Source organism: Magnolia sinica, chromosome 16 (genome assembly GCF_029962835.1).
Source record: "Magnolia sinica isolate HGM2019 chromosome 16, MsV1, whole genome shotgun sequence".
NCBI classification, from domain to species: domain Eukaryota; kingdom Viridiplantae; phylum Streptophyta; class Magnoliopsida; order Magnoliales; family Magnoliaceae; genus Magnolia; species Magnolia sinica.
In genome coordinates, this window is record NC_080588.1 from 50,231,371 (window position 1) to 50,303,459 (window position 72,089).

The 72,089-nt window shown below is 40.8% G+C and overlaps 1 protein-coding gene across 1 annotated transcript; it reads right to left on the bottom strand.

The window, feature by feature from the left end:
• Window positions 1-5,749: 5,749 nt before the first annotated feature.
• Window positions 5,750-59,265, bottom strand: LOC131228834 (uncharacterized). The gene is made up of 4 exons (XM_058224688.1): window positions 59,224-59,265; window positions 58,573-58,653; window positions 7,324-7,428; window positions 5,750-6,550 (listed from the first exon to the last, which is right to left on the bottom strand). The coding sequence occupies exons 1-4, from the start codon at window positions 59,263-59,265 to the stop codon at window positions 5,750-5,752; spliced, it is 1,029 nt and encodes a 342-aa protein (XP_058080671.1).
• Between the last annotated feature and the right edge of the window lie 12,824 nt (window positions 59,266-72,089).

The following is a 72,089-nucleotide window of genomic DNA, read 5'->3' on the forward strand; positions in this document are numbered from 1 at the left end:
ACCCTTCAACTGTTGAAAGAAGGGGAGGCATTTGTCCATAGCCCTGGATATAAATTGTCTGAGTGCTGCTACTCACCTAGTGAGGCATTGTATCTTCTTGACAGTCCGAGGTGAACTCATGTCGAGGAATGCTTTGATCTTATCGGGGTTCGCTTCAATGCCCCTCTGGCTAACCTGAAACCCGAGGAATTTACCAGAGCCAACTCCGAAGACGCATTTCATTAGATTCAGCTTCATTTGATATTCTCAGAGGATAACAAAAGTTTCTCCAAGATCTGCCAAGTGATTAGACACCTTGATGCTCTTCACAAGCATGTCGTCGACATATACTTCCATGGTATGTCCGATCTATTTGGTGAACATCTGATTCACCAACCTTTGATATGTGGCCCCAACATTTTTTAGGCCAAATGGCATGACCCGGTAATAGTAGAGCCCCTTGTTTGTGACAAAGGTAGTCTTCTGCCTGTCTAGGGGATGCATCGTGATCTGGTTATATCCGGAGTAAGCGTCCAGGAAGGAGAGTAGTTCGTGCCCTGCGGTGCTGTCCACCAGCTGATTAATCTGAGGTAATGTGAAGCTATCCTTCGAACATGCCTTGTTCAGATCCGAGTAATCTACACAGACCCGCCATTTCCCATTGGCTTTCTTGACAAGGACCATGTTTGCGATCCAGTCGGGATAGTGTACTTTCTCTATGAAGCCGATGTCAAGCAGAATGGAGACTTCATCGGCTATGGCTTTGTATCGCTCGGCATCAAACAGTCTCCTCTTCTGCTTTACGAGTTTGTGATCTGGATCCGCATTCAGCCTGAGGACCATATCATCCGGGGAGATCCCGGGCATGTCTCCATGCGACCACACAAAGAAGTCTCTAAGTTGTCGTAAGAAAGTCAGCATTTCAGACTGCTGTTCAGGGTTCAACGATGTTCCGAGTTGAACCGTCTCACTCGGGTTTGCCTCATTAAGTAGTACCTTCTCCAAGTCTTCCACAAATGAGTCTTCCACCGGTCCTCTGGGATCTAGGATATGGACGGTGAGTGCTTGCTTCACGGACCCTTTCTTCACTGTTATAGCATATCATCTCCGAGCTTCGTGCTGATCACCTTAGAGGTATCCTGTTCTGCCCTCGACAGGGAACTTCATCATCAAATGATAGATGGAAACAACTGCTCTCATTGCATTAAGGGAATGCCTGCCCAGAATGATGTTATGCACTAATGGCACATTGACAACAAGGAAGTCCACCATGAGGGTGGCTTGATGCTGTCCTTCTCCCGTTGTCACGCCCCAAACTCGGAGACCGGGCTCACAAAATTCCCGATCGCCGAATCCGGTGCCGACAGCCTCCGTAGAACCCCATTCTCGGCTCCCAGCGCCCATTCGCCAGGTTCCGATCCTGGGATGCTACAAGGAGGATTTTCAACTTCAGTTTGATTCGTAATAAGTATAACCAAAGGCATAACCCACAAACAACAACCAAAAACTCCATCACATTTCCACTATAATAAAAAAACTTTACAAGTACAATGAGCATAAGGGAAATACAATGAAGATAGACCAAAACTCCAAAAGAAGATCAGCCACGCGTCCAAGCCTCAGCGCTGCTGTGATCCAACGTCACCTGCACGCAACGGTCGTGCATAAGCTTATAGAAAGCTTAGAGGGTGGTGAAAGTGTATGCTCAAGGTGTTAATGTAGTCATGCAGTATCAGAGTAATGCGGAACATACTGATGAATGCTAAGAATCCCATTAGCCGTACCAAGGCCATGCGGTGCAAAGAATGATGTCGGCCATACCAAGGCCATACAATGCAAAATGCAAGTCAAGCATACAAATCCTCATCTAAGTCCACATGTCAATACGGCTCAAATCTGGAATATCACCGGGGTCTAGTACACTCCAAGCCAGATTGCCGCCCCATCGCGCGCAATAAGGTGAGTGGAAAAGACCTCACTATCCGCCTGCCAATATCGGGCTCGGCTCGTCAATAGCGGACCCATTCCTCGAGCTGGTCAGACTCAGCATTGCCCCCTACTCCCGGGCGGGTAAGGCCACACCCCCTTCCAACCGACCACGACAGTGGAAAGCAACCGTCTCGTAATCGGCACTCAGCGCTCACGCACCCACTCGGTCAGGACGTTGGAGCAACCTCCGGTACCATAAGGGTTTAGGGACTTTCACCCAGGATATCTATCGCACCCCATGTAGAAAGATTTCGGTATCCAATCCCGCCAACCACGATACGCGTGGAGGCTACGGCCGATGTCGCTAGGGCGTAGGAACCATACCACACAATGCGAATGCATGAATCACACTATTCAGTCGAAATCCTTCGCGTATCGTGCGCTCATGTAGGGCAACACCCTGTACGGAGCCCCTAAACAATCTGCCAAGCATATGCTATGATCGATCATTTCTCATATCAAGCATACGTATGATGCATATGATCATGAATCATGGAATTAAATATGTTATATGGGGTGGATGATGTTCATAATGAAGATGGGCCTAGACGGCCTACACACTACACATATGGGCGTAACAGTGGGCCCAAGGGAAAGTCATAATGCGGACAATTAACCACACTACACTTTCAATGTGGACGTCAAACCAACATTGCTCCCAAGGCACGACTGCCACAAATATCATTTCATAAGTTATTTTGGGATCACACAATGCAATGGACCTTAGGTACATCCATTGGGCCCTTAAATACATCAAATTAGCCAAGTCACATGGGCCTTATATTCATTAAGTGGGCCACATCAATGGGCCGCACCAATGGGCCTTATGTGCATTGCAATGGACTATAAACTGTGGGCTTTAGAACGTATCAAATGGGCTTAATCTTATGGGCCTTACATGTGTCAAATGGGCCTCGACAGTTGGGCCCCATATATGCATCAAATGGGCCTACTCACATTAGCCACATTTCATCTTAATGGGCCTCGACCCATGGGCCCCTAATACATTAAATGGGCCTCGACCCATGGGCTCTATATATACATTAAAGTGGGCCTCAACCATGGGCCACACGTACTGAGGTGGGCCTTACCTATATATCAAGGTGGGCCTCAATCATGGGCCTCAACATTAGTAAAAATATATATACATAAAATATAGTATATAATATATATAGTATATAATATATATATACATATAATATTATATGAAATATAATATTATATATATATATATATACACACACACACACGCACACATCACAGTGGGCCCACACACTCATCACAGTGGGCCCACACACTCATCACAGTGGCTCCACGTCCACCGTCCAGGCGGACGGTGAGACTAAAACACTTACATCACTGTGGGCTCCATGTGGGGCCCACCATAATGTTTATATTCCATCCCGTTGATAAGGTCACACGACCAGGTGAAGGGTGGAAACAAATTTCACCTTGATCCCACATCACCGTGGCCTAAAAAGGTTTCAAGGGTGGAGTTCAATTCACACTCTTTCCTACGGTGTGGGCCACCCGAGTCTTGGATCAAGCCGATTTTTGGGGTGGGCCCACGTCGGTAGGGGCCCACCATATGAACGTTCAGATTAGATATAAACATCAAGGTGGGGCCCACGGCCACAGCCGTGGGGTGCGGACGTCCGTCCGCCCGGACGCTGTGAGCGCTGTTACACCTCTAACGCAGCAGCAGTGCTGTTATTATTATTTTTTTTTATTTTTGATTTTTTTAAGGATTTTGCAGTGGGGTCCACCTCTTGCAGATCTGCGCCATCCAAGGTTCTTCCATGGCTCACCACGAGCAGTTCAAGTCCAATATCGGACATGTTTTGGCGTATAGGAAGTTAGGGAAGGTTTCAATGGTGAAAATCGCCATTTGGTATGGTATGGCCCCCCCGAAGGTCCGATAATCCCCATCTTTTGGCTCAACGCCTAAAACAGGTTTGGGAAAAGAATGGACGGCATGGATTTAATACATACATCAAGGTGGAGCCTACACAAGTGGGCCATCCCCAAACCAAGCTAACATTTACATTTCCCCTGAAACGTCCAGCGTCCCTGGACGCTGGACTCTATAAATACACTAGAGGTGGGCATTGCTTATGTGGGCCACCTCATGGAGGATGGCGTGGATACTACACACAAAGTGGGCCCACTTGTAGATGGCTTGGAAAGGATGCATGTTTCAGGGTGGGATCCATCCAAGTGGGCCATACAACCCTGTTATGATCACACATATAAAAAGAAAAGGAAATAGAGAGGGAGAGAGAGAGATAGAGAGTGAGACCCGCGTGATGGAGGGACCCCGGCACTATGGGCCCTCCCTTGCACTAAATCATACATCAAGTGGGTCCCATTACATGTGGGGTCCATGGAATTGAAATCCAACGGTGGAGATCCTTTCTCCACTAAAATAGATGGTCTAGATGACCCTAAGCATACAAGAAAATAAACATCATGATGGGGTCCATGGAGAATGGCCCCATCATGGAATGATCATGATGATCCAAGTGGGCCATCGGCCACATCTTAGGGTCCAAAGTGAGATCCAAACCATTGATCGGTTGGCCTCACTTGGCCCATCTTAAAAATATGAAAATCTACCCTATCAAGGCACCCACCACTTGATCTTCTTGCTCCCTTGGCTTCCTTAGCTCCTTGTGCTTCTCTTTGATGGAGGAAGATGAAAAATGGATGGTTGAGATGAAAGATGAAGGGGTAGGAAAGGTGGACCTCACAAATGAAGTTTTCTCACCATGGGGGACTCATACGTATGGTGCTCTCTCTTGGATTTGGATTTAAAAAAAAAATGAATAAGAGAGATAGTTGTAAAGGGAGAGAGAGAGAGAGAGAGAAAGAGATGGGTGATGGAGTGATGGGGGATGGTTTGGGTTGAAAATTGTAAAAGGAGGTATGGTTGATGTTGAAAATGGGAAAAAGAGGAGTGGTGAGGTGGAAAGAGGGTAGACTTTTGTAAAAGATGGAGATGAGTTGTTGTACTTGAGGTATGGGATGCTTTAATGGTTGATTGATGGGACTAATTGTAGAGATTCCCTCGAAATCCGCAACGCGCGGTGTTTCTTCGGAATAAACGCTGATCGGCATCTTCTTACCTGGGTATCGGTTCGGTGCGCAAGTCACGGCGTTGGAACCGCGGCGACGACGCAGTCGCTATGATATAACTTTCGGACCAAGCCGACGTCGGTGCGCGGGACCTGGCTTAGGATCGTGCGCAAACACCGAATACAGTGCGAAGGTTGCCGGAATTTGACCGGAAGGACCGCGGAAGCTAACGGAACAGTACGGATTAGGACACGGGTCTTACACCCGTGGTCACGAGGAGAAAGATGGCTCCTTCGGAGATTACCCTTTCTCTAGTAAAGCCGTGCAGGGGGGTCTTCATAGGTCTAAGATGTGACCTTGGAATCCCCATTCTTTCAAAGGCTTCAGAGTAGATTACATCGGCCGAGCTTCCGGTATCAACCAAGATGCGGTACACCTTGTAGTTTGCTATGGTCATAGTAACCACCAGGGCGTCATCGTGCGGGTGATGGATTCCATGCGCATCATCTTTCGTGAAGGTCAAACTGCACAGGCTGACCAGGAGTTCCTTGCTAGGCCACTCGGTCAAGTGGACGTAATGCTCCAGATTGGACTTCCGAGAGTGGGCTTTTCAAGCCTAGTTTGAGTCTCCTCCACCAGATGAGCCATCGAAGATGGTGTGGATTTTGGCCGGCTCTTCAGGGGGGTTGTTCGGCTGTTCTCATTCTTACTCTTCTTTCCGAGTGGTTCTTTCTCCCTTGGCATATTGACACAAATGTCCCTTACGAATAAGGGTCTCAATCTCATCCTTGGGATCCACGCACTCAGCTGTGTTGTGGCCGTGATCCCGATGGAAGCGACAGTACTTGCGCTTGTCTCGATGATCGGGGTCGGCCTTCATACACACTGGCCAATTTAGAAGTTTGTGTCCTTTGATGTCTAGTAAAATTTGCTTGGTAGATGTGTTGAAGGGAGTGTAGGAATAGAATTTTTCCTCTGGTTTTCTCCTCGAGCGACGATCGCGAGGGGTTCGGTCATCTGGTCCCTTGCTGGATGGCTGAGATTCTTCATTCCTTGGCCTCTTCCCCTTGCCAGTCAACTCTGTCACTTGAACATTCTTGCGGGCATTGGAGAATTTCTCGATGTTAGTATACTTCTGAGATTTGGCAATGAGGTCAGTTAACGTCTTTAGTGGATTCTTCCCAATAGAGAAGGTGAACCTTCCCTCTTTCAAACCCTCGAAGACGACGGAGAGTGCTATCTTGTCATCGTAGTCCTCCACTTGTAACGCTTCCTCATTGAAGCGAGCAATGTATTCTTTCAGTGATTCCTTAGGCTTTTGTTTGATGGTGAATAAGTGAGTATTTGGCTTCCGACTCTTCTTACCACTTATGAACTGGGTAAGGAATAATCGGCTAAGCTCTGCGAAGGAACCAATGGAATTGGGCTTGAGTTGACGGTACCAACTCCGAGCAGATCCTGTGAGTGTGATTAAGAACCCTCTACACATCATCGCGTCTGTTGTTGTCTAGATTTGCATCCACGAACAATAAGCTTCTATGTGCTCAGATGGGTCACTAGACCTGGAGTATTAGATGACGGAGGTATCTGGAACCTCTGTGGCATCACCTTGCTCATGAATACCGAGATGAAGGGAGGTTTAGTCTCTTCCATCATCGCCTAAACGACGGTGGGAACTGACGACGGCTGCTGCTTCTTTTCTAGTGTCAGAATTTTGTTGTTGAGCTCCGCAAACCGTATTTCCCAAGGATCTTTATTCTTAGCTACTATCTCCTGGGTGTTTTCTATCTCGGGAGTCCTCCTTCCCCTCATTCATTCCAGCTCATGACGGAGATCTGTAGGTGTCAGGGCCGAGGTGACTGAGGCATTTGTTGGAGCTCGAATATCTGTGTTCTAAGCCAAAACTCGGATTTGGGTCAGGGGAGGATTCTGAACCGAAACTGGCACCCGAGGGCATTGAGGTCCCTCAGGTCTCATACTCTTCGGTGCGGAGTGAGCTTCCACGACCAGACCGATCGGCTCGGGAACAGGGTTTTCCTGAGCAGGATGTGGTTGTGGCTCCTATCGCTACTTCATCTGGTTAATCTCGTCGCGCAGGGCCTGTATTTCACTTTGCATAGCTCGATACTTACTTATCCGATTGCGAGAATGCTAGGAAGGCCCTGGGGCTGATTCGGCGTGAAGTAGCGATGAGGAATGAGTCTACTCATTTTGCTCCGGTTCCGCAGCTACTACCTTTTTCTTTCATCTCGCCATTATGCTTAAGGATCGGAACCTGACCTTCCGTATCAGATTCCCACAGACGGCGCCAAAGATGTTGATGACTAAATCTAGATGACTCTCCGCTCTGACTTGTGAACTCCGAATCACCTCAGCCTCCTGAACCTGCACACTTATAATGAGTAAAGGAGACCCTAGTCTAAGCAGGGGACCCTCCAATGCCTAAGTCAAGTCAAGGGAATCTGGGTCTAAGTTGAAGAGTTGAGGGAGAGTGCAAGATGTTGCGTACATGCAGTAATGGAGTCTTATTGTATTTATGCCTAATTATCGGACGGTTCGAGTCCATTAATCTCGGTACGATTCACTTAATCAGTGGGATACTGGGATCATGGAGATATGGTCTGTAATCTGGGGATCATGTAGCGTATCATGCATATCTGCGACCGAAATGATCGGTCGTGTTCGCCTAAGGAAGTTACCTAGTTTAGCACATGGAGCATCCTCATCCTACCCCGGCCTCGACTCAGGATCCTAGGCCAAAGAAGCCCTGACTCCGAGCCTTGGACTTAGATCAATACGCAAATGAGCCTTCGCCATTGAGTTGTTAAAAAGGGAGGCGCGTTCTGAGTCCGAGCCGAGCCCCAGCCTGGACTCATGACTTGGCTTTTCTTATTTGTTAAATATTCAGGAGGTCCCCCCCTCAGAGTTCTGAGGCGGACGGTGGACCTGTTATGGCGAGTCGAGTATTCCCGCAATGAGTGACACCGATGTGAATGGCCGAGTTACCCGTTTCTGGTCGGACGATAGCGGGACGGTCTAAAGCCTTCGGTCTGAGCTTCATGCTGACTATTCTGGTCTTAGATTACTCCGAACCAACTGCTAGCCTCGAAGCTAGAGCTCAACTGTGACCGAGTCGGGAATCTTCCTTCCCTTCAATAATACTAATCATTTCAGATTGACTCTTGTGTATCTAATCTGATTAAGGGGATGTTGGTCCTCGAAATTGTAGGGGCCCAGATTTTCCCATAACAATATATATATATATATATATATAGAGAGAGAGAGAGAGAGAGAGAGAGAGAGTGAGTGAGTGTGTTAGTGAGTGAATGTGTAGTGGTCCCCTGCGCGCCATACCGCAGGAGCCCTTTGTGCGGACCAAGCCGAACTGCTTAGACGGAGAGGTTGGGGCTAGGCCTCAAAGTAATGCATTTGTGAAATCAACTCCAACCATTAGGGTTACTATGGAAATTTAGCCATATGTCACACAAAATAATCAGATTCATGATTAAGTTGGGCCATGAGCCAAGGGAAATAATAGGAGAGGGGAGCTTGCCATTGAATTTTTGTAGGGACTAACCTGATGTTTATGTGAAATCCACTTCATCCATTAGATGTCACACTAAAATTTAGGTGTGGGTCTAAAAAACTATGACTATTCGTGATTCAAGTGACCCACATCAAGGGAAACAGTTTGGATGGTGAATAAATCCTTATACACATTCCAATCGTACGGTACACCTGAACTATGGATGGGGCTGCTTTTTCATATCCAGGCCTAAGATTTGATCACTCAACTAATGGGTCAATTGGATTTTAAAAATACATTATGATGGGCTCACCCTAACTGAACCACTATTTTATGTAAATTAAATGTAATTTACGATAAAACGTGGAGGCTGATTTGAAGTGAAGAGCTCACCACCATTTATGGTGGTGTTAAGACTATATGAGGCTCACGCAAATGCATGTGTTTTATCCACACCGTCCATCTGTTTTTCCGTATCATTTTAAGATATGAGCCCAAAATTAAAGCATATGCAAAGATCAAGTGGACCCCACCATAGAAATCAATGGTGAAAATGATATCCATGTTGAAAGCATCCTAGGTCCCGTAGTGATATTCATTTGTCGGTCGAATTGTTCATAAGTTCAAAAAGACAGGGATGAATGGAAAACATAAATATCAACTTGAATCAAAACTTTCATGGCCTAATGAAGCTTTCAACTATAGGCGTTCAATTCCCATCATTTTTTGGTGGCACGGTCTACTTGGACTTTGGATATGACTCATCTTTGGGCTCATACCTAACATGAGCAGTAGAAATTAACAAACACATCACAGTGGGTGTAACACCTCGTACTTTCTAGTACTCGGGTGTTACCGTATAACCAAGCTTAGCATAAATACAAGCCAAGCCTAAGTAAACACTTACGTTCATCCTAGTTTAAATTTGACCGTTGAAAAACAATCCGCACCTATATATTTAATGTATATAAAGTATTATGAAAATAATATTATATTAACTAAGCATGATGGATAATAATTTTACGGAGTATAATTGAATTATAAATATCAACATAATATTAAATATTTTATACAAAAACTATGAGATATTTTAATAAGATGGTATATTATTTAACAATGAGATTTTAAAAGAGATATTGTACAATTTTCAATCCATACATGTGTAATAGGATATTGTATATTGGGAATTATATATTAATACATATGTGATTAATAGCATGTAAATAGTAGCGTGTTAATATTATAAATTATATTTATAAGTATATATATGTATGAGTTTTTAATTATTTTAATTACAAGAAAATTCATATTAACATTGGTATTAGTTAACAATGCATGATGAAAGCCTTAAATGGACCCTTAAACTCTTTTAACCATTGACGTTCAATTTCAGACTGATTTGACCAACTGATCAACGGGAAATCCATAAACGGGACCTAAATCAAATTATGAGCACCACTTGAACCTTAGAACGGGCTGACCCTTGATTTGGGTCTCTGACATGGAGCCCCGATAAGAATAGACGGTATGGATTTTCCCTCATACATCTAATGGGGCCCACACGAGGTGCGCGTGCACCTCACCTATCTGTGCACGACGTGCACTGGTCGACCCGAGTAGTCAAGTAGGTGTTGACCGACTACCTCCCGAAAAAGGGGGGAAATTCTCCCGCTGCGTCGTGGATGTATGAATGGGCATCCACCCTCATAAGACGTGGCCCACCTTTAGCCACTTTCCGTGAGATCCGAACCGTCCACCGGTCTTGCATCATTAGGACAACTAGACCCACGTTGGTCCACCCAACCCCTGCAACCGTTCATGCAAATAAGAAATGGGCGGCAGAGGAACATCGGCTTTGGACGTATTGTGGCCCATGTCGTGCCACCATTCACACAATCTGGACCTTCCATTGGATAGTAAAGCCCCGGAAGACCAACTCCATGATGACTGTTCCAACCCCTGCACATGTGCAATGTGCATGTGCTATGGCCAACCTCGGATGGACAGCAGCATTTTTCAGAAAAACAGGCAATTACAGGATTTTTCTGTGTAGGCAATCCGCACCAACCATTCTCCCTCCATCCTAGCCATTCTTCCGAGCTTAAATCCAAGCTTTCTGTCCATGTCGGTTATGGGCAGGCATCTGCCTGTGGCAACAAAAGGAGTGGGAGACATTTTCTTTTTCGGGAAAACCTCTCTGGCGCGATCCAAGTGCCTCCCTGAGCCACGCGGAATGATCTCCGCCGTCTGTTGTAGGGCTATAACGACTCTCTCTGAAAGGCCTCCCATCTCACAAGAAAACCAAGGAGGTGTGGGAAAATCTCGCGAGTTATGCAAAACGGTGATGAATGGCCCAAAAAGTGAGGCCCAAAGTGGTCAGTGGCCCTATCTGATCCATCCAAACGGACTAGATCATGGAAATATACCGTAGACAAGAACCTGTCATTGCCAACCACATCATCTTCTTCGTTTAACCGGGAAACCCACCATGATGCAGTGGGCCCCATTTCTAGATCAGAGGTGCCCATTCGGTGGGCCATGATAATAAGAAAACCACCCCACTGGAGGATCGATTTCATGCTTGGCAAAAAGAGAGAAAGAGAGAGCCCAAGACCACAACATCCGGACCGTCGGTTGGAGGGCAAGTGTGACCCTAGCTCTATAAATAAGTCCCTACCTCCTCGGGATCCGCACCTCGAGCTTGTTGAGTGAGAGAGAGCCAGGGAGAGTGTAAGAAAGAGAGAGTGAGTGTAAGAAGGTGAGCTCAGTGCCGCACTGCACCAAGACGGCCCATCTAACTCGGGTCGAGTTGGCTCAGTGCTGGCCATGTAGCCATTGTAAGAGAGAGAGAGAGAGAGAGAGAGAGAGAGAGAGAGAGAGAGAGAGAGCCCAACGTAAGCATGCACTTGGTGCCGTACTGCACCAGATCAATCCGATCAGTTCGGGTTGAATGAGTAAGTGCAGACCAGAAATGTCATTGCAGAGAGAAGGTTAGAGGGTGAAGCAGAGGTAAGTGAGGTTGGAGAAGAAGGAGCCCAGGTAACTCCCAACACCACCTTCATTATTCGTTTAATTTCCAGCAAGGTTCGACTGATTAACTCTATTGAGCAAAGCTATTTTTGACCATTATTCCACTGAGTTTCAGCCACCAAACCGAAACATTTCCAGGGCCAAAGTGCTAGCGCTGCAGTTGGGCTGTGAGTAGACCCAGTCCCAGTCCCACAAGGGTTGGGCTGAGGCCAAATGCAATCTAGGTCTGATCTTAACCGCACCACACTAGGGCTGTGGGCCCTGAACATTCCAAAAGAGTGGGCCTTGCTTCCATCGGTGGACCACCCCATCCTCATTCAACTGGTGGTCACCTTCAATGGTGTGCATGACACCTAAATGTTAATCCAACCATCAAGATCATGGGGCCCTTTAAACCTACACTAGACTCATTGTAAGCGTTACCATAATTATCATTATTAGGAATTCTAAATATTAGAAATGTATGGCCTTTAGTAAATTATCTATACTCATATAAGATATTACATATGTAGATTATTGTTACTAAATATTAATGTTTTATTTTATCTATTATCGTAAGGGTAGAGCATATTACGTATTTTCATCACAATGATTATTAGTGTCATGTTAGCTAATATTGGGTATATTATTAATATTAATGGTTGTTTTGAAATCATTAGCATAATCCTTGTTAACGTGAGTATTGGTATTAATCCTTGTTATATTATTGTTAGTAGTATTACATGTACCATTTAAGAAATTATTAGATATTATAAGAATGATAGGTAATATCGGTATATCTACATACGAACTTGCGAACCATCATTATTAAATTGATGGATTAGTACTCCTATTATGAATATTATTCAATCCACTATACAATAATAAAAATAATATTAATATTAACAATTTAGGATTCAATTCTTAGAATCTAAACTTAAGACTAAATCCTAGGATAAAATCTTAATTCTACACTAAAACCCTAAAAGATAACCTTAGGCTATGATCCTAAACCCTAGGTGGTATGTAGAACTTTGATCTAATTGTACATCTTGATTTATGCTAGGATTTGATTTTAAGGGAACGCGCATTCCCTAGTAATACTGGTAGGCGATGCAGACTATAAGGTGATGATTCTTCTCCTTGAGCTTTCCATCTTCTCATTAGCTTAAGTTATAGTTTTATTTTAATTTATGAATGATATCTCCATTCTATAAGCACATGTGTTGATTGTTGAAATTGAATTGCTATATTACGTGCTTAATGTTCATCCTGTATATTTGTTTATGCTTGTGGATTATTTGTGGATTGCTTATGGACTTTAAACTGGTACATTAGTGGGAAACCCCTACTTATAAATGTACACCCATACTTGGGATGTAAGTCGATTGACGGTGATTGCAATGGACCTTCGACTTAGTAGTTATTGAGTGGCAGTCTAGATGGATCATTGATGTGGGCCTACCATCCAGGTTTGTTGTGTCCAATGGTTTTCAAGAATGGTCTTTATCGTATGGTTTTAATATTCGTCTTATGTGGCATATTTTGATACTCGCCCTACGTGGTTTTGTTTTGATGTTTTCCCTATATGGGTCCGATGTTTTATACTGTACAACCATGCGATGGTAAGCCCTGTATACTGTAATATGATTGACCACTAGTCGAAAGGTTTCCATTAAACATCCTAAGATGGTAGCCTCATGGGTCGGGGATGGTGGTAATGGGACATTATGCCCGAGCCGTCGGCCTACGCTGGGCCATGTGCTCCCCGTAGTGACCGTGAGCTTATTCAAATCAACTGGTTGAAAATGGACTAATAATGGGCTGGCAAAGCATGCATACATGGCATATTACGATGGCTTGGATCATTTTGCCCTGCGATTACGCTGAATGTTGCGCTTATGACCAGTCATTTGATTGTGATAATGACTTGGATTATCATGCCCTGCGATTACGCTGAATGTTGCGCTGATGACCAGACTTATCCCTAGGTGACGACCCCAATGCCCGTCTGGATGTTTTACCCGGGTCGATGATTGCATTCATGCATCCATGCATCTAATAAGACTATATTTACTCAGTTTTGGTTGTCTGGATGTTTTATACTATTTCTTACCTAATGCAGTGGTGTGTAATCTTGAGGGGAGTTCACACTGAGTTGGCCACTCATCCATCAAATATATAACCGTGCAGGTAGCACAGGTGGCCCTGATGATGTTCACATTCATATTGATGAGGAGCAGGCTATGGTTGACAAGGGTGCATGATTATATTTGCTAAGGGTTGCTACAGGATTTCACAGCTCAAGATTGTTGCAAATTTACTTTATTTCACATGTAATGTTATTTCATTTTGTATTTGTAAGAATGGAGACATTAGTTTGTATAAGTCATTATGGGCACTCTCTGGTATACTCTAAATGAAATTGAAATTTTCCTTTATGTTGATCTGCTTACTCTGATAAAAGAAAAATATTATATCTGACAATCCTTTAAGGTTAACACTTGGGTTTTTAGAATGCGGGTCATATACTCGAGTCCTGAAAAGTCGGGGCGTTACAGTGGGCCTCATAGAGTCTCGCACCAACTGTACAGGGTGGTGACCGCGTCATTGCAGTAAAAGTCTTTTACTTGAACGTGAGTAAATGGTGATGTTGTTTGGATGGGCCCTACCATCATGCATTTTTAAAATCCACTCTACCCACCAAGAGACTGACTCAATTTTAGGCTTAAGGATGAAAAACCAGCATCATTTGTGATATAGGTTTAACACACGGTTGGAATCAGTGTACAGGTGACATTACCCTCAAAATTATTTTCCTTGGTGTGGCCCACTTGAATTAGGATAAGGATGATATTTGGGCCTTGGGCATAACATGAGGGGACACATTTAGCGGCCAAAGTAGATTTCACATATATATTACAGTGGGGGCCACCTGAACTTATCAAACCTTTGGACCTTAAATTGGTTACTCAAGAGACCATTATATATACATTGCATTGTTTCCCTTTTTGTGGCCCACCTAACTCACAAATCTGTAAAAATTTTGTGACTTGTGGCTTGCTTAATTTCTATATTAAATTTAATAGACGATGTGGATTTTATGTACGTCTCACGGTAATGCCCACCTCAAACACACTTAGACAAGTTGTATGACTGGTGGGGGAAAAGGTGAGTAAAAGGTTTCCTGCGATACAGTGCACAGGAAACCATTACTCTCCCTCTTTATATATATATATATATATATATATATATATATATATATATATATATGGGAAATGATAGTATAAGGTTGACGTCATGGGTACTTCCCATGAAGTCGAGTTTTGTGGACCCACTGTGATGTGTGGCAGACATCAACAGCATGCATTTGTAGGTCCCCTTTAGGTTATGGGATGTTGAAATTTGGTTTTAAAAAATTTTAAAAAAAATAATCAAAATTTTCGTTTTGCCACCAAAATGATGTTGAAATCTTCAAATGAAAAAGTACGATTTTTCTTTAGTCCCACATCGGAAATGAGAAAATAAGTTTTTGAGGTTTTTATATGGAGGTGTGTAGTATTCTTAGTTGGAGTCTTGGAGGTTGAGATGCTAGGGTTCTGTATGCATGCTCGAGCACGGGCAATGAGGTTGTAGTGGCGCTAGTTGGTGCACTTTGCACTTCACATGTAGGCATCATGTCACAAAGTGATCGCTCCCTCGTGACCTTACTGAACTGCCGCGAGACGGTGCGAGTGGTCTGATATGAGCTTGGGTTTTATATGCTACAAAGAACGGTCGGATTATTGATTCGAAATGATCAGCCATTTTGATGATCCAACGATCTAAAACGGCCCAAATTAATGATCAATAGTCAGAAATATTTTTCAAATATTCTGACCCATTGATGGCCACCTAGCAACGATCTACTCCCTTGGTGCTTATATAAACTGGACCATTTCGATCCAAAATTCATCATCTCCGACAAATCTCTCCTCATCCATCAGATCTTACTAAAATCTACCTTTTTCTGAGAATATTGCAAATACGTCCGCTAACTGGGTTTGCCAGAAGATCAGCTGCGTTGAATAGTTTTTAAGTGGACCCTTCCTGATTGTTGCACACAGGATCTAGATAGGTTTGTCTTATCCTAAAAGCAATTCGCTTGTAACCCATCAGCGATTGATAGGGGGCGAATCATGCTTTAAGGACAATGTATTTTTGCGTGATTCAACCTGGTAATTTTAAAAGATAATAATAATAATAAATTTTTTAATTATTTTTTATTTTTTTGGTATTTCCAAACATATTTAACAACATGGGATATCCAAAAAATCAACCATATATTGAACTCAAGAGGGCCATATCATTTAAACCATTTTTTTTTTTTTTACACACACCCCCACACACTCACGCTAGTGGAATTTCACCACCTATGGATACTCGAACCCTTGATCGGGTGTTGAAACTCCTGAGAGTCTACCACCCGAGCAAGAGTAATGATCCCATTTAAAAACCATTTGAAGACATGCCTAAAACATATAAAAGCACTTGTTGGGGCCACCTTAGTTTTGGATGCAGCTCAAACTTGATCCGGCCCCTCATCCAAGTGGGACACAGACAATGAATAGACTGGATTTGTGAACCACATCTCGGTGGGCCCAAGAAATGATCACGAAAGTTTTAATGGGCGGATAACCCCTCTCAACTACACACACACACACACACACACACACACACACACACACCAGTGATGTGTGTCAAACATCAACACTGAATGTGCATTTGATGGGTCCCCTATAAGTTATGGGATATCCAAAAAAATCACTCATATACCAAACTAAGGTGGGCCATACCATCTAAAACCATAGGAAGTCATGCTTAAAATATATATTAAGTATTTGGTGGGCCCACCTAAGTTTTAGATGCAGTTGAAACTTGGTCGAACTCCTCATCCAAGTGGGACACACACAATGGATGGGCTGGATTTGTGAACCACATCTTGATGGGCCCAATAAATGATTATGAATGTTTTAATGGGATGATAACCCCTATCAATTGTTGTATGTGGTGTGGTCCACCCAAGTCATGGATTGACTTGATTTTTAAGCCCATGTCCCACCATAGAATGGTGCATCTGACTAACGGGGTAGATGTTCGACACGCATCACGGCGGGGCCCACATAGCTCTATCTCGTAGGAAGTTCTTATGAGGTCGAACTTCTCTTAGTATCTAATATAACAGAATGTTCACCAATTCACAAGGAACTTGTGAGAACTTTTTGAGAACTCATCATACATGACATGACTCCAAAATCTAAACCATCCACTTGAAGCGACACCTCATGAAATCCCCTGAGCCCAATTTTTTCTTTGATCCAAAACTTTGGTGGATTATGAAAAATGTAAATAGTTTCCTCCCTTGATTTACATTTCTCTTTGCTATGGCCTAGCAGAATTTTAGATCAGGGTGAAAATTTGTCCCATGGAATTTCATGCGATTATGCATCATTTCTCTTTGCTATGGCCCAACAGAATTTTAGATCAGGGTGAAATTTTGTCCAATGGAATTTCATGGGATTACACATCACATGGACCATTCGGATTAAACGCCTATGACACGTGTACAAAGGTGCAAACATACGTTGGTACACATGTGAGCATATTATATATATATATATATATATACACGGAAACGCTCACCTGCGAACTAGTTCGTACGTACGTACTACGTACGAACTTTTTTGAGAACCCATCCTACGTGATGTGGATCCAAAATCTGAACCGTTCATGTGAAGCAGAACCTCGTGAAACCTCATAGGAAAAAGTTTTCTTTGATATGAAACCTTGATGGCCCATGAAAAATAAAAACAGTTTCCTCTCTTGATTTGCATTTCTCTTTTCTATGGCTCACCAGAATTTTAGATAAGAGTGAAAATTTGTCACACGAGGTTTCATGAGATTCCGCATCACATGGACGGTTCAGATTAGACAACCATGACACGTGTGAAAAGGTACGCACGTGCATAGGTGCGCAGGGGAACATGACTCTCTCTCTCTCTCTCTCTCTCTCTCTCTCTCTCTCTCTCTCTCTCTCTATATATATATATATATATATATATATATATATATATTTGAAGTTTTTGTGTGTTACCCCGTGTTAGGATGGTGCATATACATAGATGAGCATCAATTAACAAGCTCATTAGTATCAATTAGACAGTTGTCAGATATCCCTAATACCCATGATGAATTGGACAGCCTTATTTTGGGCCAGGGTATGTTCACCAGGGGCCAACCTGATGAATGTCCCAGATCTTGCACTCATGCCCTCTAATTTACTTTTCATTCCGTTTCCCCTAATTGCCTTTAGCAATTTCGTGAGAGAATCCTAGGAATCCATGATGAGCTTTTATTTGTGAATGTGGACCCATAACTCACTTTTATTTCCACCGTCATTTTAAAGGCCACCAATTGGATACCTCAGATTCATGTTCATAACCATATTCAGTTCTACTACCAACAACCGTAAAGCCCATCAAATGGACGGTCTGGATCAACCAATTCTATGGTAACAACTAAAATCGAGCCGCGACAGACCAAAACTAGTTCAACGCACAGAGCGGGCCCAGAGAAATAAAGAACGACAGGGGAGCAGAGATGGACAGGTTATCAAACTCCCTTGATCGGTTTTCGCTATAATTATAATGGACTGAAGACCTGGTTAATGTTCGGTTGAGGTGGAGACTCTAATGCTAGTTCACCACCGGTTTGAAGATGGTAGTGACTCGTCTTCATCACGTGGCATTATATCCAGACCACCCAATTTCAGGGGTCCACTGTGAATGTATCAGAGGCCTAGAAAAAAAAAATTCTCAAGCAATCCTAACCATCCAATCGATTACTATCAAATGGTTGGTTAAAAGTTAAGCAACGCCGGATTTTGATGGTCTGGATTGCCATACAATTGTACCTTGCGTAGGGTTAAGGAGTCACCACCAGTTTCAAACCGGTGGTGAACTATCATGGGAATCTATCTCTTCTTAAAGTAGGGGAATCTAAGTGGTTGCTACGGGACATTCATATCAGTGTGTGGGCCTCCTTTGACTTCTCAGATTACTGAAATCTCGGCCACACATGCTTTCAAATGAAACGGACAGAGGAAAGAACGAAACTCTGTTGTGTTTTTAATGGCTGTATATGAATAGAAAATTTCCTCTATTGGGTGTGTTACAGATCTTTTGCCGAAAGATAGTACATTTATGAATGATCCGACGGTGGATCATCTCTGTGCGGTACCGCTGTTAAATATTACTCACGGGTGGGGCCCACATCGATTTCACTATGCCCGTGAGGCTGGTTACATGATTCTGCTGACGGTGCTCTGTGGACCCCACACTAATGTATTTGTTTTATCCACTCGGTCCACCCATTTTTTTCAGAAAATTTTAGGCTATGAAACCAAAATTGAGGCAGATCCAATTATCATGTGGACCACACCCTAGGAAACAATTGTGAATAAATGTCCACCGTTAAAAACTTTATACGGGCCAATAAAGTTTTGGATGAAACTGATATTTGATTTTTTTTTTTTCCCTTCATTCATCCCTATGTGACCTAACCAACAGGTTGGATGGAAAATAAACATTACAGCGGGCCCTGAGAAGTTTGTAATGGTGGGGCTTTCAATCACCACTGTTTCCTTGTGGTGTTGTCCACTTAAGATTTATAACCGGTTTTTTTTTTTTTTTCATCGCCTAAAATGATCTTAAAAAGTAGATAGACGGAGTGGATAAAACAAATACATCATGATGGGTCCCACACAGCACTACCCAGTAGCCACCTCGCTAGTGTCAGCTTCAGTAGACAATCCAAGTGGATTAGGTACCTCCCGCTAACGAGAAATTTACGACTGTGGACCCCACCTTTTATCCAGCGGTTTTTACGAAGCAATACAAACTTAGAATACGCACTTGGACCTCATCGTACGGAGTCGGAATTTCAGGACGAAAATACCCCTCCTTTTGACGGAAACGGATTCGGTACTCCCCCTTGCCACCAGCTAATGCGGACGGTCGGTGGTCTGTGGACCCCACCATGTTGTATACTTTTCATCCATGCCGTCCATATATTTTTCCAGATCATTTTATGGTATGAGGCCAAAATTAGGTATATCCAAATCTCAATTGTACCACATTACAGGAAAAATTTTGAATGAGCGTCAACCATTAGAAACTCAGGTGGAGCCCACTGTGATGTTTGTGAGAAATCCTCCCCGTCTAAGTTCATTCATAGGGTCACAAAGACCTGGATGAATAGGAAAAGCAAATTTCATAATGATCCAAAACTTGTGTAACCCCTAAAAGGGTTGCAATGGTAGACGTTCAATTCCCCACTGCCTTTTCCAGTGTGGTCCACTTGATTGCTAGATCTGTCTTATTTTTCACCTCAAGCCTTAATTCGAGTTCGCCAAATAGATGGACGGTTTGGATATAACACATACCTCATAATGGGACCCACAAAAATCGGTGGGGATTACAACGGGAAGAAAGAAAGAAAAATGAAAAAAAAAAAGAAAAAAAAAAGAAAAAGGAAGCCAGCGAGTTAGGGTCAACCGGGTCGGATTATAACCATAGCCAAAACTGTAGTGCTATGCACTTTTTTATTTTATTTTATTTTTATTTTTATTTTTTACATGGAGAACATTTTCCCCCTTACATTTTTCTATAATACATAATTATGTAAATATGCATATATAAGTATATAAAAATATTTTTCTATCTTTTAATTCATTTCTTTGTCTATTTATTTAACAAGCATATCTCTTAAACTAGAATGATTTACTTAACTTACCACATATGATTTTGGGGTAGGAGAAGCTAATTTATCCAATCAACCTAGTTATTTTCTAAGATTCCATCGGGTCATTGGTCGAAAATCCATTTCATTCAGTTCATGGTCAATTTGAATCACTTCATGGTCAAACTAGAAATTCAGCAGGACAAACATGAAATTGAGTGGGGAAAACTAGAAAGAACTTCATTTTTATTATATTTCAATATAGGACTTATTACATTAGTTTATTATATTTCATTTACGTGCTAATATTTTTGTTATTACATTAGTTTGCTATTTCAATTACGTGCTAATATTTTTGTTATTACATTAGTTTGTTATTTCAATTACGTGCTAATATTTTTGTTATTACATTAGTTTATTATATTTCAATATAGGACTTATTTTTGCTATCTATGATTTTATTAATTATATACGTGATTATACATCATAAAGAACTTCATTTTTTTATTTAAAAAACTAAGCTAAAATATAAGACTACTCCTTTAAAAAGTCATGTAGCATAGCACGCAATCTATTTGGGAGAGAGAAATCCGGCATATCTTGTTAGCTTGAGTCCTTGGAAATGACGTGGACAAATGAGACCCGACATTTGCCACGTTGTTTTTCTTGTTTTCCCCACTCATATTTCAGTTTGTTTCGCTATTTTTCTAGTTTGTCCCGCTGTTTTTCTTTTTTGCCCCGCTGTTTTTCTAGTTTGCCTCGCTCATATTTCAGTTTGCCCTACTGTTTTTCTAGTTTGCCCCGCTGTTTTTCTAGTTTGCCCCACTCATATTTCAATTTGCCCCGCTGTTTTTCTTGTTTGCCCCGCTAATTTTCTAGTTTGCCCCGCTCATATTTCAATTTACCCCACTGTTTTTCTAGTTTGCCCCGCTCATATTTCAGTTTGCTCCGCTGTTTTTCTTGTTTGCCCCGCTATTTTTCTAGTTTGCCCCACTCATATTTCAGTTTGCCCCGCTTATATTTCAATTTGCCTCGTTGTTTTTCTAGTTTACCCCACTCTTATTTCAGTTTGCCCCGCTCATATTTCAATTTGCCCCGTTGTTTCTACTCCCAGCAACCCCTATAACAGCAATACCGATAATTTGTATTAGTATATACTGTAAAACACTTATATATACAATATTCATATTAAACTAATCAGGTATCTAATGGGTAACCAATTAAGTACTGTACCTGACCAAATTTACAGTGTTTAAAAGTGATGGACCGAAATCCGACCAGATCTTTAAGTAGGTTTAGAAAGTGGATCTAGATCTGTTTAAATTGGGTTGGGTCCTTTAGGTACTCGAGTTCCAGGTACCTACTGACAGCCGGGTTCTCTAGCATATCCTGGGCTCAAAAGGACAAATGCATGAAGGGGCAGTTTTTTGGATGATATCCTTCTCACTATGGCTCGAAGCAAAACAGATAAGGCTATCCCTATCTGAGTGGAAAGAAATTTCAGTGGGCTTCAAGGAGTATTTTGCACAAATTAAACCCCCCAGGACAAAGGAGGTTAGCTGGAAGACCCAAAAAGCTCAGAATTCCATCGCGTGGAGAGGAATCGAAAACAACAAAGCGTGGGTGATGCAAATAAACTGGACATAATCACCGGAAGTGCAAGTTTTCCATATCTGAAAAATAGCATACTTTGTAATTTATTTAGTGTTTTAATGTATAGCATACTTTGTAATTTTGGTGGACGATGAATGAATTTTCTACTTTGTAATCTCGTTCACAACCTCATAAATTTCATGATATTCTTCATCAAATTAGACCAATTAATCATGGAATATCATTAATTTTCATCCAAACAACAATTGCCTATAAAATTAGATTTCTATACCTAAGTTTTCAAATTGCTTTAAAAATCCAGGAGTGGCTACCATATAGGGCCTTATTCTTTTTTTATTTAATAGAAAAAGAAGCTTTAAACAAATCTTTCTCTGTGTTTTTGCAAGTTAAAAACAAGCCCATGTTTCACCAAACCAAAATTTTTTTAAAAAAATAAAGCCCTTGTTTTATCTTAACAAAGAAATGCATTCTGCCGTAGCAACCTCAAATAGGCAATTACTAGTTTGCCTCGATCATATTTCAGTTTGCCCCGCTGTTTTTCTAGTTTGCCCTGCTTATATTTCAGTTTGTCCCGCTGTTTTTCTAGTTTGCCCCACTGTTTTTTTAATTTGCTTCACTCATATTTCAATTTGCCCCGCTGTTTTTCTAGTTTGTCCTGCTCATATTTCAATTTGCCCCGCTGTTTTTTTAGTTTGTCCTACTCATATTTCAATTTGCCCCGTTGTTTTTCTAGTTTGCCCCGCTCATATTTTCATGTATTTTACGGTCATTTCGCTTCACTTTAAGGTCAATTCAATGCATTTCACGGTCAATTCCCTTCACTTCACTTTCATGTACCCAAAAATGATGTAGATCCAAAGCTCAATGGGCCACATGATAGAAAACAATGGAGAATGAATGCCCCATACTCATGAAATTCAGTTTTGGTGGGCCCTAGACTCATTGTACATGGTTTTGGGTAATATGTGTCTTTAGGTATAGGTTTAGAAGATGAGTAAGGTTTGGAATAATACACTCTAAATCAATATACATTCTTACGACATCTTTTAACATAAACATCCTGATGAACATCAAGTTGTTTCTGTGTTTCAATAGAACATCGTTCCACAAATGAGAATCAAAGGAGACCCATGAAATGTTGTTAGCAAAATCTCCTTCAAAGTAGTATCCTTGTGTCATAAGCTCGTATAAGTGAAGGCTATGGTCTTATGATCTAGAATGTTAGCCAGATGGGCTCCACTGTGGATGATCCATGCCTGGAAAAATACAAATAGGATGATCACGAACCTTATGACCATTGTCGACCAGATGGAATCTTGGAAAATAACTAGGTTGGTTGGCTAAATTAGCTTCTCCTACCCCAAAATCATATGTGGTAAGTTAAGTAAATCATTCTAGTTTAGGAGATATGCTTGTTAAATAAATAGACAAAGAAATGAATTAAAAGATAGAAAAATATTTTTATATACTTATATATACATATTTACATAATTATGTATTATAGAAAAATGTAAGGGGAAAAATGTTCTCCATGTAAAAAATAAAAATAAAAAAATAAAAAGAGAAAAGAGAAAAAAGTGCATAGCACTACAGTTATGGCTACGGTTATAATCCGTAGCAATAGGGCAAGCTCTGACCCGGTCGACCCCAACTCACTGGTTTTGTTTTTAGTAAGGCAGCCTATGGCTACGGATTTAGCAGCCTCTATGGCTACGGATTATAACCGTAGCCATAGGTACCGTGAATCCGTAGCCATAGGTACCTTGGTCCAGGGACCTGATAAACTGGGTCAGCTAGTTGGGGTCGACCGGGTTGGGACCCGGTCGACCGGGTCAGTTGTCTTGCTCACTTGTTTTTTTAGATTTGTCTAATTTTTTGTCTTATCTCATAATGAGAGTAGTTAATTCATTTTTTTAGATTTGTCTCATTTTTTATCTTATATCATAACGAGAGTAGTCAAAATGAATTGACATGAGACACGCATAGCTTTTCCAGAGAGAAGGCAGCACTGAGGTTGAGGGATGAAAAGATAGTCAATCTGGAAGCATAGGTATGTTATACCCACTTTACTGAAGAAGAAGAAGAAGAAGAAGAAGAAGAAGGTATTTTTCTTTTTTCTTTTTCAATTGATGCTCACATGCTGTTCGCCCAACATTTATACCACCCTCTTCTTTTTTCTTTTTCACACATAACAAACATAGTAAGAAACTGTTTGAGGCGTTGGAAGACTTCTCATCTGCAGTCATGTGCTAGATTAATTGTTTATCACCAGTTAAAAATCCAAAGTGTGGCAATGGCTTACTATGCCTGGAATGTATGATACCCAGATGGTTGAATGTGCTCAAGGGATCATGTCTGACATGGTAAGAATGTATGATACCCAGATGCTTGAATGTGCCAGCTTTGCCAAAGAGATACAAGAACCTCCTTAGCTCAACATTGAGCCTGCTCTTCAACCACCTGTGCCAGCTACAGACACAGGTGGAGATCACTATGAATGAGAAACATGGATGAGATGTATGTGAAGTTTGGTGGAGAAGGGGGGCTCTATATGATCATGGGATATATGAATAGAGTAATAGGGAGCTGTATGTTATACCATAGAGAAGAATGTTGATGTGGGGTGAGGGTATTTTGATGTAGTGCCCTATGCCGGCCACGGTGACCAGGAGGGCTAATGAAGATTCAAATAACTTGTTTCCAACAGTAGGCGATTGAAACATGTCTCTTTTCTTTTCTTTAAATTTCTTTTTCTTTTGTTTTAATTGCATTCATCAGGTATAATGAGATTTTAGTCCAACAGTAGTGTCGTGCCAATCTTTTTTTCTTTTTTTTTTTTAACACGAAGAACTTTATGTTTACCTACATACATTTTTCTAATACATATTTATATAAATATGTATATATAAGCATATAAAAAAAATAATTCTCTCTTTTTATAATTTCTTTCTTTATTCATTTAACAAGAATATGTTCTAAACCGAAATTATTTACTTGACGTATCATATATGATTTTGGGCTAGGGGAAGCTACTTTAGCCAATTAACCTGATTATTTTCCAAGATTTCATCAGGTCAATGGTCGAAAATCCATTTCATTCACTTCACATTCAGTTTTAATCAGTTTGTAGTCAATTTAAATCAAACTTGAAAATGAGCAAGGCAAACTTAAATATGCATCTTGATTTCCAATTGAGATAGCCAAAGAAGCCGCAACAGAGTCTGTTGCAGCGACTGTCCTCTCTGATGAGCACATAATCTTCCATGGCCAACTCTTGTGATCCATCTTAGACTATATAGCCTGCAAAAAAATTTAACTTTGTAGACTATATAGTCACGAATTGAGATGAGTTCCTACTTTTCTAAGTCACACTAAAAATAATATTAAGGAATATATCTATTTCTTGTATTGAAAACCTATTCTTGCTTGAATGTAGATCTCATTTAGGAAAAAAGATGGATAACAAAACCATTGGAATATGTGCTCAGAGGTATATCAATTACAGGGATGACAGATAAAAGCATTGGAATATGGTCCATTTTTTAAAAACTTTGCCACTGAAAGCCATTGGAATTGAGATGGGGATGGAAGAATCTGATCAGGAATTGAGTTTTGAGCATCCATAGCAAGGCAGACCACTGAAACCTAGCTTAATACTAGTTAAGCCTTGAATTTTTGTCTGCTTTGATTGGTCTAGTGGCAGCCTCATGCGCGTTCAGCGGGGCAAACGGAAAGTTGGAAGGGGCAAGTATGAAATTGAGCGGTGCAAACATGAAATTGAGTGGGGGAAACATGAAAACCAGCAGGGCAAACTAGAAAATCAGCGGGGGAAACATGAAAATCAGCGGGGCAAACTAGAAAATCAGCGAGGGAAACATGAAAATTAGCGGGACAAACTAAAAAATCAGCGGGGTAAACTAGAAAATCAGCGGGGGAAACATGAAAATCAGCGGGGCAAACATGAAAATCAGCGGGGGAAGCATGAAAATTAGCGGGGCAAACTAGAAAATCAGCGGGGAAAACATGAAAATCAGCGGGGCAAACTAGAAAATCAACGGAGGAAACATGAAAATCAGAGGAGCAAACATGGAATTGGGTGGGGCAAGCATGAAATTGAGCAGGGCAAACATGAAACTGCCATTAATGACCTTAGTTCTGATATATGGTAACAGATGAGGCTGAAAAATGTATATTAATTGAACATTGAGTGATTAAAAGTATTAACTAGTTATACGAGATTAGTAGAGAAGGACAAGCTCTTTATACCAGATGACCTACACCTAAAGAAAATTTTCAAGTTAAAGGGTTGATTGCAAAAGGGCTGATTAAAACTAATTGGGTTATCGTGATTAAAGAAGGCTATCGTAATTAGAGAAGGAACGCGGACTGATCTGCACAGACTTGGAAATTTTATGCACTCCAAGATTACTGTAAACCTCGTACAATGTATATTTAACGATGTATATAATACAATGTATATAACATGTAATGGTACATGAGGGGGACAACAATGTACAATGTACATTCAACAATGAAATTAATACTCCGTATAATACAACATCTTTCAAAAATTCCTCCCATCCCCTGGACAAATATCATCTACATACTACAGACAAGCAATCATATGTTATTGACAAGCAACATCTTTCCAAAATTCCTCCCATCCCCTACATATTGGCTTGGAGATTACGGCAGAATTTTCATCACCTACAAAGATGGATTTAAAAACATATCAAACATAAAATTCACGAGATAAACATCGTCTATAAAATCAGACATAATTGAAAACAAGCTTCATATGAACTAGAAATAGAAATTGAGCGAGGAAATACCGAAAATTGTGCGAGACAAACTATAATTTGATCAGGGCAAACTACAAATTGAGCGAGGCAAACTGGATATTGAACAGGGCAAGCTGGACATTCATTGTAGCAAACTACTACCGAAAATAGTAGGAAAGATTTTAGAGAATGGAATGAAGATGATGATGGGTTTAGGATTGTGGAAGAAAGGAACGTGACTAGAAGATGAGAAGGTGTGTGGAAGAAGAGGAAGTGGGTTTTAGGCAATGGGTTTAGGATGATATAACTTACATTTCGACCGGGCTTCGGGCTTCGGGCCTGTTGTTAGGCAGATTAATGGACGAAATCGTCGACCGGCTACGCACATAGGACAGCGAGATGGGGTCGACCGGGTAAACGGCTATTTGAGCCAGATGGGGTCGACCGGGTAGACCCGGTCGACCGGGTAAATGGCTATTAGGGCCAGATGGGGTCGACCGGGTCCACCCGGTCGACCGGGTAAGGTCACACTGTAGATGGACAGGATAGTCCTTTTCCATCCAAATTCGAGCAACAACAAGTATAATTGTCACTATTGTAGATGGACCATGCCCCTTCTAGTGTTAGCACATAAGTACGTAGTTAAGAAGAAATGCACCAACAATTCATATTCAACGGTGAAAAGACCAAAAATAGAATCTTACTATTTAGAAGTTTTTGAAAAGGGTCCATCCAAGATGGGTGCCATTAAATCAACGGTGTAGATAAAACAAACATGGGCCTTACATGTGCAGATTTGATGTACAAAATAGACGTTCCTTATTCCTTAGAAAAGTCGGCCCCTTATATACTAACTAGGGGTATGTGATAATGATACGAGATATTGAATTCAAAGTAAAATATTTCATTCAACGGATTACTGTAAATGTTTGATAATTGGGAGGGGATTAGGTGTAGCCTGGCCTCCCCAAGACGATGCGACCCTCACCGTGGGGCCGATCTTGATGTATATATTCTATATCTATGCCGTCCATCTGGTAATTTTCTAGATCACTTAAGGCATATTCCATAAAATTAAAAAAAAAATGAAATAGATCCAAATCTCAGGTGGAACATGCCATGGGAAACAATGGTGATTGACCATATATTAAAAACTTTTTGTGGGCCACAGAAGTTTTGGATCAAGCTGATATTTGCTTCTTCTTTTTTCCTTCATTTTAGGGCCTGGCTGATAATCCTGATGGCATTTTTCTTTTTTGTCAACCTCACTCAGCAAAACCAGGTTTCAACTCATTTTGTCAACCATACTTAGCAAGTAATGTTATTATCAGGCCCACACAGGCATTTCGTCAAACACAATACACATCGGTGGGTTTGCATATTTATATAATCCTCAAATATAACATATGTATAGTATTTTTACGGATATTTGGAAAGAGAAAACCAGATTAAATGCTTCAACCTAGGGTTTGGGTCAAGGGTCGTCAGAACCTATCCAACACATGAAGTTTATAAGGATAGTTGGAAAGAGAAAATCCAATTAACCTAGGATTTGGGTCAAGGGTCGAATCTCACCTCTTAGTTGATTCTAGCGAACAACAAATGAGTTCTTAGGCTATAATTCTAGCGAGGCACATGCATGAATCATAGCATAAGACTTTAGTACTGAAATTTCCCGAACGGTTTATCTTCCGGTTCTCTTTGTGTTAGTTGTGTCAGGACACATGCATGCGGCCATAGCTACGAAAATTGGAAGAGAGCTCGAATTTGTTACCTTTTATCAGCCACACTTCGCATCTACTACGGTAGGACAGAGGTCTCCGGCGAATACACCCACACACACTTCGTCCATGTTGTTGGAATTGTTGTAGGAGTGAGTGAAAGAGAGGGGTTAAAGGGTTTTATACCCTGGTTTTAGGTCAGTTGGCCCCGACTTTCACTAATTCACCCAAATGGCCTTGTTGGACTTTATTCCGGTCACCATTTCTCAATCAAAGGTCAGATTTGACTGCCCCGCTGCAAGGACATATCTTCAATATTCAAAGTGTAAATTTAGGTGAAATCTAAAGGCCGAAATCCCGAGATTGGCCGGGCGTGCCAAACAGAGTCGGTGATCTGATTCCAATCCCACCGATCTTAAGACAATCCACTGACAACATCATCATTACCTTTAAATCCCATCCAATCCATCCTAATCCGTTAAAATTTGCCAGGGACGTGTTTAGTTCGAGGGATTGGAAGGGATGGGAAGGTTTAATCCCGGGATTGGCCGGGCGTGCCAAGCAAACTGGATGTAGCAATCCAGGGATATAGCAATCCCATGGATCTCAAGACAATCCACTGCCAACACCATCATTACCTAGAAATCCATGCCATCCACCGTAATACCATTCAATCCCTTCCAAACCACCCAGCCAAACGGGCCCTAAAATCAGTGGGGCAAACTAGAATATCAGCGGGGGACACTACAAAAACAGCGGGGCAAACTAGAATATCAGCGGGGGACACTACAAAAATAGCGGGGCAAACTAGAATATCAGTGGGGGACACTACAAAAATAGTGGGGCAAACTAGAATATCAGCGGGGGACACTATAAAATGAGCGGGGCAAACTACAAAATCAGCGGGGGAAACTGGAAAAATCAGCGGGGCAAACTACAAAATCAGCGGAGGAGATCAAAACTTATGTTAGCGCCTAAGGGCCCGTTTGGCCGGCCGGATTGGAAGGGACTGGATGGTATTGGAAGGGATTGGAAGTTAAATCCCGGGATTGGCCGGGCGTGCCAAACAGAGTCGGTGATCTGATCCCAATCCCACCGATCTTAAGACAATCCACTGACAACATCATCATTACCTTTAAATCCCATCCAATCCATCCTAATCCGTTAAAATTTGCCAGGGACGTGTTTGGTTCGAGGGATTGGAAGGGATGGGAAGGTTTAATCCCGGGATTGGCCGGGCGTGCCAAGCAGACTGGATGTAGCAATCCAGGGATATAGCAATCCCATGGATCTCAAGACAATCCACTGCCAACACCATCATTACCTAGAAATCCATGCCATCCACCGTAATACCATTCAATCCCTTCCAAACCACCTTGCCAAACGGGCCCTAAAATCAACGGGGCAAACTAGAATATCAGAGGGGGACACTACAAAAACAACGGGGCAAACTAGAATATTACATACATTCATTGTGGGCCCAACTGAGTTTACATAGTACAATGGGAACGTACTACTAACTCAGTACGCAATCCGATTACGCTTGCTACGCCCCATGATGGTGTTTTATTTGTAATACATCATGTTCATCGGATTATGTAATGTCCATCCTTTTTCATCGCAATATGTATACACCAAAGCCCCATATGTGGAAGGGAACCTAGACATTCAGCGGGACAAACCTGAAATTGAACGGGGCAAACTAGAAGATCAGCGGGGGAGACTAGAAGATCAGCGGGGCAAACTAGAAGATCAGCGGGGCAAACTCAACAAATAATTTCGGAGCTTGAGCCGAAAAATCTAAACATATCCAATGTTCAAATGGACCACACCACATGAAATTTTGAGTTGAACTTCTAATGTTGATCATTTCTTAGGGGCCACAGAAGTTTTGGTTCAAGCTTACAATTATGTTTTCTATTAATCCATATATGTATGATCTTGTGAATAGGTTTGATAACAAACAAACATCACTGTTGGGTCGGCTATGGTTTCAGTGGTAGAAATCATTATGCCCACTCTTTCCCACAGTATGATCCACTTGATCTTTTGATATGCTTCAATTTGGGGGCTAGACCCCTCAAAATAAATGAAGAATCGGATGGACTGTGTGGATATATTACATACATTCATTGTGGGCCCAACTGAGTTTACAGAGTACAATGGGAACGTACTACTAACTCAGTACGCAATCCGATTACGCTTGCTACGCCCCATGATGGTGTTTTATTTGTAATACGTCATGTTCATCGGATTATGTAATGTCCATCCGTTTTCATCGCAATATGTATACACCAAAGCCCTATATGTGGAAGGGAACCTAGACATTGAGGGTGGACACCTAGACATTCAGCGGGACAAACTTGAAATTGAACGGGGCAAACTAGAAGATCAGCGGGGGAGACTAGAAGATCAGCGGGGCAAACTAGAAGATCAGCGGGGGAGACTAGAAGATCAGCGGGGCAAACTAGAAGATCAGCGGGGCAAACTAGAAGTTCAGCGGGGCAAACTCAACAAATAATTTCATAGCTTGAGCCGAAAAATCTAAACATATCCAATGTTCAAATGGACCACACCACATGAAATTTTGAGTTGAACTTCTAATGTTGATCATTTCTTAGGGGCCACAGAAGTTTTGGTTCAAGCTTACAATTGTGTTTTCTATTAATCCATATATGTATGATCTTGTGAATAGGTTTGATAACAAACAAACATCACTGTTGGGCCGGCTATGGTTTCGGTGGTAGAAATCATTATGCCCACTGTTTCCCATGGTATGATCCACTTGATCTTTTGATATGCTTCGATTTGGGGGCTAGACCCCTCAAAATAAATGAAAAAATGGATGGACGGTGTGGATATATTACATACCTTCATTGTGGGCCCAACTGAGTTTACATAGTACAATGGGAACGTACTACTAACTCAGTACGCAATCCGATTACGCTTGCTACGCCCCATGATGGTGTTTTATTTGTAATACATCATGTTCATCGGATTATGTAATGTCCATCCGTTTTCATCGCAATATGTATACACCAAAGCCCCATATGTGGAAGAGAACCTAGACATTGAGGGTGGACACCTAGACATTCAGCGGGACAAACTTGAAATTGAACGGGGCAAACTAGAAGATCAGCGGGGGAGACTAGAAGATCAGCGGGGCAAACTAGAAGATCAGTGGGGGAGACTAGAAGGTCAGCGGGGCAAACAAGAAGATCAGCGGGGCAAACTCCACAAATAATTTCGTAGCTTGAGCCGAAAAATCTAAACATATCCAATGTTCAAATGGACCACACCACATGAAATTTTGAGTTGAACTTCTAATGTTGATCATTTCTTAGGGGCCACAGAAGTTTTGGTTCAACCTTACAATTGTGTTTTCTATTAATCCATATATGTATGATCTTGTGAATAGGTTTGATAACAAACAAACATCACTGTTGGGCCGACTATGGTTTCGGCGGTAGAAATCATTATGCCCACTGTTTCCCATGGTATGATCCACTTGATCTTTTGATATGTTTCGATTTGGGGGCTAGAGCCCTCAAAATAAATGAAAAAACTGATGGACGGTGTGGATATATTACATACATTCATTGTGGGCCCAACTGAGTTTACATAGTACAATGGGAACGTACTACTAACTCAGTACGCAATCCGATTACGCTTGCTACGCCCCATGATGGTGTTTTATTTGTGATACATCATGTTCATCGGATTATGTAATGTCCATCCGTTTTCATCGCAATATGTATACACCAAAGCCCCATATGTGGAAGAGAACCTAGACATTGAGGGTGGACACTTAGACATTCAGCGGGACAAACCTGAAATTGAACGGGGCAAACTAGAAGATCGGCGGGGGAGACTAGAAGATCAGCGGGGCAAACTAGAAGATCAGCGGGGGAGACTAGAAGATCAGCGGGGCAAACTAGAAGATCAACGGGGCAAACTTAACAAATAATTTCGTAGCTTGAGCCGAAAAATCCAAACATATCCAATGTTCAAATGGACCACACCACATGAAATTTTGAGTTGAACTTCTAATGTTGATCATTTATTAAGGGGCATAGAAGTTTTGGTTCAACCTTACAATTGTGTTTTCTATTAATCCATATATGTATGATCTTGTGAATAGGTTTGATAACAAACAAACATCACTGTTGGGCCGGCTATGGTTTCGGCGGTAGAAATCATTATGCCCACTGTTTCCCATGGTATGATCCACTTGATCTTTTGATATGCTTCGATTTGGGGGCTAGAGCCCTTAAAATAAATGAAAAAATGGATGGACGGTGTGGATATATTACATACATTCATTGTGGGCCCAACTGAGTTTACATAGTACAATGGGAACGTACTACTAACTCAGTACGCAATCCGATTACGCTTGCTACGCCCTATGATGGTGTTTTATTTGTAATACATCATATTCATTGGATTATGTAATGTCCATCCATTTTCATCGCAATATGTATACACCAAAGCCCCATATGTGGAAGGGAACCTAGACATTGAGGGAGGACACCTAGACATTCAGTGGGACAAACATGAAATTGAACGGGGCAAACTAGAAGATCAGCGGGGGAGACTAGAAGATCAGCGGGGCAAACTAGAAGATCAGCGAGGGAAACTAGAAGATCAGCGGGGCAAACTAGAAGATCAGCGGGGGAGACTAGAAGATCAGCGGGGCAAACTAGAAGCTCAGCGGGGCAAACTAGAAGATCAGCAGGGCAAATTGAAAAATTAGCGGGGCAAACTAGAAAATCAGCGGGGCAAACAGAAAAATCAGCGGGAGATTTTTGAAAATCAACGGGGCAAACATGAAAATCAGTGGGGCAAACTTAACAAATAATTTCGTGGCTGGAGCTGAAAATTTTAAACATATCCAATGTTGAAATGGAATGTTAAAATTGACCACACCACATGAAATTTTGAATTGAACTTCTAATGGTGATCGTTTCTTAGGGGCCACAGAAGTTTTGGATCAAGCTTATAATTGTGTTTTCTATTAATCCATATATATATGATCTTATGAATAGGTTTGATAACAAATAAACATCACTGTTGGGCCGACTATGGTTTCGGCGGTGGAAATCATTATGCCCACTGTTTCCCGTGGTATGATGCATTTGATCTTTTGATCTGCTTCAATATGGGGCTCAACCCCTTAAAATTTTCCGTTAACGGATGGACAGCATGAATAGTAAATTCAATGTGGGCCCAACTGAGTTTAAAATATAAAAGGGAAACGGATTGGCTACTCCCCCTAACACCAGCCCCGGAGCTGGTGGTCGGTGCTCTATGGGCCCCACCATGATGTATGTATTTCATCCATTCCGTTCATCCATTTTTAAATATCATTTTAGGTTTTAATCCCAAAAATGCGAGGGATATAAATCTCAGGTGGACCACACCACAAGAAAACAATAGTGATTGGAAATCCATCATTTAAGTCCTCCTAGGCCCACTGTACTGTTTGTTTGACATCCAATATGTTGATTAGGTCATAAATATCCAGATGAAGGGAAAAAAACAAAGATCAACTTGATCCAATACTTTTATGGCCCCAAAAAGTTTTTAATGGTCGAAGTTCATTTAACATTGTTTCCTGTAATGTGGTCCCCTTGAGACTGATATATATCTCATTTTTTGTTTATTACTATAAATTGATCTAGAAAAATAGATGGACGGAATGGATGAAAAACATACATTATTATGGGGCCCACAGAGCACCAACCACCAGCCATTGGCTAGTGGCAGGGGGAGTAGCCAATCCGTTTCCATATAAAAGGTGGGGTCCTTACTCTTGCTCGGGTGGTAGCCTCTCAGTAGTTTCAACTCCCGGTCAGGAGTTCGAGTGCCATAGGTGGTGAAATTCCACCAGCGTGAGTGTGCGCGATGTGTGTGCAGCGTGAGTTTGTGCGGTGTGTGTCTGTCCGTGTGTAATAATAATAAAATAATATATATATATATATATATATATATATATATATATATACCTGTCTTGTGTGCTTTCTTCCCTGGACCCACCATTTCAAGAAGAAAAGATGAAATGCTGATAAGGGGCCGACAAAAAGGGTGTTTTTTTGGGTCTTTCTACGGGAAATGCAATGGGGAAATGAGGGTGAAAGCAACGGCAGGGAAAACGGCAGTAGAAAGGGAGAGGAAAAGCAAAGAGAGGAAATGGAGAGGAAGAGTCGTTTCCGTCAGGAGGAGGGGTATTTTCGTCCTCAAATTCTGACTCCGTACGAGGAGGTCCAACTGCGTATTCTAAGTTTGTATTGCTTCAAAAAAACCGCTGGATAAAAGGTGGGGTCCACAGTCGTAAATTTCTCCCCGCTAACTGATCGCTATATGTGTAGAACTTTCGTGAGATCAAGCCCGTCCATCAGGTAAGCTGCCTCACTGTCACTTTGCAAATCAAAAAACATGATGATCCAAAACTCAGGTGGACCACACCATAGGAAATAGTTGTGATGAAACGTCCACCATTAGTCATTTTTGACAGCTCAGCAAGGTATTTATGCCTCATCAGGAAGAAATGATTATCCAAAAACCATACTACTTAAAAACTCAGGTGAGCCATAGGAAAATAATATAAATATATTTGTTTGATTTAAAGCTGTTTGAGTGTTGAATCAGCTTGATTTTGGGATGAAGGACAAATGATAGCTGGTCCACCCGAAGGACGGAGTGGATTTCATGTGCTTCAATTCATCTCCACACTTTAGAGAAAGTTGCCTCAGTTAGGAAGCGAGGCGGTGGTAGGCAACCGTTTTCCGTAAAATACTAAATAAACAGACAAGATGCACTGACATACAGCCACATGATAGGCTGTTAGAAAGAGAGAAAAAGGCATGAATAAAACAGAGCGTTACCATACTCACATCTACAAAAGAAAGAGAGCTGGCCAACACTTTTCACTACACCCCACCTCCTTTCTAATCTCTCGATCCAAGGGGTGGCACACTTCCTTCTATTTACTAGCATGAATTTTTCAAAGTGGTGGTGACCCATAGTTCTTACATATGGCACACATGTACGTCTATCCACACCATCCAAATAGTGGGGCACATTTTGGATAGAGAATGGCTCTAAAATCATACCGATAGAGATATCCTAGCCATCCGTTCGGTGAATTAGTGAATGGTCTAAGCTTTACCGGGAAAGATCAGATGGTTCCCTGCCATCTGATCAGTGAGGATTCTTAGGTTTTGCTCCATCCAAAGCCATATAACTAGAGCTAGGCATGGGTTGACTTGACTCAACTTGTCCGACTCAATCCAAACTGAATGAGTGAGTCAGTCCGATCTAAGTAGGTTTCGCCCTATCCGAACTCAAACTAAGTAGAGTTTGAATTACCCAATAACTTGACTTAAAATTCAATCTGGTCAGACTTAACTGGATTTAAAACCCAACTCGACCCAGATTCAAGTGTATGTGTATAACCATAGTTTCTAAGTATCTCTAACTCTATCCACCGTTCCAGCCCAAATCTGAACCCAAACTCTCTCTCTCCTTCCTTCATCCTCCTCATCTTCCAAATCTGGCAACCATCCACCACTGTTCCGACCCTCGTCCTCCTCCCTCTCATTTCCGGTCCTCTCTCCCTCATCTCTTAATCCGACTCGGTGCCAACTCAACTCGACTTAGTACTTTTGACTGCTTCAGACTCGGTCCGGATAAGTCCACGGCATGCGAAACTCAGATCGAGTCAGACATGCTACACTCGGTACCAAGTGGGGTCGAAACAGCGTCAAGCATATTACAAAACTGAATTGAGTTGGGTCAGCCCTGTCCGACCGGACTCTATGCCCAGCTCTACACATAGCTATGTCAGGTGTACGGTGGAGGAGTGGCCACCATTTTTTAATTTGTGGTGAACTCTCATGGGTGTCAAGCCCATATCATCTCATATGTATGCATGCACCCACTTTTTGCATGGCATCCATGTGCCTCAATCCAAGCCCAGTTGTGGATGGATCCTTACCAGCCTATCAAACTCAATCGACCGTCCTAACCCATCTTTTCATTTGTCATAAACAAACGGTTAAAATTAAAGTAATAAAATATCTCAAAACCAGCAAGTAAATGCCTATCAATTACCAGGTTATAATCTTCCAATCAATAAGATTTATTGTATAACCTATCCACAAAGGTATCTTATGATTGGACGGTTCAGATTTAGATTCATATATACCACACATACATTGGATAAAAGCATGCATGTAATATTGCCATACTCTACAAGACTATGGTATGGTTCCTCATTATTTAAGTAGTTGTCATGGCTTTTTAATGCTTTTGGTCCACCAAACCCTAACACAAGGCAACCGCTAACCTTGTACACACCTGATATATCTCAGTCATCTGATCATCCATGGCCCATGCCCTGTCCTTTTTATCTGATTATTATTTTCATTTTAAAACAATTTAAAGTACCTGCCTCGTATTTAAAATAATAAATGTTCACGTACAGCGTTGTATTGTAAATTTAGCATCCAACGCTTCTTTTACTTCAAGTTGTTGCTTTGTATGAAATCCAATCCATGCAAAAGGTGGGCCATAATCTAAAGATTATCTAGGACAAAAATGGGACGAACCCTACTGATTAGGTGGGCCATAGATATATATTTGATTCAGACCATTGGCTGTAGTCCACCTGATGAGTGGACCGTCATGGTTGCCCTACAGGGTCTATACCTATATGATGCGGTCGAGATTATGAACGGCTCGGATATTTTGCACAAGCCATACGCTGGTGGGAAAGGAAGTATGGTCCGTGAATCACAAAGTTACGGCGGACTCCTGATAACTGACACGTGGAGGTAGGTTCATTGGATCCAGACCGTCCATATGAGCTGTAGTTGAAAGTTAGGGAAATGAACAGTCCTATCTCATATTACCAGTATCCTTGAAATGACTGGTAGATGGATGGATCAGGTATACTTCCATGCGGCCTTTAGTCAGGTATAGTTCGACGTACATAGTTCTCCGATCTGGCGCGACGGATCATTCTAGCCGTATAGGAAAGAAATGGAGTTGGTAGTACAACTGCTTTTTGGTGGGCCCATCAGCTTTAAGATTAATGTATGGGGATTAAAGAGGAATCACCGTCTAAATCGACTTTCCTAATATTAAATGATGCCAGTGTAGGAATGTCTTTAGGAAAAAAATTAAAAATCAAAAAGTTATCTTTTCCATGCAGGATGTTTTCTATGCATATGCTGGTGGGCCACCAACGGCATTCTTTGACAGAATAACCACGTGTACAGGTATGAGTGGTAATGAATCAAGATTACCCACGCAGCCCTACTGTTGAGATCCATCGCCCTAGGCCCATCCGTGATGGGGTTGCATTGATGCATGATCAGATGGTCCAAATTGACCAGAAGGTGGGCCCCACTTTGATGGAAGGTTGTACAAAACTCAGATCAACGGATGGTTCAAGCTGCTTTTTTTTTTTCGTTGGAGTTGAAAAACACTTCCGTGCACGGTTGATATAAGTAGAGAGAGAGAGAGAGAGAGAGAGAGAGAATCAGTCGAGATTAGGCTTCTCGGTAATGCTGCTTATATTCACCAGGACCATTGTCACCAAAACAATATAAATCAAAGGATCTGTGGTGGTTTCCTACACTCTCACCATTAAAGGAATTGTATCTCCTCACGTGTTTCGTCATTTAAGAGAAGTCATGTGCCCCAATACTAAAACTAGGGTCAGCCCCTTTTTTAGAAACTAGCGTGAGGAGTTTTTAATTAAAAAACCTCATACATTAACAACATTCTTCACTTAAACATTAGTTCTTTAATAGGGTAAAAATAAAATTAAAAATAGCCGTCAAAACATTATCAATCACTAGGTAACTGTTTACGCTTGATCTGGCAATGACAGATCCAGCGACTCAAATGATGTTGCGTGGTACAAAATCTTAACCAGAGACAAATGAAAATTTTTTACGACTGTCCTAAGGGTGGAAGGAAATCAAAGCCCATAAAGTAATAAGGAAATCCAACCACGAAGTCTATTAATATGTGTTCCCATTTCCATTTGACAACTGGTAATGATTGTAATAGTCCTGGTGGTCTTTGGTGTTTTGCTTAAACCCTCTAACTGGTCAGACACTTTGATATGTACTTTGTGATTTTCCATTTCATGTTATTCCACCGATACTAGAGGGTTTTTTTTTTTTTTCACACGCACACACACCCCACACACTCACACTAGTGGAATTTCACACCTACGGATACTCGAACCTTTGATCGGGTGTTGAAACTCATGAGAGTCTACCACCCGAGCAAGTGTCTACCACCGATATTGGAGTTGTATGTCATAGTACATCTTGATTTATCCTAGATTTACGATAAACTTTGACTTATGAGCCTCTGACGCAGGGGAGGACGTGAGGTCGAGCACCGTCTTCCTCAAGAGGATAACTGTTCCGATTTCACGGAACTTCTCTAGACTCCTCACGAAGACTTCTCGAATCCATGAGGAAAGAAAGCAAGAAAATAGAAATAAATTCTAAAAAATTCGTAAATTGATTGATGATCAAAATAAACAAGTTTACAAACCTCTAAATAGAGATATCAAGCAATGAGAGAGAAATCGGAATCAAACTATAACTAATACTCCTAGAATTCATAACTTACTATTTATAGATGGTCGTGATGTCTACTAGTACGCAAGGTTTTTAGCCAAAAATAGTGTCCTATTTGGCTTCACCAAGCTGTTCTCCTAATTATTCTAAGGTCTTTTCACGTTGGGCGCAACTCCTAAAGCCCAATGGATGAAGAGTTATAATCAAAGTAAAACTTACTATTTATAGTAAAAACAAAATTAAAATAGGAAAACGACTGTCCTTTTGGTGGTATTTCGCAAATCCGGCTTGCATAACCCAGCATAGTGGGGTTGGGTGGCTAAAGTAGCTCGTTCTACCCTAAAATCATATATTTTACATCCGATAACTCATTTCTGGATTGTGAGATATGCCTGATTTAAGGTCCGACGGTTCGGACCACTTTTGTCATCGACCGGGCCTTCCTTTTCTGATCCATCTTGGCCATGAAACTGTCCGTGACCCTCTCTACATTAGCCTCATCTAAGATTTTTCTTTTTAGTTCTGGGTCATTTAGGACACATAATTGCTCACTAAATCTAATCCTGATATCAGTCCTTATTCACCATTTTGTATCTTACTTTCTTGTTTCTTCTGCTACGTTTGTTTGAAACCATTTGTTACTCTTTTATTCTTTTATGATGCCACACCTAAGGAAAAAATTAACATGAAATAAATTCTCTTCTAAGAGATTTAAAAGCACTAAATTTAGTTGTAAGACTATTACTTACCAAGGTGGATTGTACTATGAGATTACATAAATGTGCCTGAGGTTCCTCAAGCTAAAGCTAGATCTCAAAATTCTTAATTACATTCAGCATCTCCTATTCATTAATCATTAAACTCGCTACCATCCTTTGAGTCTTTCTACTTAGAGCGTCAGCTACAACGTTCGCTTTCCCAAGGTAATAAGAGATGCTAAAATGATAGTCATTTAGAAACTCCATCTACTTTCTCTAGCATATATTTAACTCTTTTTAATCAAAAATGTATTTTAAGCTTTTGTGGTAGGATTATAAGTCGAGCTATTCTCCGTAAAGAGATCTTTAAAGTAAATACTATTGTTGCGAGGTTAAGATCATGAGTATGATAATTTCGTTCACGAGATTTTAACTGCATGGATGCAAATGCTATGGCCTTACCTTCTTAAATTAGGACACATCCTAGCCCCTGATAACATGCATCAATGAAAACAACAAATCTCTCCCCTTCAGTTGGTATTGCTAAGAATGAAGCTCAAGTTAATCGATTTTTAATTAAGCTTGGAAAAGGCATGGTCACAATCCTAGTTCCACTTAAAACTTGTGCTCTCCTTAGTTAAGTTAGTCAATGGTCTTTAAATCTTGGAGAATCCTTATATAAACCTTCAAAAATATCCAACTAGGTCAAAAAAGTTGTGTAAGTTTAAAACATTTGAAGGCTTCTTCCACTCTAAAACAACTTCAACTTTCAAAGGGTCCACGGATATTCTTTTTTCAGACACCAAATGTCCTAAAAACCTTACTTTTGCTTTCAAAATCACACTTTGATAACTTGACAGATAATTTGTTATTCTTTAATGCTTGTAGGACAATTTTGAGGTGTTCCTCATGGTCCTCTGGGTCTTGGATTATATTAGAATGTTGTCGATAAGGAGGATTATGAACCGATCTAAGTATAGTTTAAAGGCCCAGTTCATAAGATCCATTATTGCAATAGGAGTGTTTGTCAATCCAAAGAGCTTTACTAGGAACTCGTAATGACCGTAACGAGTCTTGAAAGCTGTCTTAGACACATTTCCTCCTTAACTCTTAACTAATGGTATCCTGTCTTTAAGTCTACTTTTTAAAAGAATTTAGCTCCATTTAGCTAATCAAATAAATTATTGATTCTTGTACGGAAATATTTATTTTTTTATCATCACTTTATTAAGTTCACGATAATCTATACATAATATTTAAGTTCCATCTTTCCTTCTTACAAACAAGACTGATAATCCCATGACGATGTGCTTGCCCTAATAAAGCCTCGTTCTAACAGTTGTTTAATATAATAATTTAATTCCCTCAATTTTACAGGAGCCATGCATATGACACTCTAGAGATAGATGTGGTTCTGGGTATTAGGTCGATGCTAAAGTCCACAACCTTTTTTAGAGGTAAACTTGGAATATCTTAAAACACCTCTGGAAATTCAAAGACTATAAATATATGTTTTATTCCATTTGCTTGTGGTTAGATTTTGGAGATAACTTATAAATTGATTGGGATTATTTTCCTCCTCGCTCGGTATAATTGAATCGGGGATCGCCCTTTGATACTTAAAGTAACTATCTTCCGGAAGTAGTTGATCTTGGCTTGGTATTGAGATAGCCAATCCATTCCTAAGATGATATCATTTTCTTTCATGGGCATGTATTGAGGGTCAAATATTGCATATTAGACCCCAATTATTGCTTGGTTTTACGAACATGATAATACTTAACGTCCTATTTTAATCATGTTTTTGTTGCAAGGTGAATTTAAGAGCTTGTACTGAAAAGGGTGCTAAAAGCATGGATTTAATGCTCACAAATCACCAAGACAAGGGACAGATCTTAAGAGACCGATATTGAAGAATTCACATGTCAAAGATCCAAGAAAACCAAGTGTTTGAAGTTAAAAAGGCCTGAAAAGTGTCCTGAATGCAAGATCACGAGGTTCCCACCATCCGTTTGCTTTGAAACTTTATATCTGGCCTGAGGACCCTAAATTAACCGTACACGTCAATATCTAGCCCTTGGATCCCTGTGGCAGTGGCCCAACAAACAAATCAACCCATAAATCATTGATTTGGAGCCCATCTGATATCTGAATATACTTTAACTTTGGTCGTAACCCCTTAAATAGGATGAAAAAATGGATGGACGGAGCGGATTTCTCACAAGCATCACTGTGGGAACCACACACATGATGCTTGTACACAGCATGTGCACGGCCGAGCCGCACCGGATCGAGCGTCCTGGTCAAAGTCGATTGACCCGACGGTTTTCGCATAGCGGGCAGACGTCCATCCGCTATGAGTTGCGGTGGCCCACCTCCATCATCCATTCGGACGATCTGAACCATCCATTCGCCCCAGGGGGTCGCCAAGACCCTAGCCAAGGTGTCTTCTTGGACCTATGCATGTGCACACATGGAAATCAAGTTCAAATGTAGAATGAATGGTGGGAAGATTTGATACAGTGGGCCGCACCAAACTCGACCAAAACCACCCCTTCTCGGCTGGTTTTCACCAGGAATCTAATGGACGGGGTGGATTTCACTAAAAACATCATTGTGGGTCCCACCGAACACCTCTGCACAATCATGTGTGCATGGCTTACGTTTGCGAGTTCCGGGACTTTCGGCCAGTTGTGTGATCAGGGTGTTGATTGGTTGGTTCATCTGGACTGTCTAGAAGTTCAGAAAGGGGTCATTGACCCCAATCATGGAGGCAGAATCGGACGTTGGGACGATCAGCATCCCAAACTTCCCATAAAAGCCAAGTCAGGTTGCGAAAGGAGAGTTGCGCACGTGGCTTCTCTTGCGAAAACCTTCACTGACTCCAGCCTTCCAAACCGACCCTTGTGGCTATAAAAGGAGAGAGGATAACGTGGAGAGGATCATCTAGGCAGCGATGGAGGCAAGGTGGGACGTGTGAAGTTGTGGAGGAAGAGAGAGAGAAGTGGACGGCCAGGAGTTCTCCCTATCCTTCCTCTTTATTTTTTTCCTTCTTTCCTTTATGTTTTTAAGAGTCTTTAGTTTGATCATGTCTATGATCAGCTAAACCTCTTAGTTAGGGCTAAGAGGTGAAGCTTGTTGCATGATGGGGTGTTTTCTACGACTTTGATTCATGTTTTATAAACTCTCTTTTATTATAGTTTGATTATATGGAATATTTATAGTTTTTAATGGTTGTTATGACTTAAATTACAATGGATCTGCGATAGCTTTGAGTATTTTTATGCTTGTATAGAAGTTATGATCGTAGGAACCCTGTTGTTCACATCGTCTCATGGGCATGGTAGGGTGACGGAATCCTTCCTAACGTTCATAATTCTCTCTTAAATTGGATGTTGATTAGTTAAATTCTGTTGTTTGCTTTGTCTCATGGGCATGGTTTTGTGATAGAATCAATTCTAATTCTCATACATCTCATCTCTTGAAAACTAGATCAAAGGAAGTTCAAATTTGGTTTTTGATGATATATCTTCCAACTGGATGAAGATGGGACTCTAAATCCAATTGTGTTCATGAATCAAGTATAAATCTCTCTGATCTTTACAATTGGATCCTTGGCACCCTAGTTTCCCACCTTTGAATTTTACAAGTTTTAGTTAGAGTTATTCACCATTGTTCTTTTAATTTTCCTGATTTACACTACATCTTCTTCTAGTTTTAGTTCTAGTTACTTTCAAATTACGTACAAGATTCAGTCCCTATGGATTCGACCTCGGTCTTACCGAGATTATTACTACATCGCAGCCCTACACTTGGAGTTGTGAACAAGTTTTTGGCGCCATTGCCGGAGACTAACGGTTGCATTTTTTTTGAGATTAACTAGTTTTAGAATTAGGTTAAGATTAGGATTTTCTAACTTTAGGTTTAGATTTTTCTATTTTAATTTTTTAGAAACTAACCTAACTTTCCTGTTTTGTTGGATCTTGACATAAACTTTCTAATTTGGTAATCTCTTTCTAATTTTTCTATTTTTCTATTTTTAGGATTAGGGGTTTTATTTTATATTTTTAGAAACTTTCTAATTTTAGGATTCCTTTTATTTTTAGAATCTAACTTAGTTTTTTATGTTTAGGTTTAGAAACTTTCTTTTTTCTAGTTTTAGAAACTAACCTTTCTTTTCTGTTTTTATTTTTAGAAACTTTCTAATTTTAGAATTTCTGTTATAAAAACTAACTTCTTTTATTTTATTTTACAAGATTCTAACATATATCTCCTCCAATCTGATAACTTCTTTCTAAATTCTCCTCTATTTAGATCTCTTACTGCTATGAGATTTTTTTCTTTTATTTTCTTTTAGGATTATATTTAGAGTTAAGGCTTCACCATGCAAGAGTGGGAACGTCAATATGCTGAGATAGGTAAGAAATCTTGAGAAAGGATGTATGATGATTATGATAGAAAACAACCTATGCCTCAAATATTTTCTGAAAATTTCTTCAACCAATCGAAATATGATGCTCCACCGATTAAGAAGTCCTTCGGTGATTATCTGCGGGAGAATAATTGTACTCCACGAGTTAAGAAAACAGTATGTGATTATTGGAATGATGACGCATATCAACTCCCGACCTATGACCCGTATGATTATGATAAATGGAAACAGAAATATTTTAAAGTTAAGTTAGTAAAACATCATGGTGAAAACTCTCTTGGATTAGCTACTGTTGAATATCTACCAGAAACGATCCAAGAGGAGTCATCTCAGAGTTACACAGACTATGTTACTGACATGAAGAAATTATTAGAAGCACTTAAATCACGCCTCGATAGGCTAATAGAGACTAATTCATCCCAACCACAACCCAAATTACAAATACAGTACAAGGAAAGTGATTTCAACTTGACACATTGGAGAGATGAATTGTAAATTGATTTTGTTGATTACTCCTTTGGATTCCCAACTATGATGAGATAATGGAGGCTAGTTCGTCTCAGCCACAACTCCATCCAGAAACACAATATGAGGAGAGTGATCCTAACTTACTTATGGAGAACTCTGAAATTTGAAATAAGGAGTTGGAATCCAATAATGAGCATATGACTCAATTTCCCGATGAGTTGATCTCGATGACGGTCCAAAGGAATAATCAAGAGACATTGTTGGTTTTCAAATATAATGATATTGACACGCTTCACTCACATGACACGCCTGATTTTAATGATGAAGAAGAGGTTAGTTCATTTAAACCTCAACCCAATCTAGGAACAGAATGTGAGGAAAGCGATCCCATTCCAAGTGTGTACTGCACTGAATTGGAAGGTGATGTGTATTGGGATTCAATCTCAAGTTTGACAAGTATTAATGATCAAGAGGTTCAAGAAGTTGTCGACCATAGTGACTAATTAAAATATGGAGGATGAACCACTTTCACCTAAACCTTCCACCCTTTGTGATGCATGTTTAGACTACTCTCCTGAATTAACTTATAAAATAGTTAGGGAGATAGACGAATTGCCCGATAAGATTATGGAATTTGAAACCACCCAGTTGAGATCACCATCTAAACCATTAAATTTTGACGATTCAATGCCTCTTCTGAGTAGTATCAATGAACAAAGTCCTCACATCAATACTTCGTTTACTGACCCTCAATTTGTTTGTGAAGGGCTGGAGTAAGAGAGCATGCATCCATCGACTTTTAAAGACGATGAAGTCCTTGAGCAACTCATTACAAATTTCATTCTAAAATTTTTCAACTCCTTGGATGATTGCTTGACACACTTTGTAGATTCAAATGATCTCATGATAAAAGAAATAGTGGATGCCTTACAAGACAATACCTCAGTGGTTGTCATGAACTGAGAGAACCCTTACTCTGAAATCCTTCCTTCCCCAGATCCTAAAAGTTTACCATTAAGGGAGGAGGAACTGACAATTAAACCGAGGTCTGGAACTTCGAAATGTGTTGAGGCTACATCGTCCACTGAATTTTTTTTGAATTTTATCTACCTGTAGTCTTTGATTCACCATGGAGTACTAACATTGAAACTTTTTCTGTTACAGGTGAATCATATATACTTTGGATACCTCAGGCGATGCAACGATAATTTTTTGATGAGGTCCATAAATTTCTCTGGAATTTCATGCTTCAGGGCATCCAAGCCTATTGCAAAAAGGGCTTTTGGATGATCTTGTTGAGAAACCTACTGAGAAATTTATCAAGATATTGGCCGGAAGAGGAACCTTACGGCAAGACTAAGTAGATTTTTCCCTGCTTTCATAGGACTAGGGTGGTTTGCTTTTTGTTATCCTAGGATAGTTGGCTTTATGCCGTTAGGATAGTTTGCTTTCTAGTCGTTCTAAGATAGTTTGCTTTTGTTGATTTCACTCTTGTACTGACTCACTCTCATGTTGAGATCTCTTTAGAAAAAGCCTCTTAACCTCTTCATCAGGTACTATCTTTCCATCACTTCTCCCTTGCTTTCGTTGTCTCATGTGCATTACATACTTATATCTTTTACATTAAGGATAATATAGATTTTATGTTGGGGATAAGAGATTAGGTTACTTAATCAGTATTTTTTTGGTCTTGAGCAAAAAATTGTGAAAATTTAAAAAAAAAAATTGAAAATTTTTATGAATTCAAAGTGATTTTGACAGTTATATTTGATTTAGAAGTATAAGATACATAATGTTAGTAATTTATGACTCTTGGATTCAGTTATCTGTTAGCTTTCACAGTTAAATTCGAATTGTTAATACATGATTAGTAGTTTTAAACATTGATCGAGTCATGATTTCTCATGTCACATCTAGCTTATACATTAAGGTTTCAGTTCGATATTGAATTATTAACTTGATAATCACTAAGCATGGAAGGAACCAACCTAGGGAATTTGTCCATCATGTTCAATAAGAAGACTTAAAAAAAAAATACCCAACTAAAAAATAGTTGTCGTCGAAAAGGGCTACCTATTAAAGATCGTTAAAAAGATTGACATAACGTGAAAGCCATCGATGGAAAAATAAAAGCTAGAAGAATGAAAAGTTGAACTGTAAGGCAAGTTTTGGTTTAGCTTATGGTTATCCTGAATGCTCTTTTTGATTATCAATGTTATCATGAAAATAAAGAATTGAACCTTTGATTGTGATAAGTTCAGGTTTCACTATGCACCCTTGGAACTCAATGTTTAGAATTGTTCTAATCGATGGATTAATACTTTGAATTTGACTATGAACTTTACCGTGCCCTTAAGTCTAGGTGAAAGTAATGCCCAACATTCACGTATCTTAGAATTCTATTGACTAGATTATTTTTTAAAAATCACACGGGTTTATAGAAATTGTCCTGTAATTCTTAAAATATTTTTCACATACTTTGCTCGGGATTAGAAAAATGCTAGTTAAGAATTTTGTTAAGAGTCAAATATTGCATATTAGACCCTAGTTATTGCTTGGTTTTACGAACATGATAATGCTTAACGTTCTATTTTAATCATGTTTTTGTTGAAAAGTGAATTTAAGAACTTGGACTGAAAAAGGGTGTTAAAAGCATGGATTTGATGCTCACAAATTACCAAGACAAGGGACAAATTTTAGAGGACCAAGATCGAAGAATTCACACGCTAAAGATCTGAAAAAAACCAAGTGTTTGAAGTTAAAAAGGCTTGAAAAGTGTCTTGAATGCAAGATCACGGGTTCCCACCATTCGTTTGGTTCAAAACTTTATATCTGGCTCAAGGACCCTAAATTAACTGTACACGTCGAAATTTAGCTATTGGATCCCTGTGGAAGTGGCCCAATGGACAGATAAGCCTATAAATCATTGATTTGAGGCCCACCTGATATTTGCATATACTTCAACTTTAGTCTCAACCCCTTAAATGGGATGACAGAACGGAATGGATGGAGCGGATTTCTCACAAGCATCACCGTGGGACCCACACATGTGATGTGTGTACACAGCATGTGCACGGCCGAGCTGCACTAGACCGAGCATCTTGGTCAAAGTAGGTTAACCCGACGGTTTTCGCACAGCGGGAGGGCGTTCGTCCATTGTGAGTTGTAATGGCCCACCTCCATCGTCCATTCGGCCTGGGGGGGTGGCCAAGACCCTACCCAAGGTGTCTTCTTGGACCCATGCACATGTACACACGGAAATCATGTTCAAACGCAGGATGAACGGTGGGAAGATTTGATACAGTGGGCCGCACCAAACTCGACCAAAACCACCCTTTCCTGATTGATTTTTCGCCGAGAATCCAATGGATGGGGTGGATTTCACCAAAAACATCATTGTGGGGCCTACCAAACACCTCAACGCAATCACGTGCACATGGCTCACGTCCGCGAGTTCTGGGACTTATGGCCAGTTGTGTGATCAGGGTGTTGATCGACTGGTTGATCTGGACTGTCCATAAATTTAGAAAGGGGCCATTGACCCTAACCATGGAGGTGGAATCAAAAGTTGGGACAATCAGCGTCCCAAACTACCCAGAAAAGCCAAGTCGGGTTACGAAAGGTGAGCCGCGCAAGTGGCTTCTCTTGCGAAAACCTTCACCGACTCCAGCCTCCCAAACCGACCCTTGTGGCTATAAAAGGAGAGAGGATAACGTGAAGAGGATCATCTAGGTAGCCGTGGAGGCAAGGAGGGACGTGTGAAGCTGTGGAGGAAGAGAGAGAGAGAGAGAGAGAGAGAGAGAGAGAGAAGTGGACGGCCAAGAGTTCTCCCTATCCTTCCTCTTTATTTTTTTCCTTCTTTCCTTTATGTTTTTAAGAGTCTTTAGTTTGATCATGTCTATAATTAGTTAAACCTCTTAGCTAGGGCTAAGAGGTGAAGCTTGTAGCGTGATGGGGTGTTTTCTACAACTTTGATTCATGTTTTATGAACTCTCTTTGATTATAGTTTGATTATATGGAATATTCATAATTTTTAATGGTTTCTTGTGACTTAAATTACAATGGATCTGCGATAGCTTTGAGTATTTTTATGCTTGTATAGAAGTTATGCTCATAAGATCCCCACTTTCACCATCGTCTCATGGGCATGGTAGGGTGACGGAATCCTTCTTAACGTTCATAATTCTCTCTTAGATTGGATGTGGATTAGTTAAATTTTGTTATTTGCTTCGTCTCATAGGCATGGTTTTGTGATGGAATCAATTCTAATTCTCATACCTCTCATCTCTTGAAAATTAGATCAAAGGAAGTTCAGATTTGGTTTTTAATAATATATCTTCCAACTAGATGAAGATGGAAATCTAAATCCAGTTGTGTTCATGAATCAAGCATAGATCTCCTTGATCTCTACAAGTGGATCCTTAGCACCTTAGTTTCCCACCTTTGAATTTTACAAGTTTTAGTTGGAGTTATTCACTGTTGTTCTTTTAATTTTCTTAATTTACACTATATTTTCTTCTAGTTCTAGTTCTAGTTACTTTCATATTAAGTACAAGGTTTAGTACCTGTGGATTCGACCTCGGTCTTACTGAGATTATTACTACATCGCAGCCCTACACTTGGGGTTGTGAACACATTGACTATGAGATTTGCCGGTAAAGTTTTGTTTTCAATTATGATGGGACAATTCATACATATTTATTTTAGGTCTATAGATTTACGAAGGGGGTTACTACAACTAATTTCTTATCTAACAACTCAGGTGATAACCCAATCGAGTATACTAAATAACATGAAATGAAGGAGTGTGATGCTCCTGAATTAAATAAAGTTATCATTAAAGATGCAAATGTAACTATAGTACCTACCACTACATTCCTGGTAACCTTAGTGTCAGACTAGGGAGTATTATCTGTAGGTTGAGCTAGGTCCTCTGTTTGGTGTGCGGTGTCATTGCATGTCTGCATCGTATCATCCTAAGATGGTACTGGATCATCGTATTTACGAATTGAGTCTTCATACTGTTGAGGTATATACTCATATGATTGAATATGATTGTTTGTGGATGAGGTTAGGACATACACATGCCTTTGAGTAGGTGGTCACAGTGCCTGATTCCTTGGCCTTGGTTATGGATACTGAGGAGGCCTAACTTAGTATTGTGGTTGTTGTAGCTGTTGCGGTTGTCTCAAGTACGCTGGGGTGATCCTTATTGTTGTAGTCTCAAGTAGGGTTGAGAAGGCCTTTGCGGATTTGGTTGGGGTGGTCATGAAAATGCCTGCATTATGAGAAGATATAACAGGGATCGCGGATACTGGTGGTTGCATACACTATCCTACAACATGTCGTTCCAATCCATAATTATAACAGTGTCGTGGAAATGACGATGAAAAATGTGCTAGTGCTGGATTGCCCATCATCATTGTAATTGTCATTTCCCTTTTACCCACATCATACTTTCCCATAAATGTGGGAGGTATGATCCTGATGTTACTCCTCATGTCCTTCCTTTAATTTTTAAACTAAATAGAAATTTTATAAAATTCTCTTAAATCAAATTTGATCACTTTAAGTTTCAACTCTCAGTATTTCTTCTATATACCTTTCACCTCAATCACATCATCAACTTACTAAATTACTAAAATGACAAGTTAATTTTGCTCTTTAAAATACTCTAATTCAATTATCTTATATGATTTCGAGTTGGGTGGTTCCTTGCATTTCTACAATAAGTCTTCATTAAAGATGATATTTCAACTAATTAGTAACTTATGAGCAATATGGTCACATAATGTCCACCTATTAAACATAAGCTATAACATAATTCTTAAATTATATAGAAGTTATAAAACTCTCTTAGGTCAATTTTAATCACTTCGAGTTTTAATTCTTAGTATTTCTTCTATACATCTTTCATTAGTTTTATCTTAAATTATATCATTAACTTATTAATTTTCTAAAATGATAAGTTAATTTTGAACTATTTTAAAATATTCCACTTCAAATATCTCATGTGACTCCGAGTTGGGTAGTTTTTTTTTCCTTCCTTCAAAAATTTTTATTAAAAATAACATATCAGTTAATTAGTAACTTATAAGCAGTAGGGTTATTTATTTTGTACCCGTTTGTTCAATCTATATATAGAAGAAAATTATTTTTTAGATCTTTCATCCAGCTTAGTCCTTGACTCTTTGAAAATCCATAGCAAATCATTATTATAAAAAATCATCATGATAGAAAGTTCTAAAAAATGATTGATCAATAAATTTTTTAATTTTAGAATCTTCCAATTAGGTATAGTCATACAAATTTTTTTCAAAAGTACTATTCAAGCCTATCGGAATTCGACATGCTTCTAATACAATTCATAAATATATGATTCATACATTCAGCCACTCCATTTAGCTATGAAGTACTCCGACCATAAAGTATCTCTCAATGTCATGTTTACTGTAAAAACTCTTAAAATCTTGTATGTTGTATTCTTTCAATTCTTATATACTTAATATTCTCTCTTTTAATTTTTAACCAAAATTTTTAATTTCATAAAACAAGTAAAATCATAACTTTTCCCATTGAGCATGTAAATTTGTAACTTTCTAAAGAAATCATAAATAAAATTAAATAAAATACATCAAACCTTCATATATGTAATAATGGTCTCCAAAGTATCAAATCAATTAGATTTATATCATCATTATTTTACTAGCAGAAGAAGGAGAATATGCTATTTAATGCTTTTTAAATAAGAAATCCTTAAAAAATCTAAATTAATAAAATTTAAAGTAGGAAATAAATATTAATAAAAAATACATTTAGTCTTTAGTTGTTCATATATCATAATTGTTTATTACAAATAGTAATAAACTTTATTAAAACATTAGCAATAATAACATCACTGACCAAAAGATCTCCGTTCAAACAATAAAAAAATCATCTATCAATTCTCCATTTACAACTACTGCTCATTTTACAATATTTACCTGACCATGTTTACCGAAAATTTTATAATTATCATCATCAAATTTTTTACAATGATAAAAGATATTTCCATAAGTTTAGTACACCTTGCATACCTAAAATTGTATGTGTGATACCACCAAACATAGCGATTTTAACATCTTTAATTCTCATAATTTTGTAGTGTTATCATTATCATGTAAATTGTGTCATTATCATATTAAAAACAGTGGTATTAAAAATATTTGAACAACACTAAATTAAAGAGATATGTAACAACACACTTGTTTATTTTGACGAATTTAATTTCTTGTTGGAATGATGCATGTACACAGTTTCTCTCTTTGAAATAGTTCTCACCCCTTGGCAGACTCTATCAATGCAATAGGTTTCCAGCATGTTATCTGCAGGATACAATCACCTGCGTATGTTTTTTACTGCTTGCACAAGCCACCTGAAAACCTAACACGAATACCACAATGACACTTTCATACATATCCAAATATAAGGAAGGAGAAAAATATAATTTCAAAGAGAGAAAATGGAGAAGAGTGGTTTTGTTGTTTTTATAAAAACCATAAAAGATCATCCCCTTAGAGGGAGAGAGTGAATCTTGATCCCACCACAACATGAATAGATGGAGTTAAGATGCGCCTGAATTTGAGGCGACTTGTCTTCCTTAAGAAAAATAGCTTTAGAAAGTGCATCACATCCAATGGTTTTAAAAAGCTAATTTAAAAAGGATTATTATTATTTTATTTTTTAAAATACAGAATCAAACCCATTAAGATTATAAAAAAAGGACCCACCCAAGCCTATCGATGTTAGATTTGCACCACTTATATGTCAATCTTATGTGCACATGCCCAATTAACTAGTTTTATGATTGATTTCCCCCTTAAACCAGCCTCGTACATATGCACGAGTTTGTCATAATATAACATTTTATGATGTGTTTCGAACATCTACCCCATCAATCGGATGCATCATTCCATCGTGGGCCTAGGTCTCAAAAATCAAGTCAATCCATGACTTGTGTGGGCCACACCACATACAGAAGTGGGGAGGGGCCGTGCACCATTAAAACATTCATAATCATTTTTTGGGCCCACCGAGATGTGATTTACAAATCCAGCCCATCCATTATGTGTGTCCCACTTGGATGAGGGTTCAGACCAAGTTTCAGCAGCATTCAAAAGTCTAGTGGGCCCCACCAAGTGCTTTTATATGTTTTAACGATGTCTTCACATGATTTTAGATGGTATGGCCCACCTGAGTTCTGTATATGGCTGATTTTTAGGATATCCATAATTTAGAGGGGACCCATCAAATGCACGGTGTTAATGGTCAACACGTATCACAGTGGGGCCCACACAGCTCGACCTCACCGGAGCTTATCACGAGGTCGAGCGCATTGTACCTTTTCCCATATATTTGTGTTTCCTTTTTCTTTTAGATAGTACATGTTTCCAACAAAGCCATGTGTGCAAACACTACTAAAACTAGGCTTCACATAGCTTTAGAAACCAGTGAGGAGTATCTCATTAAAAACCCTGCAGTTGTTAACCATTTTTGTTTTGTATGCTCCACCTGAATGTAGTTAACCGGACGGATAGGATACTCTACCCATGTGAGAGTGGTGCACTTCTGTCGTTCATTGCTGGAACCACTAGATGGACGTTCGGATCACTTTTCAGCTCAGCCATACGTGCCCCATCATGGACACACCAAGCCGTAGACCCCAAGCTCGACTGGTCAAATGATTCGTTCATCATCTAAATGAAAGAAAAACTTTGATGCTCTGGAGGTGGGATATTTGATAGACAGGCAACAAGAAATTGTACATATAGAATCCGCTTAACTCAATCTAAACCGTCCAAATAGGTATCCCTAATTTAGACTACCCGATTTCAGCAAACTAGTGTGTGCTAATAAATGGTTATGATTGTTCAATCCGCCTTATTTTGGGAAGATTATCTTTCCATGGTGGGCACCACAATTTGGACGGTTTGATTTGTGTTACTGGATGCCTCGTGATAATTTCTCATGACCTGCGTATCAACACCACCAAACCGGAATCCTCTGCCACACCGGTTTTAAAAAGTGCCCAAAACACTTGAGCTTGTGGACCCCAGCATCTTGTATACTGTATGTGTAAAATCCATTCCGTACATCAGGTGCCCTTCATTCTAAGGCTGTGATGAAAAAATCAGCAAGATCTACAACTCGGGTGGTCCACTCCACAGGGAACAATGGAGATGGGTTACCAACCATCGGTTTGTGTGTGGGGCCACCATAATGTTCATCTTTCATCAAATCGGTTAATCAGGTGTAAATAACCGCTATAAAGTGAAATTATAAAAATCAACCTGATCCAAATATCAAGTAACCCACAACACTTGCAATTACTGTCTTTAGTAGAAAGTTTATATTATTCCCATTTTTTTGGCGCATAAAATTATTTTACCGGGATGATATTTTGTACATATGGTTAAAATAATGGTTATCATCTGATGGACGGAGTGGATTCACATTAAAAATATATATATGGCGGGCTTCACAGAGCTTGTGTGTTTCTTAAAATAGGTGAGTAGTCAACTCGAGTCCGTATGAAATGAAATCCGATTGCGTACTGAGTAAACTCTGTTTGCCCCACCGCGAATGCATATGGTCTATCCATGCCGTTCTAACATTTTTTGGTCTTATTTTAGAGGTTGAGACTAAAATTTAAGCATACCCAAAGATCAAGTGGACCATACCATAGCAAATATTTGGAATAGTGATTTCCACCGTTGAAACCTTTATAGCGCCCACAGTAATGTTTATTTCTCATCCAACCGGTTAATAAGATCACATAAACATGGATGAAGGGACAACACAAAAAAATCTTGATCCAAAACTTCTTGTACCCTAAGAAATTTTCAATGGTAAATGTTCAATTCAAACTTTTTCCTGTGGTGTGGTTCACTTGAGCTTTAGATATACTTTATTTTTATTCTCTAGCCTTATAATTATCTAGTAAAATGGATGGACGGAGTAGCTATAATACGTAAATCACACTGGATCCCACAGAGTTTATTCAGTACGCGTAGCCTACTGAGTTATTCAGTACGCAATCCGCTTCGTACGAAGGACGCGGATTGCCTAATCCGTCCGGGCAGGGATCTGTGGGGCCCACCGTGATGTAAGTATTTTATTCACTCCGTTCATCATTTTTCTCATATCATTTTAACATATAATATTAAAAATAAAGCAGGTCCACAGCTCAAATGGACCCCACCAAAGAAAGCTGTAGTGATAATGACACCCACCGTTGAAACCTTTCTAAGGGCCATTGTAATGTTTTTTTTTACCATCAACCTATTCATAATATCATGTAGACGTGGATAAAGTGAAAAGACAAATATCAGCTTGATCCGAAACTTCTCCAGCTCTCAGGAAGTTTTTAATGGTGGACGTTCAATCCCCACCTCGTGGTCTACCTAATCTCTGGACCTATATCATTTTTAGTATCACATATTAAAATGATCTGAGAAAAACGATGAGCGGAGTAGATAAAATACTTACATCACAGTGGGCCCCACAGAGCCCTGCCCAGACGGATTGCCTTCCGGGCGGGGGTAGGACGCAATCCGCGTCTCCGCGTGAAATTGCCCAACTCGCGCTTTGAATGGTGAGAAGAGAGTAAACGCAAGGTCCGTCACGGCATCGGCCCGTCCTACACGCTCATAAATGTGCCATCTCTAAAATAAGATGGTCCGGTCATCAAGTGGGCCACACTTGCATGAATAATGTATGGACCAACGTCCCAAATTCAATTTACATGTGAGCGCACATGCTCATTGGACCCACCTGATTTTCTGGCTACCGTATGTCACACGTGCTGCCCGAAGCATGCACACATGTGCCAATTGCATGCGTGGTTAACACGTGTGGAGTGAGTAGGCATAATGAGTAAACTCTGTGAGCCCACCGATGATGTTTTTTTTTTAATCCAAGCCCTCTACCTATTTTGCTAGTTTATTTTAAAGTATGATTTTAAAATTGAAGCATATCTAAAACTCAAGTGGACCATCATAGGAAACCTATGGTTGAAAACCACTTAAGTGGTACGGAAATTTTAAATCAAGTTGATAATGTGTTTTTGGATGTATGTGTGACCTTATGAATACGTTGGATAACAAATAAACATAACTTTAGGCTCTTTGAAGGTTTCAACGGTGGATGTCATTATCCCCATTGTTCCCTCTGGTGTGATCCAGTTGAGATTTAGGTATAATTCAATTTTGGGTTCATGTTATAAAATGATCTGAAAAAACAGATGGACGGCATGGATAAGAGACATACATCACGGTGGGCCCGACAAGTTTACTTAATACACTAAAACGTAGGCTGTAAATGGGCCGGGCTGACACATACAACCCGGCCCGATTCATTAGGATTTAAAAATACATCTCTCACAACCAACACGACCCTTTATCTTATAACAAACCCACGTCCCCACATCCTCTCATCTTCCAATCTTCAACCCTCACATCATCTCTCTCTCCCTCTTTCGAAAAACCGCCTTCGGCATCCCCTAATCCCCTCCGGCAAAACTGTTGGATTTTCGCTGGGATCCGCCTCGAATTTGACATCATTCTCGATGGCCGAACCAAACATGCGGCCTTGTGGCTGTTGCAACAGTTAGGTCTCTCTCCATCCGATTTGAGAAGGGCTTGAACTCGGGCTCAGGCTTGGGTCGAGTTCGGGCTGAACTCTATTGGCCCGTCACAGGCCCGGGCCTGACTCTAGCCACTGTCAAGGGTCAAGCATAGTGGTCCCGTCGTGACATTAACGTTGCATTTATCGCTCTCTTCTTTGAACATTTTACCCCCAAAATCGGCCATATCTCAGAATCAGTGGGCCGCACCATCTGAAATGGACGCGGCTTCGGTGGTTCGGGAGAGCCACCCAGCTTGGTGCTTCTCGTACTGTGAGGCCCATTGTGATTTATATGTTTTGTATCCATTCTGTTCAGCTGTTTTGCCATCTCATTTTAGGGCATGAGACCACAAATGAAATTGATCTAACTCTTAGGTGAGCCACACTACAGTAAATAGTGGTGATTGATCCCCTACCATTGAAAACTTATCAGGGGCTACAAAAGTTTTGGATCAAGCTAATCTAGCTTGGTGCTTTTGGGACTGTGAGGCCCATTGTGATTTATATGTTTTATATCCATTCTGTCCCTGTTTTGTCATCTCATTTTAGGGCATGAGACCACAAATGAAACTGATCCAACTCTTAGGTGAGCCATACTACAGTAAATAGTGGTGATTGATCCCCTACCATTGAAAACTTATCAGGGGCTACAAAAGTTTTCGATCAAGCTGATATTTGTGTTTTTCATTCAAGACCTTATCAACTGTTGGGATGGCAAATAATAATTACGTTGGGGGTTAGAAAGGTTTTAATGGTTGGTGTTATTATCTGTGTTACCACCACTAGAGCTGGCTAGAAACTAACAATCCTGTCACTACAAGAAAACCCACTTTTACTGACGAAAATATTCGTCGCTAAATGCTATTTTTTCATAGGTAAACAGTTTTACCGATGAAAAAATTCGTCGGTAAAAGACCGACGGGAAAGGCTTTTATTGATGAAAAATGCAATAGCAAGATTTTTACCGACGAAGTTTTTCGTAGGTAAAAATAAGTAAAAAACTTTCACCGACAATGTTTTTCATAGGTAAAAATATTTACAAAACTTATACCGACAAATTTTTTCGTCAGTAAAAAACTTTTACCAACGATTTTATTTGCGGGTAAAAATATTTACAAAATTTTTAAGTAAAAAACTTTTACTGACGAATTTTTTCGTAGGTAAAATATTTCATGATACTTTTACCTACGAAAATATTTGTAGGAAAAACGTGGATGAGACTTGTACCTACGAAAAGTTTCGTAGGTAAAAAACGTGGATAAGATTTTTACCTACGAAAATTTTCATGGGTAAAAACATGGATGAAATTTTTACCTATGAAATGTTTCGTAGGTAAACGTCTCTCTCTCTTTTTTTTTCTTTTTTTTTTTTTTCTAATTTTCCAGCACAAAATTCTTAATATACACATGTTACAATATATTTCATCATATTCTTCCTGATATACACATGTTATATAATATATTTCATCATATTCACATTCATATCCATCTAAACCGAAACTACGTAAATCCATCCAAACATAAACTACATTCATCCAATCACAAACAATCTTATCCACATCACATTCATTCATGCATAAATATATATAAGTTTAATATCATAAATAAAATACAAAAAATCACAAAAATGAATGCGGAGGTGGTGGGGCATCAGTGGGTAAGCGTGCAGCGAGAGCCTGAAACATCTCCGTCATCCATCGCTTATGCTCCACGCGCATCTCCTCCATCCTCCTCTCCTGTTCCTCCCTCTGCCTCGCCTGCTCCTCCATCCTCCTCCTCTCCTGCTCCTCCCTCTACCTCGTCAGTTCCTCCATCCTCCTCTCCTGCTCCTCCCTCTGCCTCTCCAGCTGCTCTCTGATGTTATGGACGACGACCCTAGCTGTTGAACCTCTCTCTCTCTCTCTCTCTCTCTCTCTCTCTGCGATTTCAACTCGGCGTATGGCGCTCTCGCCAATGACGATGGATCGACTGGAGGCAGCTCTAGCAAGTGTCATGAGCTTGGCACCATGGCCAAGCCCACGCACATATATAGAACGGGTGCCAAGTACCTTACCCAGGATCTCTGGCTCACTCCGCTGAGTACCATCAGGAGTGGGCTGACCGCATAAGGTGTCCATCACCGCTTGTAATTAAAACATATGAATTTTCATAACAAATGACATTATTATAATTCAATGCAATTAATTTTTACAATGTAAGGATTTTTATCCAATTCTCGCTAGATCTAGGATGTACCCAAGATCCCGTTGCCTGCCGACAGTAAGTCCCTCTGTAGAGGTCTACTAGTCTGGGCTCATGGCCAGTGACGGAATCTCGCTGCACAATCGAAAGGACAATAGAGTTAATATAAATGCATGGAAAGAATATATCAACTTAATAATTACCAGTAGTTTCTTATCATGTCGTGACGAACTTGTACAAATAACTTTGAACCAGGTACGTGGTTCACTTCTGACTTTCTTCTATTGTCAAAATTTATTTTACTCCTCTTCTGAACACATTATTCATAATACATTGTCATTAATTACAAATTTAATTTTTACCTTAAGATATTGTAAATATGTAAATTTTACATGAAAAGACTCAAACGAAAATCTCTCTTAGAGTATCCGTCAGTCGTCATGGGTAACGTGCAGCAGTGTGGACAGTACGCCCTCCTCATGGCTCATGCATCACTTATACCGCTTGTGTAAGTCACCGCAGTACTCCTTGAACTGCTCCTTGACCATGTCATCGACGGCATGGGAAATGTGTGGAACACTCAAATCCAAATCAAATTTATCCTATAGTTTCGTAAATAATAGATTAAGGCAATAAACGTATTAAGAAAATAACTTAACCGTAAATAAACTTTTATAAAATAAATTTTAATTTACTAAAATTTACCTGAAAGAGCTGACGAATGAACTGCTGCACATCATCTGTCATGTCTACCCAACGGGAGGTGGTGGGGGGATCAGAGATCGGCATAAGACACCGACATTCGATGTAAACAACCTGACATTATTCTCAATAGGTTTAATGCAGTCTTGTGGGAACTTTACCATCACCCTACCCTCACGCGTAAGTCACTCTAAAAGCAACCCACGCATGGGTCCACGTCCTCGTCGGCTGGTCGACGATGCTGTTGTAAAAGAAATATGTAAGTCTAAATATAAACAGAAGTAATTAAAAGAAATATATGTCTAAACTTACATGCAATGCCCGGTGTATGCGCGACCGAGGGATCAGATGCCTGCGATGTAACATGTGACGGCGATGCTATCTCCATCGCATCACGGGTAGAAGGGGTAGATCCAGTGCGCGAACGATGTGGTCTCCCACCTGGTATCATCACTGAATATGTGCAAGCTACGAACTTATAAATTTAAACAATGTCAATACAAGTGGAATATACTAAAACATTATACAAGTAGTGTTAATGATACAATGCATTTGTGCTTATACTTAGAGAGATGATTAAAATATGATTAAACCATTACACTATAATGCAAGTAAAATATAATAAAACTGTAAACTTTAATCTATAACCCTTGAAAATTTTATTACACATGTCATTCTATATTAAATACACATATTTTGTTGTAATGCAAGTGGAATATACTAAAACATTATACAAGTAGTGTTGATGATACAATGTATTTGTGCTTATACTTAGAGAGATTATTAAAATATGATTAAACCATTACACTATAATGCAAGTAAAATATAATAAAACTGTAAACTTTAATCTATAACCCTTGAAAATTTTATTACACATGTCATTGTATATTAAATACACATATTTTGTTGTAATACGAAACAACTTTGAGGTAAACTATCCGAAGTACTCCCTGCGTAAGTTATCGTACGTTTTAAAAGCATATGTCATGTTGTGTGAAGCATTCGACGTTGTTACAGCCAACATGCCAGTCACAATAGGAGAATTCTGGTCTCTTGGGACTCCATTCAGATGTGCAAGTGACAAAGCCGCATCTTCCATATCAAGTTTTCCACGGTTATATACCTCCATTAGCTCCGAAATTTCTTTAAGATGGTATAATCTTTCATATGAGTCGTCATTGATATATTCCGCGGTACACTCATCGACCAGGTCGGGTATCTCTTTGGCTCTACTAGAAGAAGATATGACCGGAAAGTCCATCTGCAATAGCTGATGAAGTATACTGCATACTTCCGCTACGCTCCGGTTTGAGGAGGACATGATCAGAAATTGACTCAACTGCAAATGTGGATTATAAACAAGTCAATTAAAGAAATAAATCATAACTTGTAATTTTCACGTATACATGGAATACATAAATTATTCGAATTAAAAAAATGACATGTAAATCATATGTACATTTAATAATTGTCGTTTATATCACTATCGCTTAGAACTATTTCTTTTTCACCATCACTATCGCTGATCAGTATTTCCTCTTCATCGTCTGCAACATTGTCATCAATGAAACCACTATCATCTCTAAAAATGTCATGTATTATTGAGGCATCAACATGATCAGGTGGCACATTATCTCTGTCCAATTGCACCAAATCAATATCAACACTTGAATCAGTCTTTGTATCCGCAGATGGCATGTCTTCTTGATATGCTTGTTCAACCCTAGACATTTCATTTCCCCCGTCCTCGCTATCTTTAACTTCTGGTATGGGAACGTTAAATACGTTCCTAGGCTTTATTTTTTGCACCACATGTCAAGAGCCACCTAACTTGGTGTCAGCGAGGTAAAATACTTGTTCGACTTGGCTGGCGAGGACAAATGGGTCGTCCTTAAACCACTTCCGAGATAAATTTATGCTCATAAAGTAGTTGTCAATCTGTATTCCCAACTTTTTATTTCCAATGTCCCACCAATCACATTTAAATAAGTATACCCGCTTTCTCATATAATATCAGCTCAATAATATCTGTCAAAACGCCATAAAAGCCAATTTCTACCTTCTCATGCGTCCTCTTTACAACCACCTCACTATTTTGTGTGGTCCTATACTTCTCACATTCTTTAGTGTGGAACCGAATCTCATTTACAATACAACCTATATATATATATATGCATCTATTAAGACCACACGCTAGTGAGTAGAGTGCATCAGACGTATCTACAGAGTTGCTAGTGCGCAACGTCTTCATCTATTATCATGTACAGAATGTAATTGTTTGAGATTTTCTTAGGTTCAAATAATGTGCAATATAACGAAAATTCTAAGCATGGTGAGATACAATGTGAAATCTTATACGTGTTACGAACCATTTTGGAAACTGATCCTAATGCATTCGATCATAATTTGTCGGGAATTGGGACTTCATCACGTCATCAACAAGAAACATTAAGATCATCGTATGTAAAGAAAACAATAATCGAGGGAAGCCTTACTGTAAGTACGACTCTATTTCTTCACAATTATGCAACATATACCACCGCACCTTTGATAGATCCCCAAGGTCCATATCCTGAAATGTCAGGGATCCTAAAGGACGAACGTTATGTGCGAATACAAATATGAGTCCTTTTTCATGCGAATGTCCATATAACACATTTTTCTACCATGCTTCAATGATAATGAACAAGTCTCAATACCACATATAGGATGTGAGACCCTTAATCGTAGTATCCATTTTGTTCTATCAGGTCCCGCGGTCCTACCGGTTAAATTTCGGCGATCCTTGACCTACGATTTGCATTTGCGATGACCCTTAAGTCCCATCATATGAACCCGACCCGGATCGACTCGAAACTAATGCCATAGCGATCACATCGTCGCCGCAGTTCCAATGTCTCATTTTGTGCGGCAATCCGAGTTGTACATCAAAAGATGTAAGTCGTGCTTATTTTGGATCGTAGATCATGATTTGTGGGACCCACCTAGGGTTGCACGAAATTTCATGCATGCTTGCATCATACTAGGGGTCAGATTAGCCTAGCTAGGATAGGCTAGGGTCCCCTAGGTAGCTAGGCCCTAGCTAGCCCTCTCATCATTAGTTACTTTATCTAGGTGGCCACCTTTTTACTTTTCCCATGCTGGGAAGACTCTTTTTCTCTAACCAAGGTCTAAAAATCTAACCTATTCCTCTTCTCTAGGGAGAGAAGAAATCATTACCCCTCTTTTCTAGCAACCCAATGATGGGTTTTAGTAAAAACCCCTTTCTCTAGTAATTCTTCTCTCCATTCCTTCCATTATCTCCTTCTCATCTCTCTCTCTCCCTCTCTACCAACCTTGGACGTCCCACCCTTTGGTTAGAATGCAGCCCTCCTACCCAAAAACCCCATCATCCAACCCTCTCCTATAGATCTAAGCCTTTGAATCTTGTACTTGGGAGCTTGGAGAATCTCTTGGTGGTGGTACCCTGAAGATTATTTAGGTGAGTGGTTCTCTAGGATGTAAATCTGATTTCTATAGTGTAGATCCTTTCTTTTCTTTATGAGGAAAGTGTAGGATCCACCAATTAATGGTGGAGATCCCACATGTTCCCATAGGTGTGGCCAAGTGCCCTACCTTATGCATGCATGTCCCATGCATGGGGTCTTCCTCTATGAACCCCTATCATGGTGGTTGGTCCATCCTTAGACTTGTGGTCCCAAATCCACCTAAATGGGGTGTTTTTGGTGATGTGAAAGGTCTGAATATTTGTGAGGTCCACTGGGATGGTCCACAACATGATTTTTGGAGGTTAAATCCCTTCGTAAATGATGTCTAGATTTAATTTCTTTCAAGTACATGTTGCTGTCCAAATCTGTCTGAACAAATGTTGGGCCAACTTGAGGCCAGAATTTGGGGCTTTTAGTGGAGAATCTTATACCAAATGAAATATGATTTTTGAATATGTGTATCTCACCTATAAGCATACCAAATTCCAACCCCAATTGACCTCATTTGGGTCCCCAAAATGGTGGGCTAATATGGGTACTTGCTAAGTTTTCTGCTGAAATTCTAGCAAGGTTGTAATTTGGAAATTTAAAATTTTAAAATAGTTCCTGATTAGGTGGGCCACTTTGGTGGGCTGCAACTTTTACTACATATATTATGGAAGGTTTAAATTCAATTTCTCCAATTTTTGGACATCCAAAGCCCACCCCATTGGGTACTCAATCACGGTCTATCTAGAATTCTGCACTTAGCAAAATTTCTGAATAGATTGTATTCCTAAATTAAATTAAAATACTTTTACTAATTTAAAAATCACAAAATTTTGTTGAGTTATGGACCACCAATGTTAGGACCCACCTACCAATATTTGGGGCCAACGGACCCCTATGCACACCGTGGCAAGGGCTGGACTGGCCCACCACGTTGGGACGTCCAGGTAAGACAGATTTTCTAAAAAGACTATATTCTTTAAATTAATTAAAATGCTTCTATTTATCTAAAAATTATGAAATTTTTTGGAGGTGTGGCCCACTCATGGAAGTACTAACCTAAAAAATTTCAGGGGCAATGGGCCCCTATACCATTCGTGGTGTATCCTGGAGTGGGCCACCAGGTTGGGACGTCTAGCCTTAGCTGGCCGTCCGGGCCACCTTGTGGGCCCACCTTGATGAGTTTTGTTGTCCCACATTTCATTCAATATTGGTCCATGTAAGATATAGTCACCTCCCTCTGTATTTTCCATTTTTGGGGTCTATTTGGGTGAGTTTTGGGCTAATTACCCAGGCCCATAAGGTTGCCCACCATGGGACGCCCAGCCCATTGGGCTACTGCTGGACATCCAGTCTAGCAGCATGGCCCATCTGATTTAGGTGTTTAATCAACTCCCTTCATTTTTTGGACCCCCTATGACATGTATGGGTCACCAGGAACTAAAATAAACATATAATTTAATTAATTTTTGAATTTTCAGCAATGTCAGATTGTGGGCGGGTTGGAATTTCAGCAATAGGCACAGGGTTGCTGCCCAAAAATGGATGGTTTGGGGGCAATATGGTCTACCAAATTTAGGGATATTGTTACACATTTCTTGCCTTATTTTTAATTATATTTTAGGCTTAATTAGTGCATATTTAAGGCCCATTCCAATTGGGCTTTTATTAGACTAGTCTTCTCAATTATTTGTTGGGCTTTCTTAGGCCCATTGTCTTGAAACTTTTTGATAGGCCCATTGGACCTTTGAGGCCTATATTATCATGCCATTGTGATGGGTTCTATGAGCCGAATACTCAAGTAGTTGGGCCCTTGCTTGCCCATTAAAATAATCCCATACTTGGGTCGAGATGTGAGGCCCAACTTACTTGTTTTAAATATAAGGATCACCCATATGTTGGAATAATGGGCTGCCCATTAGTCCCACCACAATGAGTGAACCCATGATCTTTATGGTTGGGCCCAAACCTTGCTTGAGGTCCCACTGTGTTGCCTATGTATTGGGCTTAGTGTATGGCCAACTAGGCCGTGGATTGCTTGGGCCTTGGACTTTACTTTATATGCGTACGGGGCTACCTTTTGGGACCTAGTTGAGGTTGGATGTCCTCCTTGGTGGCCCTAAGGTAGTTCCATAGGGTCCTCATAGGTGGTTGAAGGCTCACTTTGGACCTTTTTAGGACCATTTCCTCCTTGAGGCTTTATGACTCCCTTAGCTTGTGGGTCATTCCAAAGTATTGGGCCCCCACTAAAGGACTTCACTTCTCCTTAGAGTATCTGTCAATGTATCTAGACCTTGTCCCTCCTTGGGAGGGAGGAATATAATCTACAGGTAGCCACTTACATCATCGTGACCCATATGCATCATCTGTGTGAATTGATTGCATTGTGTGGTGGTCATTGAGGGATAAAATTTCTCCCCTTGTGCACATTGAGTGCCTGAAGCTAGTGCATGATCTGTATGTGTGACTCATGCATTGGCACCACATTTCATGATGATACCGCCCTTATTTCATCAGGGCCTTGCCTTCACAAGGACATTCATGGATGGCCGTATATGTGGACACCGAAAATATTACTTGAGCATACCGGGTGCATAGGATGCCCATGGGTGAAATTTCTAAAACTTTCATGGTACCAAGGATCTGCCCCAATGCCGTGACCGAGTAGAAACTATGAGCGCACGATGTCCTTATACCGTTAGGCCGCGACTCCCACTGTCGTGTAGTCGGTTGAGTAGGGGTGTGGCCTTACTCACCTGATGTAAGGAGGTATTGTTAGGATCAATCTGATCAGCTCGTAAATGGGTCCGCTACCGTCAGGCCTTGCTGGTGATTGGTTGTCCAGAGGCGGGTAGTGAGGTCTCTTATGCTCATTTGATTGTGTGGGGTCAGTAGAGCGGCAGTCATCTAGCAGTGTAATGGACCCCGGTGATTTCCTTATGATTGGAAATGTGCTTGATATGTTGATTCGGATATGAGCACTAGCATCACTTCGCATTGCATTCGCATCGACTGTATAAGCCCTCTTATGCATCGCCTTGGTAAGGCGCCCTGTACTCATTACATCGTATTCATGATAAGCTTTTGTAAGGCTGGTGATATTGTCATTGAGCATGTTTCCCTTCTTGTACCTCCTACTATTCTTCTACACACTATTGTCACACACTTTCGCCATCCTCTAAGCTTCTATAAGCTTATGCATGATTGATACGTACAGGAGATCTTATGTAGGCATCGTAGCGGCAGAACTTGGATTAAAGTTGAGCATGAGGACCCTGGTGTTACAGATTTTTTTTCTTCTTCTTATATTATCTTATGTATGTCCTTTTGGATTAGAGTTTCCCAAGGTGAGTGTCGTTCCTGCTTTTCCAACAGTGCCTATAAGTGCTGAGCACTTTCAGCAATTGATGCAGCTTGTTGCTACCACGTTGCAGACTCGTCAGACTGCAACCGCTCCAGTTTCTGAGCAGGGTGATTTTTCGCGCGCTAGCACTATCTTTAGAGAGTTTAGACAGCACGACCCTCCGAGATTTCGGGGTGAGCCAGACCCTTCTGCTGCCAAGGCATGGCACAATAAGATTGCAAGGATTTTTGACACTATGCAATTTCCTGCTGATCAGAGGGTTTCGCTTGCAACCTTTCTTCTTCAGGGTGAGGCCTGTCATTGGTGGTCGTCCGTATCCAAGATGGCCGGACCAAATTTCGTCTGAACTTGAGAAGAATTTGTGGTCCGTTTTGACCAGAAATTCTTCCCCGAGCATGTTCAGATCCAGCGGGTGATCGAGTTTGAGACCCTAATTTAGGGTGATTTGTCAATGTCACAATATAAGTCCCATTTCTTAGCCTTGTCTAGATTTGCTCATCATCTCACCAGTGATGAGAAGATGAGGGCTTATCATTTTTTAACTGGGTTGCGTCCTACTCTATGTAGTTGTGTGGTGGGGCATTGTTTGGAGTCGTTCGATCAGGTTATCCATCAAGCGTTGGTTTATGAGGAGGACTGGGCCTTGACCTAGAGATCGAGAGAGCAGAGTTTCGGTGGAGACCAAAAGAGGAGAGCACTAGCCGGTAGTTCTAGACAGCACCATCAGCAGAGATGGAGGGGCAAATTAGGGTTTAGACAGTCCGCGGCTCAAACAGTAGCTTCTTTATCATCATCAGCACCACCAGCCGCTTCATCTTCCGGCCCTTTTTCCGGTGTTTGCTTCAATTGTGGACAGGTCGGGCATCGTAAGTGTGATTACCCTCTCCCCATATAGTAGCAAAGGCCACCGCAGTTGCCTCCTCCTCATCCTCCTCAGCAGCAGCAGTAGAGAGCACAGCTTCCACCTTCTGCTCCTAGGGCTCCTCCTCAGTAACAGAGATAGCCAAGTAGACCTCCTCAACAGAGGCAGCAATAGCAGAGAGCATATCTGTATATTCGGTCCCTGGGTCGAGTATGTATTGCAGCCCAGTAGGCATAGACTCCGGATCCACAATCTTCAGGTTTGCTTCCCCTACCAGCTCAGGGCCGGTTTTATCCCGCGCAGCAGGCGCCAGGATAGGACCCGCAGTCATCGACTAGTAGAGTTGTCGAGGGTATTCTTCTTGTTTCTGCTTGCATTGCTCATATTTTATTTGATTCTAATACCTCCCATTCTTTCATGGCCGAGCAGTTCTACTGATCGACCAGTATTCCATTAGAGCCCGTGTCAGAGGCCTTGGCTGTTTCGACTCCCATGGGGAAGTCTATTGTGTTGACCCATTGCTACCCTTTTTACCTGGTGTTAGTGGGTGAGATATTTCTTCCCGTCGATCTGCTCGTAATGTCGATGACAAGTTTTGATGTTATTCTGGGCATGGACTGGCTTGCGGAGTATTGTGTCGTCTTAGACTATGCCGCGAGAACAGTTACGTTTCACATTCCTGGTTTGCCAGTATTCCAGTTTGTTGTCGAGCCTAGAGGAGAGTCGTTGTCTAGCCTCTTGGCTTCTATCGTCGAGGATTCTGTGGCAGGGTGTATTGAGCAGCTGCCAGTTGTTTGTGAGTACCCGGATGTGTTCTAGGAAATTCTGAGTTTGTCGCCCTATCGGTAGGTGGAGTTTCAGATTGATTTAGTACCCGGTACCGTACTTATCTCAAAGGCCCCCTACCGGATGGCACCGTTGGAGTTAAGAAAACTGCAGGAGCAGTTAGATGAGCTCTGGGAGTTAGGTTTCATTCGTCCCAGCAGTTAGCCTTGGGGAGCCCCAGTATTGTTTGTGAAGAAGAAGGATGGCTCGTATCGACTCTGTGTAGACTATCGTGAGCTCAATAGAGTCACCATCAAGAACCAATACCCACTTCCCCGTATTAATGATCTGTTCGATCAGTTGCAGGGTGCACAGTATTTTTCCAAGATAGACTTGTACTCCAATTACCATTAGATTCGGGTCCGAGAGGAGGACATTCCGAAGACGCCCTTCCAGACACGCTATGGTCACTTTGAGTTTCTGGTCATATCGTTTGGACTGACCAATGCGCCCACCGTATTCATGCAATTGATGAACCAGGTCTTTCGACCATTCCTCGATCAGTTCATGGTGGTATTCATCGATGATATTTTTGTATATACGAGGACCTGGGAGGACCTTGTTGAGCACTTGTAGATTGTGCTGGAGACCCTCTGTGCCCACCAGCTGTATGCAAAGATGGAGAAGTGTGAGTTTTGGCAGGAGTAAGTGAAGTTCCTCGGTCACCTGGTGACGAGGGAGGGTGTCGCTGTGGACCCCTCGAAGGTTGATGTAGTGCGTCAGTGTGGCCAGCCCACGAACGTGTCTGAGATCCATAGCTTCCTTGGTCTAGCGAGATATTATCGACGGTTTATCGAAGGTTTTTCCCGTATTGCTACACCGCTGACCCGATTGACGCGGAAGGACGTCAAGTTCATCTGGAGTGACGCCTATGAGGAGGCATTTACGAAGTTGAAGGACTGCCTCACGTCCGTTCCTGTTCTCACTCTTCCTGATTGGAGTGAGGGTTTTGTTGTTTTCTCTGATGCCTCCATAGTTGGCTTAGGTGTTGTACTAATGCAGTACGAGAAGCCAGTTGCGTATGCCTCGCGCCAGCTCAAGGTCCATGAGCTAAACTACCTCACTCATGATTTGGAGCTTACAGTGGTCATCTTCGTACTGAAGGTGTGGAGACATTATCTATATGAGATCAGGTTCGAGCTCTTCTCGGATCATAAGAGCTTGAAGTATCTATTTTCGCAGTCTGAGTTGACCCTATGTCAGAGGTGATGGATGGAGCTATTGAAGGACTATGATTTTGATCTTCAATACCACCCAGGTAAGGCGAACTGGTGGACGCACTCAACGGTTAGCCACGAGGCCTGGTGGCTCAGATGATGGTGCGTGAGTGGTAGATGCTCAAGGATGTTTCAGAGTTTGATTTTGAGTTCGGTTTGCAGTCTTCCACTGTTCAACTTTCGAGCTTGTCGATTCAACCCTCTTTGGTAGCTAGGGTGATGAGGCTTATCAGATGATGAGTCACTTCAGGAGTACCAAACAGAGGTCACATTCGTGGTGTAGTCAGACTGGCAGATTGGTTTCGATGGTGGATTATGCTTCAGAGGCCGATTGTGTGTCCCGGACGTGCCAGAGTTGCATTGTGATCTGATGACCAAGGCACACCGATCGAGACTTACTATTCACCCGAGCTCCATAAAGATGTATCGTGATATGAGGAGGCAGTACTTCTGGCAGGGGATGAAGCACCAGATTGCTAGTTTTATGGCTGAGTGTGACACATGCCATTGTGTCAAGGCCCAAAGACCCCCTGGTTTCTTACTGCCCTTAAGCGTTCCAGAGTGGAAGTGGGAACACGTATCGATGGACTTCATCGCAGGTTTGCCGAGGACTCAGCGCGGTTACGATACTATCTAGGTTATCATCGATCATCTGACGAAGTCAATTTATTTTATTCCGGTGCGTGCTTCCTAGTCTATGGACTAGTTGCAAAGGTGTTCATTGAGGAGATAGTGAGACTGCACGACACCCTAGTTTTGATCATTTTAGACCGAGAATCCAGATTTGCGTTTCAATTTTGGAGGAGTTTTCAGCAGGCGATGGGGGTCACTTTATGTCTCAGCACCCTTATCATCCGCAAACGGATGGGCAGACCAAAAGAGTCAACCAGATCCTTGAGGACATGATCAGAGCTTGTGTGATCTACTTTGTGGGCAGTTGGGTTGAGCATTTGCGCCTCGCCAAGTTCGCATACAACAACAACCATCAGGTGACTATCAGCATGGCTCCTTTTGAGGCACTTTATGGTAGCCCGTGCAGATCTCCTAGTTGTTGGACCGAGGTAAGAGAGCGTCACCTCTTAGGTCCTAAGCTTGTACAGTAGACATCGGAGGCTATTGATGTTATCAGGTAGATGATGTGCATAGCTCAAAGCCGGCAGAAGAGTTTTGCTGATCGTCAGCATTGACCCCTCGAGTTCACAGTCGGGGATATGGTATATCTTAAGGTCTCGCCTATGAAGGGCATGGTTCACTTTGGTGTGAAGGGCAAGCTTGCCCCGAAATTCATTGGACCTTTTGAGATTACTAAGCGCATGGGCGTTGTGGCCTATAGGCTTGCCTTACCTCCTGAGTTGTTAGCGATCCACGACGTATTCTATGTTTCTAAGTTACGGAAATGTGGGTCGAACACTATTCCTGTGATTGATTGGCAGCCACTCGAGGTCCGTGAGGATGCTTCCTACATTGAGCAACCAATTCATATTCTTGATCGGAAGGAGCAGGTCCTCAAGACCAAGGTCATTCCCTTAGTGAAGGTACAATGGGGTCATCATTCGGAGGCCGAGGTATCTTAAGAGCACAAGGCTGAGATTAGAGAGTGTTATCCCCATTTCTTTGTTGATTAATTGCTTGCATTATTTGTATTGTTTTCTCTTATGATTGATGATTGAGATATATATATATATATATATATGATGTTTATACATTTTTGTTGTTTCGATTTTGCCAATTTCGAGGAAAAAATTTCTTTATTAGGGGAGAGCTATGAGACCCTTAACCATAGTATCCATTTTGTTCCGTCGGGTCCCACAGTCCTACTGATCAAATTTCGGCGAGCCTCGACCTACGGTTTGCATTTACGATGACTCTTAAGTCACATCATATGAACCCGACCCGGATCGACTTGAAACTAGTGTCATAGTGACCGCATCGTCGCCGCGGTTTCAATGCCACATCTCGTGCGGTAATTCGAGTTGTACATCAAAAGATGTAGGTCGTGCTTGTTTTGAACCGTAGATCATAATTTATGGGACCCACCTAGGGTTGCACAAAATTCTACACATGCTTGCATCATACTAGGGGTCATGATTAGCCTAACTAGGATAGGTTAGGGTCTCCTAGGTAGCTAGGTCCTAACTAGCCCTCCCATCGTTAGTTACCTTATCTAGGTGGCCACCTTTTTGCTCCTCCCATACTAGCAAGCCTCTTTTTCTCTAACCAAGGTCTAAAAATCTGATCTCTCCCTCTTCTCTAGGGAGAGAAGAAATCATTACTCCTCTTTTCTAGCAACCTAATGATCGGTTTTAGTAAAAACCCCTTTCTCTAACAATCCTTCCCTTTATTCCTTTCATTCTCTCTCTCTCTCTCTCTCTCTCTCTCTCTCTCTAGCAACCTTGGACATCCCACCCTTTGGCTAGAATCTAGCCCTCCTTCCACCCAAAAATCCCATCATCCAACCTTCTCCTATAGATCTAAGCCTTTGAATCTTGTACTTGGGAGCTTGGAGAATCTCTTGATGGTGGTACCTTGAAGATTATTTAGGTGGGTGCTTCTCTAGGATGTAAATATGATTTCTATAGTGTAGATCTTTTCTTTTCTTCATGATGGAAGTGTAGGACCCACCAATCAGTGGTGGAGATCCCACGCGTTCCCATAGGTGTGGCCAAATGGTCCACCTTGTGCATGCATGTCTCATGCATGGGGTCTTCCTCTATGGATCCCCATCATGGTGGTTTTCTTTGATTTCATGGCATGATGGGTCATCTAAACCCTAGATTCATGGTGGGAATGGTATCCCAACAATCCATTTTTATTATAGGCCATGCATGTGCTAGATCCATGTTATAATAATAATCAATGTATGATGTGTGTGTGATTGATCTTGGGATGGCTCAATAGTGGCGGAGCCCTTTTCCATATGGCCGGATCGTCTTCCTCTCTTCTTTCCTTTATTTTTCCGATGATAGCATTCTGATCATGTATGTGTGGCCCACCTTGTGGACCAACAAAAATCCAGACCATCCATGGAGGTTGGACGTCCATGGTGGTCCATCCTTAGACATGTGGCCTCAAATCCACCTAAATGGAGTACATGCAAGGGGTTTTTGGTGATGGGGAAGGTCTAG

Bases quoted from the DNA above. Each gene is read 5' to 3' on its own strand.
- LOC131228834 (XM_058224688.1), bottom strand. From the start codon at position 59,265: ATGACAGATGATGTGCAGCAGTTCATTCGTCAGCTCTTTCAG. The intron at 58,654-59,223 runs GTAAATTTTAGT...TCGATTGTGCAG, and splicing joins TCATTCGTCAGCTCTTTCAG to CGAGATTCCGTCACTGGCCA. The intron at 6,551-7,323 runs GTCAGGTTCCGA...ATGCAAATCTAG, and splicing joins GTGGGAATCTGATACGGAAG to ACAACAACAGACGCGATGAT.